The following is a 72,089-nucleotide window of genomic DNA, read 5'->3' as shown; positions in this document are numbered from 1 at the left end:
TGCAACATACACAGATATGAAGTGGACTGTACAGAACAGACTAGCGCGAAGAGCTGCCGCGAACCGCCTTCGGGGTAAAGAGCGCAACACGCACATTAACTCCACCCTTTGTGAGTAAACCCCCCCCCTCCTCCTCCTCCTCCTCCTCCCACCCCCCCTTCCCGGTGTTTAACCGCCGGGGAGCAGGTCATAAATAGCTCGCCCCACAATTTCCATACCGCCATGACTGCCTATGTGTTTTGAAGAGGAAGTTTATAACTTGCGAGGAATTTAATTATCTTTCGCAGTCTCCACTGTGGATGATGACATCGTTCCTACTTAAATGGGTTCCAAATTTCACAATTAATGAAGAGGCTGAGGAAGATGCATAGGAGATTCAACACTGATAAAACAGGTTTGAGATTAACAAAGAAAGGCACTTCTTCGGAATTCACAACTGTGCAGCCGTGTGCAGTCTTCAGTGGTATTTTAACACTAATTACATACAAGACAGAGAAGAAAGCAGTTGTCGTAGGTTCGAGTCCTGCCTCGGGCATGAATTTGTGTGATGTCCTTAGGTTAGTTAGGTTTAAGTAGTTCTAAGTTCTAGGGGACTGATGACCTTAGATGTTAAGTCCCATAGTTCTCGGAACCATTTGAACCATTTGATTTTGAAGAAAGCAGTTGGAATGTTACCAAGCCACATATAACAAATTCAGTCCCATACGTGGGTCACTCCAAAAGAAATGCACACTATTTTTTTTTTTTTTTTACATTCTACACGTTTGAAAGTTTTACAGTGTGTAGATACATCCTATAGGAACAATATTTTCATTTCTCCACACAATTTCCATCCCTCTCAACTGCCTTACGCCATCTTGGAAGCAGCGCCTGTATACCCGCACTGTGAAATTCTGGACCAACCTGTTGGAGCCACTGTTTGGCAGTATTCACATGGGAGTCATGATCTTCAAACTTAGTTCCACGAAGAGCGTCTTTCAGTTTCCCAAAGAGATGATAATAAGATTGAGCCAGGTCAGGACTGTAAGGTCAGTGCTGTCCATCCGAGTTTTGTGATCGCTTCCGTAGCTTTTTGACTGACGTGTGGCTGAGCATTGTCGTGTAGCAGCAAAACATCCTGCTTGTGCCGATGTGGTCGAACACGACTCAGTCGAGCTCGAAGTTTCTTCAGTGTCATCACATATGCAACAGAATTTATGGTGGTTCCACTTGGCATTATGTCCACAAGCAAGAGTCGTTCGGAATCGAAAAACACCATAACTTTTCCAGCAGAAGGTGTGGTTTTGAATTTTTTTTCCTTGGATGAATTTGCATGATGCCACTCCATTGATTGCCTCTTCGTCTCTGGTGAAAAATGATGGAGCCATGTTTCATCACCTGTCACAATTCTTCCAAGAAATACATCCCCGCCATTATCGTACTGTTCCAAAAGATCGCTGCATACCGTTTTTCTTGTTTCTTTGTGAGCCACTGTCAGCATCCTGGGAACCCACCTGGCACAAACCTTTGTTAACGCCAACACTTTCAGTATGCTGCAAACACTTCCTTCCCCTATCCCAACGTAGCATGACCCTCCTACGTATTAGGCAAAAGGAAGTTACACCCGAAATATTGGAACCTTTTTACAAAAGCAACACACTAAAAGTAAAAAGCCCTGATAAGCATAAAGCTATTTTATTTTTTATTGTTTTATTTAGCGTATGGCTAATAAGAAACTTAAGTTCGTCTTTACAACTGATGTGAATATCCAGTCCTTCAATCCACAATCCAGCGCACTGCATCTCGAATCCTGCACTCACTGACATTGTGGTGAACGGACTGGTATGGAGCCCCGCAGTCACAGGCTGGGTCAGGCAGCTTCTTCCACTTAAGAGAGCATCCCTGCATCGGCCGTGGCCGGTACGGCTTCTGTTGAGGGTAGTCCAGGTCTTGCGTGGTAGGTCGAATCCACTTGGAAGTTTAGCACCTGAGAAGATGTTATGCAGGTGCACATCTGTCACTGCTTCCCGCCGACCTTTCCATTCTTCAAGGGGTTTGAAATCCTTAGCAACCATATCAGCAGCATCGCACAGCGTTGGATGGTGTGATTTCAGTCTCTTACGATTTAAAAGTGGCAGGTCGCTATGCATGGGTAGGTTAGAATTCCTGGAGATCTTGTGGAATTCTCTCATAAGGGCAGTATATCTGCGTAGACCAGGAGGCATTACATTGGTTAACAGTCGAAGCCAATAAACTGGAGTAACTATACTCATTGTCGTGTTCACGTGGGTATCAATAAGCCTTGTATGATGACTGTTCATCCAAACAAGTGCACAATACTCAGCAACAGAGTACACGAAACCCTGAGCTGAAGATCTTAGGGTGGCTGCTGAAGATCCCCCGGTAGGTCCGCAGCGCTTATGGAGGATGTTGTTTCGAGTCCTCAACTTTTGAGTTACATTAAGGTGTTGTTTGAAGCTAGTATAAAGCAATAAAAAACAATATAGAAACAAAGTGCCCTTTAGAGAAAGGAAACTGGGTATAAAAAATTAGTAACGGAACAGAAGATGATTCTAAGAAAGAAAAATGTGATGAAGCTTACTCTAAGGTTAAACGGTTACAACACAGACAACCAACAGTAACACAGTGAGAGACAAAAATGGGATACTGGTATTTGATACAGAAGATGCAAGTGAGGCTAAAACTGAAAGTTCAGATGAGTATAATGAAGATGAAATACTAATTAGTGAAAGCAATAAGGGGCCATCGATTACAAAAGAAGAGTTATTGCTTGCACTAAATACGTTAAAATCAAATAAAGCAACGGACACATGTGACTTCCCTGGAAAACTCCTAAAAAACATTAGTGACAAAGTCAAAAGTAAATTATTTACTGTGGTGTACAAATATTATAAATAGGGTATCATACACCTGACATCACGAAAAGTAGAACTATTACAGTACCCAACAGCACAAATTCAAAGGACTGCACAAATTGTAGACCACTTGCTCTTCTGTCCCATGCATAAAAAATATTACTGTTAATAATTAAGGAAGAAGATTAGGAGTAAACAGAAAAACATATATAGCATTTATTCATCTAGAAAATGCATTTGATATGGTTGACTGGCAGTTACTATTTAAGGCATTGTGCGCAGTACGATTTCATAGGATACAAAGCCGATTAACTTTGAGTGTATACTCGCACAAAAGTCAAAATACTGAACTGCATATTAATGGTAGCAAGAGAGAAGTAAAACTCAGAAGGCGATTAGGACAGGGGTACCCTTTATTACCTTAGCTATTTACTGTGTTAAATGAGGAGGGACTAATAGCAATGAAAGAAAAGAAGACTGGAATCAGAATTAATGGTATTCGTATTCACTGCATGACATTTGCCGACGACATTATAATAGTGGCAGACTCAGAGAAAGAACTAAATAAAACTCTTATAATTTGAATGAAGAGATAATGAAAATAAAAATAAATACAAAGAAGACAAAAGTCACGGTTAACAACACGAGAGGTGGAGGAGGTAAGACTGACATAAAAATAGACAGTCAACAATGCGAGGAAGTAACCGATTTTAACTATACCGGTAGCAATGTGGAGTAAAGCAATAGCTGTCACAAGCAAATCAAAAGAAGAATCACAATGGCGAAGAGTTCCTTCCAAAATAAGAAGAACCTTCTACTGAATAAGCACATCAGCTTCCACAAAAAGAAAAGATTTGTAAAGACCTTTGTGTGGAGTGTCCTGACGTGCGAATGTGAAACCTGGATGTTAGCAAAGCAGGAGAAAGCTCGCCTCAGGGCTGTGGAAATGTAGTTCTGGAGGAGAATTACAAGAACTACCCGAGCTGATAGAAAACCGAATGAGATGGTTCTGCAGGAAACAGGACAGAAGAAAGAACTACTGACAGTTATAGGCTAAGACAAAGCAAAACTCCTTGGACACTTAATGAGAGACGATATTCTTCTACAAGACCTCTTCGAAGGCGAGATCGTAGGGAAGAAAACGAGGGGACGACCGAGAACACGATCAGTGCTTAAAAAACATGATCAGTGAGATGGGATGTTCCTCGTGCATAGATACAAAGAGGACAGAAGAAGAAAGGAAGCCCAGGCGACACAGAGAAAGGAGAAGGCAACATACAAGGGAGACACTGATACAGATACAGGGTGCGGCAAATAAGAGTGGCCCAGAGAACATAGTTTCAGGGTACAAAGAAACACAGCAGAGGACACGAAATCAGTACTAACCTGAGTATAGCAAATGTTGAAAGTGAGCAACATTCACCTCTTGGCACTTTTGGGGGCTGTTCAGAAAGCTGATAAAGGCGGATCGAAGCTGGACTGCTGGAATTGCTACAGTCTCGTCCGAAATGTTGTGCTGCAGTTCTTGAAGACTATGAGAGTTGTTGCATGAGGGCTCCTCGCACAAGGTAATCACACACCGACAGATCAGCTGGCCTGAGTGGACAGCTACGGCCGCGATCAGGTTGGCCTCTGCTAACAACTCTGTGAAGATTGTGTAAATGTGCTCCGAGGTTAGGCCGGCTGTGTGGGCAGTTGCTCCATCCTGTCGGAAGTAACTGTAGCTCATCTGCTTCTCCGTTAATGCTGCCACAAATGGTTCTGTCAGAGTCACTTATTTGCCCCACCCTGAATAAGCCGGGACCATTAGAAAGGCTGACCGGCAAAGAATTGACTCCTTCGAATTGTGGTGTTGGAGGAAACTTCTTAGAGTTCCGTGGACTGCAAAGAGAACCAACAGATCAATATTGGAGCAAATAAAACCAGATTTCTCCCTGCAAGGTCTAATGCTAAAAGAAAAGCTGACCTACTTTGGACACACAATGCGAAGGCATGCCTCGCTGGAAAAAACATTAATGCTGGGGAAGATTGAAGGAACTAGAAGAAGAGGACGTCAGAGGATGAGATGGATCGATGGCATCACAGAAGCAATGTGTTCCAACCTGGAAGGTCTACGGGAGAAAGTGCAAGACAGGAAAACGTGCCGTGATTTGGTTCATGGGATCACGAAGAGTCGGAACCGACTAAACGAATAGAGAGAGAGGAGAATAAACCAAAGAAAACAGGAGTCCATGCTAAAATTAGCTTAAACGCCACCTGAGCTGCTAACATGCTCGAGAGATATTTATGTGCTACCACATGGCTGGATATGTTCCACGGCGGTAGCCTGATGTTGCTGCACGCGAGCTACATTACCATCTTGCGCTCAAGATAATGAGCAGGCAAACTATTACATGATTCACGTCAGTGCGCAAAAAAACATTATGACCACCGTCCCATTATCAATACAAATCAGCCCAGGAGATCGCACCACCACCTGGCGAGGAATGACTGCTAGTCAGACACATGCACGGTCACGTATTGCAGCATTAGTGAGCGTGGTCTCCGTGTGCAGAATGGGGAAGGCGCGCGATCTGTCTGAGTTTGACCGAGCGCAGATTGTGATGGCGAAACGAGCATTTCGGAAAAGTGCACGACTGAAACCAGACGTCGTGGGGTTGTGCGGACACCCCTCGGACGTCGTAAGCAGGGTAGACTGGTAAAACAGGACAGACGCCGAACTGTGGCGAAACTAACATCAGACTTTAATCCTGGGCAGAGTACAAGTGTGTCTGAACACACAGTGCAACGAAAACTCCTAACGATGGGCTTCTGCAGCCCACGATCGATACATGTGCCAATGTTAACATCGCGACATCGGCAACTGCGGCAGAATGCGCACGTGACCATCCGCACTGGACGTTGGTGGAGTAGCACAGTGTTGCACGGTCCGGTGAATCCCGATAGCTTCTTCATCGTGCCGATGGGAGGGAGCGAATCGGTCGTCTTCCAGGGCAACAGTTGCTTGGCACACGTACTGCGGGACGGAGATACGCTGCCGGCGGCTCCATTATTGTCTGGGGAACATTCACACGAGCATCCGTGGGTAGAGTGGGGCTAAGGAGTATCGTACAGTGGTTGCAGGCCACGTACACCTCTTCAGGACGAACTTTTCTCCTGACGCCACTGGCATTTTCCAACAAGATAATGAGCCGTATCACATGACCAGGAATGTGATGGAGTGATTCGAAGAACACAGTGGCGGGTTCCAATTGATGCGCTGACCTGCCAACTCGCCAGGTCTGCAGCCGATTCAACACATCTGGGATTGATTCAACGTGGCGTCAGAGCTGATCGCTCCCCTCCCCGTAATTGAATTGTGCGTGCAGATGTAGTGCCAACTCCCTCCAGCGTCCTAACAAGGCCTCACTGCTTCCATGCCACGACGCGTCACGGCTGTTATTCACGCCAAAGGCAGTTGTCAGGTAAGTGATCATAAGGTTGTGGCTCATCAATGTCAGTGATAAGAGCGGAGCATATTCACGACGGAGTCGTCTGCTGTAAACGTTACTCCAAAGACAGCCAGGTAATAAGGGAGGCTGGGGCGGATGTGCTCTCAGGTTTTATAATCTCGGAGTCAAATACCCTCAGACTTCAAGAAGAATATAATAATTTCAATCCCAAAGAAAGCAGGTGTTGACAGATGTAAAAATTACCGAACTACAAGTTTAATAAGTCACAGCTGCAAAATACTAACGCGGATTCTTTACAGACGAATGGAAAAACTGATAGAAGCCGATCTCGGGGAAGATCAGTTTGATTCCGTAGAAATGTTGGAATACGTGAGGCAATACTGACCCTACGAGTTATCTTAGAAGAAAGATTAAGGAAACGCACTTAGAGAAAGCTTTTGACAATGTTGATTGGAATACTCTCTTTCAAATTCTGAATGTGGCAGGGGTAAAATACAGCGACCGAAAGCCTATTTACAATTTGGTACAGAAACCAGATGACAGTTATAAGAGTCGAGGGGCATGAAAGGTAAGCAATGGTTGGGAACGGAGTGGGACAGGGTTGTAGCCTATCTCTGATGTTATTCAAATGGTTCAAATGGCTCTGAGCACTATGGGACTTAACTTCTGAGGTCATCAGTCCCCTAGAACTTAGAACTACTTAAACCTAACTAACCTAAGGACATCACACACATCCATGCCCGAGGCAGGATTCGAACCTGCGACCGTAGCGGTCACACGGTTCCCAACTGAAGCGCTTAGAACCGCACGGCCACACCGGCCGGCCCGATGTTATTCAATCTGTACATTGAGCAAGCAATAAAAGAAACAAAAGAAAAGTTCGGAATATGTATTAAAATCCATGGAGAAGAAATAAAAACTTTGAGGTTCGCCGATGACTTTGTAATTCTGTCAGAGACAGCAAAGGACTTGGAAAAGCAGCTGAACGGAATGGACAGTGTCTTGAAAGGAGGGTAAAAGATGAACATCAACAAAAGCAAAACGAGGATAATGGAATGTACTCGAATTAAGTCGGGTGATGCTGAGGGAATTAGATTAGGAAATGAGACACTTAAAGTAGTAAAGGCGTTTTGCTATTTGGGGAGCAAAATAACTGATGATGGTCGAAGTAGAGAGGATATAAAATTTAGACTGGCAACGGCAAGGAAAGCGTTTCTGAAGAAGAGAAATTTGTTAACATCGAGTATAGATTTAAGTGTCAGGAAGTCGTATCTTAAAGTATTTGTATGGAGTGTAGCCATGTATGGAAGTGAAACATGGACGATAAACAGTTTGGACAAGAAGAGAATAGAAGCTTTCGAAATGTGGTGTTACAGAAGAATGCTGAAGATTAGATGGGTAGATCACATAACTAATGAAGAGGTATTGAATAGAATTGGGGAGAAGAGGAGCTTGTGGCACAACTTGACTAGAAGAAGGGTTCGGTTGGTAGGACATGTTCTGAGGCATCAAGGGATCACCAATTTAGTATTGGAGGGCAGCGTGGAGGGTAAAAATCGTAGAGGGAGACCAAGAGGTGAATACACTAAACAGATTCAGAAGGATGTGTGTTACAGTAGGTACTGGGAGATGAAGAAGCTTGCACAGGATAGAGTAGCATGGAGAGCTGCAGCAAACCAGTCTCAGGACTGAAGACCACAACAACAACAACCACTTTCCAGTGAGCTTCTAACCTCAAAAAATACGCCTAATACCGTAGTACCAACTGCTGGGAGCGGCAGTGTTCCACGACTACCCGTCGGAACTTGGGGAATGGACAAAGTTTTCTCGAACAGACAACGTTTCCTGTTCACAGAGGTTTCACGTCCTTCCTTCGCTCAGACTGTCAAAATGCCGTCACCTTTGTGTAAGTGGCCCTCTCCCCCTACCCTCCTCAGCGCCCCCGAGGAAGGAGAATGAGCCCGTCTGGATTTTTATACGAATGTAACAGTTGCCGCCATCTTGAGCAAATACATAAATCGTCACAAAACGACGGCATGGGAAGTCAGATTCTCCAATATCGTTTCTGAGTAAGACAGGAATTTGTCCATTACACTCTTCTCGCTCCCTGAAGATTCCAATAAAGGGCTAGCTCTTGCATTTAAAGTTTAAGGAGCCTCCCAATAAAACTGATAGCCAGTTACTAGATTCACCAGCAACTTAGTCATTAAAAAGAGGTTCGTAATCTACGATAATACATACGGAAAATTAATTACTCAGTACACGTTTTTTCGTTAAAGCCCTCTTTGAAACGCACACGTACGCGTTTGGGCGCATGGCGATCCTGGCTAGGGTCGTTGTGTTACACCATTCGGCAAGTTTTGAAGTAGAACTATGGACTTCCATCCTCGCGATTCCTACATACGCGGCAGAGTCTGATATACTACAAAACTTCCTTTCTTTTCCCATTTTGTTACTGTGGGGGACCGATCTTTACGATGAATATTTTGTTTTGCTACAAAAAAAGTATTTGTGGCTGACTTACAAAACACAGGCTTAATAATAGATCTTCCTCACGTCTCACCAGCGTCTCGTAAATGTGATACCACTTCATACTGCCGTACAGGAAATAACCCAGCTTAATTAAATCCAGTTAGCCGGCAACAGTGGCCGAGCGGTTCTAGGTGCTACAGTCTGGAACCGCGCGACCGCTACGGTCGCAGGTTCGAATCCTGCCTCGGGCATGGATGTGTATGATGTCTTTAGGTTAGTTAGGTTTAAGTAGTTCTAAGTTCTAGGGCGCTGATGACCTCAGAAGTTAAGTCCCATAGTGCTCAGAGCCATTTGAACCATTTTGAATCAAATCCAGTTAACATCAAGGCACACTATTGCGCCACCACCAACCATTCACCTTTATTAGTGTTCGCCTTCCTTTTGTGGGAAAATCAGGTATACGCCAACCCTGAGCTGACGTGCACAGAAATGCATTAGGTTCGTCATCTTCTACCTCCAACTCAGCAAATCACTTGCAAGTGCATGGCAGGAGATACTTTCTATTATGCACGATTTATAAAAAAGAATCATCCGATTTGGCACGTCTAAATTTCTGAAACTAACAAACACCTACAAAGAATTTTGTTTTTTGATGAACGGGAAACTAAAAAAGGTTTTTTTCATACCTTTTCATAGGTATTCAATATGCCCCCCCCCCCCCTCAGATGCTCGGCATATGTCAATGCGGTATTCAAATTCTTCCCACACTGCAGCGAGGATGTCTTGAGTTACAGCTTCCACGGCTGCTGTTATGCGATGTCTCAGTTCATTTACTGTTGTTGGTAACAGAGGTAAATAAACAGGGTCTTTTATAAACCCCCACAAAAAATAATCGCGTACAGTCAGATCCGGTGACCTTGGAGGCAAGTAATGTAAAGCTGAATCATTCGGTTCAATGTCCGCCCCTGGTAGCTGAGTGGTCAGCGCGACGGAATGTCATACGTAACGGCCCGGGTTCGATTCCCGGCTGGGTCGGAGGTATTCTCCACCCAGGGACTGGGTGTTGTGTTGTTCTTATCATCATCATTTCATCCCCATCGACAGGCAAATCGCCAAAGTGGCGTCAACTCGAAAGACCTGCACCAGGCGAACGGTCTACCCGACGGGAGGCCCTAACCACACGGCATTTCCATTCGGTCCAAAGCGGCGACCGATCCATCGTTCAGTAATGCAGTAGCTGCATTTTGTATGGTTTCGGCGCAACACATGCCAGACGGACACTGGGGGCATGTTGAGCTGTCGAGCTGCATGGCGAATGGATTTCTGCGGACTGCTTGTGAAACTATGCCGTATGCGTTCGACGTCTGAGTCAGACACTCGGGGACGGCCCGGTGATTTGCCTTTACACAAACCACGTGTTTCTCGAAATTGTTCCTGCCATCGTCTAATGCTCTGTGCTGTAGGGGGATCCACACCATACCTAGTACGAAAGTCACGCTGAACAAGTTACTACTGATCCGGACTGCGCAAAACGTAGAACACAAAACGCTTTCTTTCGCCCCGACATAATTTTTACTAGAACTGAAGTGGGCGCAGACTGCTGCTGCCTAGCGAGAACCGTGTAAAAATCGAGAGTTTGATCTTTCCAACAGTACGTTGTTCACGAACATATCTCAGATAACATAATAGTTATGATTTTGTTTAAATCGGCTGATTCTTTTTGGTACACCCTGTACTACGTACTCTCGTTCCATTCACGTACTGGGTCCGAGTAGAATTTTTGTGTCAGAAAAGGTGACTGTCTATGCCCACTTTTGTTTAAAAGCGTCCTTGAAAAAGTGATTCGAGAATGGAAGTGCAGGTGGACTGTAAAATCAATAATCTTATAACTCATAGTGTAGCTTGCAATAATGTCCAGAGACATACATATGGGAAAAAGAAACATCAGAATTTTAAAAAGAATTGCAGAAAATGCAGGTATTTAAATATCTTACGCAAAAACGCAGTACCTGACAAATAGTGTTTAAAAGGTGCTCCAGCTTTTATGAACAACAGATTATAGAAAAATTGAAAAAATCAACAAAATGGTTCAAATGGCTCTGAGCACTATGGGACTTAACATCTGAGGTCATCAGTCCTCTAGACTTAGAACTACTTAAACCTAACTAACCTAAGGATATCACACACATCCATGCCCGAGGCAGGATTCGAACCTGCGATCGTAGCAGCAGCGCGGTTCGGGACTGCAGCGCCTAGAACCGCTCGGCCACAGCGGCCGGCGAAAAAATCAACAAATAAAAATATCTTGATGAGTTAATATAGAAGAACGGTCATGACTTTGAAGATAATGAACGAAGTTACAGCATTACGTTACTGCAACAAAAGTGGGAAATTTATACGAGGCCGAATGCCTGGCTTTGACGAAGACAGGAGAAAATAGACAACATTGAAAAGAAAATCAGAAAAATCATAAGAAAAATGATGGGGCCAACGAACCAACGGCGAAACAGGACCAGTTATGATGAAGATTTGCAAAACAAAAATGGACAGCTAAATGTAACGATGAGGAAACGAAGAATGAAATTTTACGTCAAAATGGTCCGGAATAATGAAAAGAAGATATTTGAGAGAATTTCTAACATAGCAACAGCGAATAATCTCCCTGGTGGAAGTGGCTCCAAGAAGTCAGAGACGATCTGAAAATGACAAAGATCGAAGAACATGGTATGCTGGCCGGAGATACATTTCGAAGGGTGGTTTTCGACTACCGAAAGCACAGAAGTTCGTAAACAACAGCACTCTAACCGAATGAAAAATTATTATCAAAATGGAAATGTAATTAGAAGTAATTATTTACATGGTCCGCAGGAGGTCCAGATCGAATAAAACCAAAAAAGTCGTTACTTTTCTTTTTATTCGCCTGACTTTGCAACCAACGGGCTTTTTATATTGGTATTTTAGATACACGCCTGGCAAAAATGTTAAGCACCCAGAAGAGGAGGAGGAAACGAAATGAAACTTTACAGGTTGAGAGGGTCTGTGATGTCGTTTCAGTGATCACAAAATCGAGTGAGATTTACAAAGAACATGGCAGTACGAGCCCACTTATTAGTATGACGTTGAACATGCATGTATTGATTCGTTTAGGAAGGATGCCGTAAGTCCGCTGTATCCTCAACTGAGGCAAGCTGGCCCACGACTGTTGTAACTCGTCCTGGACAGCGTTGATGCGCCAACTCGTCCCACATGTGTCCTATCGGTTGCGGATCTTGCTGGCCACAGGAGTACCTCAACATTACACAGACAGTCCATCTACACAAATGCCACAGATGGACGAGCGTTGTTATGATGAAAAATGGCATGACGGTACTGTTGGTTGGTCCTTGGTTTAGGGAAAGCTGGGGAAGGAAATCGGCCATGCCCTTTCGAAGGAACCATCCCGGTGTCCCGGTATTTCCCTGCGGTGATTTAGGGCAATCACGGAAAACCTAAATCAGGATGGCTCGATGCGGGTATGAAACGTCGTCCTCTCGAACGTTAGTCCAGTGTGGTAACCACTGCGCCGTCTCGCTCTGTGGATGATACTGTCGTATGAGACGTAACACATGAGGATGAAAAACGTCCGTGATGTACCGGTTGTGCAGTCAGAGTTCCCTCCATCACTACCGGCCGTGACCTGAAATACCTGAAGCCTCCCCACACTAGGAGGACAGGAGCAACAACGATGAGTCTCTACAAAACATTGGAACAACAGGATCTCTCTTCTGCCCTAATGTTCCCATGCAGTCCCAGATCATGTGACGGTCACATCCAGATGTTCCATAAATCTGGATATTACACGATTCGACCAGTTAGCCAAATGGTAACCCATACTGAAGCCCATTTCAGATTCTACCACGTGCTGATAACGCTGTCTCATAGGAGTATGCGGCACTTGAGCTTCCTTCACAGGCATCAATCAACATATGACGCTGTTCGCGCCCCTCATATACTCAGTCAGGCCCGGTAACAACACTAAACACAAACAACACTAATGCACTCTGGTGGTCGTCTATGTGTCGCCGAGAACTTCAGTCTATCAGGCCCGGTAACAACACTAAACACGAACAACACTAATGCACTCTGGTGGTCGCCTATGTGTCACCGAGAACTGGAGTCCTAATCATTTACATACGCGCCAATGGCATGTACATGTACGAAGTTGCATAGACCTCTGAGCATATATTTTGGGTGCTTCACACAGTGTATACAGGGTGTATCATAATTAATGGCGTAAACGCATACAGTTGAAAGTACACCATAGTAGAAGCAAAAAAGTGTCAGTAAACGAAGGGTCTTCGATACTGTGAAACGAATCTCTTCTACTGCAAGTTCTTTGCTTTCCATATTTTGGGAAGTGGTAGTATGGGCCAAAATAAGAAAAAAAATGTCCAGCATGCATCTGCTGTAAAACGCATACCTTAAAATTTACGAGCAGTTGATCATTAGAAGAGTTTTGTTTCAAAGTAGGAAAGATGAACAAGTGCCCATGGCTCTTAAGGAATGCATTTTAGAGCACATGTTTATTTGACTTTTTTTCTTGTTTTGGTCCATACTACCAGTTCGGGAAAGCAAAGAACTTGCAGATTTTCGACCCTATGTTTACTGAGACTGTTTTGCTCCTTGCATCGTGTACATTCAACTGCATGCGTTTACGCCATTAATTATGATAAACCGTATATTACTTCTGATATGTATTTCAGACACTATGACTACACAGCTGCAATTGAGCAGTGATGGAAAATCCGAGATGAAAGGTTATTATAATCCTGCTAGTTGGCAGCTCAGCACACAGTAGCCACCTCCGGCAACTGCGAGGCACCACGAGTTCTGAAGGTCAATGCCCAACTCCTGCAAAGTAGCAGCGAGACTCTGGAAGGCCTGTTAAGGCAGGGGATTACCACATATATATATATATATATATATATATATATATATATATATATATACGAGGGTCGGTCAAAAAGTAATGCCTCCCATTTTTTTTCTACTTAAAGAAATTAAGTTAAGTGAAAAATTTGAATTTGGCGCCATTCCTCAAACCTTCTTCTGCAATCCACTGCAGTAGTAACTTTCTGTGTCAACAGGTGGCAGCACAGCAGAAGTTTGTAAGATGGCCGACATCGATGTTCGTTTGCGACAGTGTTGTGTGATTGAATTCTTGAATGCAGAAGGTGAAACGCCCATACGCATTCATGAAAGACTGAAGAAGGTGTATGGTGTTGTGACAGTGGATGTCAGCACTGTTAGACGATGGGTTCGTCGTTGTAAGGAAGCTGAAGGGCAAACACCGTTGACTGACGAAAAGCGGAGCGGCAGGCCGGTGAGTGCAGTGACTCCACACAACATTCAGGAAGTTGATGACATCATTCGTGGTGACCGTCGGGTGACTGCAGATGAAGTGTGTCGCATTATTTCTCTTAGTAAAGGCAGTGTGATCACGATTATTAAACAATTGGGGTACTCAAATGTTTGTGCACGGTGGGTTCCAAGAATGTTAACCGATCAGAATAAAGAGGCAAGGAAAACAATAGCCTCCCAACACTTGCAGCGCTTCCGTTTGGAGGGAGATGAGTTTCTGAAAAAAATTGTGACCGGGGACGAAACATGGGTGCATTTTTTTGAACCCGAATCAAAGAGGCAGTCAATGGAGTGGCGTCACACAAGCTCGCCGAGGAAGAAAAAATTCAAAACTGTTCGATCGGCAGGGAAAGTTATGGCAACAGTTTTCTGGGATACAGAGGGTGTGATTCTGGTTGATTTTTTGGAGCAGGGATGCACAATAAATTCTGTTCAATACGTCACAACCCTCAAAAAACTTAAAGCACGTCTTCAGCGAGTTCGCCCAACAAAATCAATGGCAGATGTTCTTCTTTTGCATGACAATGCAAGACCACACACCAGTCGTCACACCTCTGACGAGATGGTCAAAATTGGATGGGAAGTTTTGCCTCATCCCCCATACAGCCCTGACCTGGCACCATCAGACTTCCATCTGTTCGGGCCACTAAAAGAAGCTCATCGTGGGATTCATTTTGAAGATGAGGAGGCCGTCAAAACATCCGTGCGTCAATGGCTTAGGAAGCAGAGCTGTGATTCTTACCGTGCTGGGATACATGCCCTTGTTCAAAGATGGACCAAAACTGTAGAGATGGGCGGAGATTACATTGAAAAATGACAAAATGATCCTCAATGTTGTGGTTTTCAACCTATGTAATTGCATTTAAATTTCCTGACAATTAAACGTAGAAAAAAAATAGGAGGCATTACTTTTTGACTGACCCTCGTATATATATATATATATATATATATATATATATATATATGTGTGTGTGTGTGTGCAGGCCCACCCCGCAAGCAGCACAAAAGGAAAGGACGAGGTGGGGATCGAGGTGGCGCAGCTGACGCAAGCCGGGCAGACAGCGTGGTGACGTCAAAGCGGCTATTATGTAGCCGCCATTGTAACGGGTCTCAGCCACTCGTCACCACCTGGCGGTGACGACATTCTTTGTGAGCAGGCTGGCTGCCTCGAGGCGCAGGCTCCACAGGGCCGTTTGATCGCCAGGTTAGAGGGGGGAGGGAGGGTGGGGCAGGGAGATATGCCGCCGATCGGCACGGTCGCAGAGGTTTTCAACGCTCAGCGGGACATTTACGTGCACCCCACTGCTCAAACAGATGAGTGGTTCAAATGGCTCTGAGCACTATGGAACTTAACATCTGGGGTCATCAGTCGCCTAGAACTTAGAACTACTTAAACCTAACTAACCTAAGGACATCACACACATCCATGCCCGAGGCAGGATTCGAACCTGGGACCGTAACGGTCGCGCTGTTCCAGACTGAAACGCCTAGAACCGCTTTGTCACCACGGCCGGCCATACGTAAATGAAAACACATGTCATGCGGACGATCCATTGAAGTCGCTATAAACACGCCGGGTACACGGCTTTTCCTCCTTTCGCGTCTGCGACTTTCGCCATGACTGTCTCAATGCAGGACTGCGTTCTGCTTGTACAGCTGTATTACAAGAATGACGACTGTGCACACGTCGCTCTGCAGAAGTTCCGGACACTGAAGGGTTTCAAAAACGGCGTTGATCCGATGACTGCCGTGGATCTGGAGAAAAAAAAATTCAGAAATTCGAAAAGACGGGTGCTTTTGGTATGCAACCCGGTAGAGGGAGGAAACGAATTGATTCGACGTCAGTGGAAGCAGTGGCCACAGAAATACAGGAGGAGACAAGTGGTGGTGTGCAAACGTGTAGTGCACCGAACACTGGACATAACCGTGAGCAAGGCACGTAAAATCCTACGAAACATCCTTCTTTGCTATCCATTCAAAATTATCCATGTGCACAAGTTGCTTACTGTTAATCTCCCAGCAAGAGAGGTCTTTGCTTTAGAATTTCTTGCTCTCATGGAAGTTGACAATGATTGGCCATGGAAGATTTTGTGGACAGACGAAGCCCACTTGCATCTGACAATACACAGAATTGTGGAATATGGGCATTCGGAAAACCCACACGCAAATCAACCAGTACCACTGCATCCTGAAAAGGCCACTGTGTGATGCGGGATTACGGCACCATTTATCATAGGGCCATATTTTTTCGAAGAGACAGGTGCTTCCGGTCCTGTTACCTGTACCGTCACTGGTAAGCGCTACGAGTGTCTCTCGTCAACCCCGTCATTCCAGCTCTCCAACAGCGTGGATGTGCGGATGGGATCATTTTTATGCGAGATGGCGCACCTCCGCACATTGCAAATCCAGTTAAGCAGCTGCTGAAGCGCCATTTCGGAAATGCTAGAATTGTCAGCCGCCATTTCCCTACAGCCTGGCCGTCCCGATCACCTGATCTTACTCCGTGTGACTCTTGGCTGTGGGGCTACCTGAAAGATGTTGTGTTCAGTGATCCGATTACAAACTTAGCTGCATTGAAGGCACGCATTGCGCAACACATTCTGAACGTGACCTCGGAAACACTTCGGTCAGTTGTGGAGCATGCTGTTTGTTGGCTTCAACTTGTTGCAGAAAACAGTGGACAGAATATTGGACATGTTTTGCGCCAATCACACGGAAATTAATAATCCTATTTGGTTTTCATTGATGCTTTTTTGCGGATTTTAGCCTCAGGACAATTAAAAACTTATTTTTCCCACCTAGCCGTGGTGGATGGCCGCCCATACTGTCGCAAGCATTATGCTAGAAACAATTATGTAACTTCCAGAAACCATCTGAAGATGACCCTGAAAAGCTTCGAAAACCGGTTCATGGAATAAAACATAATTATTGAAAAAAGTGACTGGTTGCAGTTTTATATAACTTATTTCAGTTAAAAAGTTTACGTTTCAAATAGAACTCTACTAACTAGGACAGTATTTCGTATTGAAGACAGTGGAGGCTAATAACCAGACATTCGCAATTATTTCGCAAAAGGCTCATCTGCGTATCCATGTTTACTGGAATGTTTCTTATAGTACACTTTCGTACGTCTAGTTTTCGTTTTTAGTAGTGTTTAATCCTGGCTATATATAAGTACAAATTCTCTATACTAACGTACACTTACTTAATGAGTCACGGGACACCCCCTCACATCGTGTTGGACCTCCCTTTGCCCGGCACAGTGCAGCAACGCGACGTGGCATGGACACACTTCGCTGGAAGTCCCCTGCTGTCTCTAGATACGTCCGTAATTGCGAAAGAGTTCTCGGTGCAGAAGTTTGTACACTTCCTTCAGGATAACGACATCGCTCGACTAGAGCGGCCACCATGTTCACCAGACATGAACCCTATCGAAGATGCCAATGATAGATTGAAAAGGCCTATTTATAGACGACGTGAGCCACCAACCACTCTGAGGGATCTACGCCAAATCGCCGATGAGGAGTGGGACAATCTGGAACAACAGTGCCTTGATGAACTTGGGGATAGTATGCCACGACGAATACAGGCATGCATCAATTCAAGACGACGTGCTACTGGGTGTTAGAGGTACCGGTGTGTACAGCAATCTGGATCTCCACCTCTTAAGGTCTCGCTGTATGGTGGTACAAAAGGCAATGTGTGATTTCAAGATCAATAAAAATGGCGGAAATGATATTATGTTAACGTCTATTCCAATTTTCCGTAGAGGTTCCGGAACTCTTGCAACTGAGGTGATGCAAAACTTTTTTTGATGCGTGAATATTGATCACATCTTCTCCTCCCCCATCTTCCCCCTCATTCCCTCTTCACCCCGCCGGCCGAAGTGGCCGTGCGGTTAAAGGCGCTGCAGTCTGGAACCGCAAGACCGCTACGGCCGTAGGTTCGAATCCTGCCTCGGGCATGGATGTTTGTGATGTCCTTAGGTTAGTTAGGTTTAACTAGTTCTAAGTTCTAGGGGACTAATGACCTCAGCAGTTGAGTCCCATAGTGCTTAGAGCCATTTGAACCTCTTCACCCCTCTCTCTGTCTGTACCCTCCTATCCCGTCGCTCTTTTCCATTTCCTCCTTCCCCTTTTGTGTGTCAATCTCCTCCCATTCCTCTCTCTTTTTCTGTCTCCTCCTAACCCATTTCGCCATCTCTTGTTCCACACGTTCCCTCAGAGTGGTTGGTGGGTCACGTCGTCCATAAACAGCACTTTTCAATCTATTCACGCATGTTCGATAGGGTTCAAGCCTGGAGAACATGCTGGCCACTCTAGTCGAGCGATGTTGTCATCCTGAAGGAAGTCAATCACAAGATGTGCGCGATGGCGGCGCAAATTGTCGTCCATGAAGACGAATGTCTCGCCAATATGCTGCCGATATGGTTGCAGTATCTGTCAGACGATGGCATTCAGGTATCGTACAGCCGTTACGACGCCTCCCATGACCACCAGCGGCGTACGTCGGCCCTACATAATGCCACCCCAAAACAGGAGGGAACCTCCACCTTGCTGCACTCGCTGGACAGTGTGTCTAAGGCGAGCATTCTGGCCGGGTTGCCTCCAAACACGTCTCTGACGATGGTCTGGTTGAAGGCATACGCGACACTCATCGGTGAAGAGAACGTGATGCCAATACTGAGCGATCCATTCGGCATGCTGTTGGGCCCATCTGTACCGCGCTGAATAGTGTCGTGGTTGCAAAGATGGACCTCACCATGGACGTCGGGAGTGAAGTTGCGCATCATGTAGCCTATTGCTCACAGTTTGAGTCGTAACAAGACGTCCTGTGGCTGCTCCAAAAGCATTCTTCAACATGGTGGCGTTACTGTCAGGGTTCCTCCGAGCCATAATCCGTAGGTAGCGGTCATCCACTGCAGTAGTAGCCCTTGGCCGGCCTGAGCGAGGGATGCCATAGACAGTACCTGTCTCCCTGTTTCTCCTCCATGTCCGAACAACATCGCTTTGGTTCATTCCGAGACGCCTGGACACACCCATTGTTGAGAGCTCTTCCTGGCACAAAGTAACAATGCGGAGGCGATCGAACCGCAGTATTGACCGATTGAACTATAGACAACACGAGTCGTGTACCTCCTTCCTGGTGGAATGACTGGAACTTATCGGCTGTCGGACTCCCTCCGTCTAATAGGCGCTGCTCACGCATGATTGTTTACATCTTTGGGCGGGTTTAGTGGCATCTCTGAACAGTCAAAGGGACTGTGTCTGTCATACAATATCCACAGTCAACGTCTGTCTTGAGGAGATGTGGGATCCGGGGCGATGCAAAACTTTTGATGTGTGTATATGACATAGGCGTTCACAGATGAAGATAAGGGTAAGAAGCTAGTTATATTTATAAAAATCATTGTGTGGGCATAACTACGTTCCTTATCTCCTCACTGGATCGACTGCTACCTAACTTGGTGCACGTTGAGAAGAATGAGCAAAGGTTCACGGCAAAGGCAACTAATGTCTGAGGAAAGAGGGCGATGGCAAGTGATATGTGACTTGTGTGGAATAATGTTCTCAAACCAGCCCTGGCCAGACCAACCGTCGACCTGAACTAGCTATGGACTCAAAATGAGTTAGTGGTAGTGTAAACAAGAAAGCCTATTGATAGTGTAAACAAAAGAACCTATCCAACTTTCTTAAAATACAGATGGTGATAAAATAGGGAAAATCTTTTATCTCACCATCAAATATTATGCAATAAATTGGCAAATAGTAAATATGGTACATTTCACAATTATAATGGGTAAAATACTATTATCAGACACTTCCCAGCATATATCAAACGAAAACTGAAACGAATATTACTTTGGACGAAATACAAAATCAAATTTATCAGGTATCTAAATGTCACCTCTTCTGTTAATCAAAAGAAAACAGAGGGGGAAAACTAGAAGAGTGTCTCCTGGGCATGCAGAAAATCTGAAGTTAATATCACTGAGTAAAAAATTGCAACCAGCCACACTTATTCAATGCGTGATTTCTTTCATTGTTATTAGTTTCCGGCCTGGGCTCATGGTCCTTGGTAGTGAGGAATCTCGTACAAATTTCATATTTTTGTCGTATAATATAAACGAATATTCATGATCTTCTTGTTTACAAAAACTTTTACACTGAAGCGCCAAAGAAACTGGTATATGCATGTGTATTCAAATCCAAAGAGATGTAAACACGCAGAATGCGGCGCTGCGGTCGGCAACGCCTATATAAGACAACAAGTGTCTGGCGCAGTTGTTAGATCGGTTACTGCTGCTACAATGGTAGGTTATCAAGATTTAAGTGAGATTGAATGTGGTGCTATAGTAGGTGCACGAGCGATGGGACACACCATCTCCGAGGAAGCCATGAAGTGGGGATTTTCCCGTACGACCATTTCACGAGTATGCTGTGAATATCACGAATCCGGTAAAACATCAAATCTCCGACATCGCTGCGGCGATAAAAGATCGTGCAAAAACGAGACCAACGACGACTGAAGAGAGTCGTTCAGAGTGACAGAAGTGCAACCCTTCTGCAAATTGCTGCAGATTTCAATGCTGGGCCATCAAAAAGGGTCAAACGTCCGAACCGTTCACCGAAACATCTTCGGTATGGGCTTTCGGAGTCGAAGCCCCACTCGTGTACCCTTGATGACTGCACGACACAAAGCTTTACGCCTCGGCTGGGCCTATCAACGCCGACATTGGACTGTCGATGACTGGAAACACGTTGTCTGGTCGCACGAGTCTCGTTTCAAATAGTAACGAGCGGATGGACGTGTACGGGTATGGGACACAACCTCATGAATCGATGGATCCTGCATGTCAACAGAGGACTGTTCAAGCTGGTGGAGGCTGTGTAATGGTGTGGGGTGTATGCAGTTGGAGTGATATGGGACTCCTGATACGTCTACATACGACTTTGACAGGTGACATGTATGTAAGCATCCTGTCTGATCACCTGCATCCGTTCATGTCCATTGTGCATCCCGACAGTTTCGGGCAATTCCAGCAGGGCAATGCGACACCCCACACGTCCAGTATTGTTACAGGGTGGCTCCAGAAACACTCTTCTGAGTTTAACCACTTCCGCTAGCCACCAAACTCCCGGACATGAACATTATTGAGCATATCTGTGATGCCTTGAAACGTGCTGTTCAGGAGATATCGCCACCCTCGCGTACTCTTAACGGATTTATGGACAGCCTTACAGGATTCGTGGTGTCAGTTCCCTCCAGCACAACTTCAGACATTAGTCGTGTCCGTTCCACGTCGTGTTGCGGCACTTGTGCGTGCTCGCGGGGGTCCTACACTATATTAGGCAGGAGTACCAGTTTCTTTGGCTTTTCAGTGTACGTTACACATACCGTTTCTAATCATCAGCAAATTTAGGATCTCTCAAAAACCCGTCATTAACTGTATGATTTGTTGTAGAATGACGGGAAACGTTGTACTGGTGGTTAAAGGATTATTGTAACTAACATATTATCAAAGTATGTCGTTTCAATGCAACAGCACACTAAAGATCGATAAAAGACGCATCGTTCTTGGTACAGTTTATTGGAATTAAATGTCAATTAGTAACATATTTACGATTAACGCTTTCAGGATCGTGCGATCCAAAGGTTAATCGTACATCTTCATGGTCGATATAGTGCAACGAGCACGGACGCAGAATTGCAAAGTGACGCAGTTGCTGTGTACAAGTAGTAACATAGTTTGCACATTCTTGTTTCAAGTTTCGCATTTCACATTCTGAAACTAAATAGGAACAGCGACCAAGTAAGAATCTCCTTCGGGTTTCACTAAAATGTTTGTTTTGTTTTAGGGCGGAAAAACAAATAGGGTCACACGCGCCAAGTCAGAACTATAGAACACGAAGACAAAGAGAGGTTCAAAATGGCTCTGAGCACTATGGGACTTAACAGCTGAGGTCATCAGTCCCCTAGAACTTAGAAGTACTGAAACCTAACTAACCTAAGGACATCACACACATCCATGCCCGAGGCAGGATCCGAACCTCCGACCGTAACGGATTCGAATCTCCGACCGTAACGGTCGCGCGGTTCCAGACTGAAGCGCCTAGAACTGCTCGGCCACTCCGGCCTGCGACAAAGAGAATCGACGGAAGAGAAGACAGCTAAAAACAGGGACGTGGAGAAAGGTCTACAAAATACGCTATAGAGAAACGGAGGTCCTGAACTAAAAATTAAATGGCCTTCTCCATACTGCTACGACAGATAAAAAGTAAAACGCAGTTGACTGCCCGCGCGTCGTTCGCTAAAACGGCCGATAACTCAGACGGCAAACACAAACGAGAAGGTAAGTGGTTAAAAAAAAAAAAGGGGGGGGGGGGCATTCCGTCAGGAAATGGCGGACCTTCAAAGGTTGAGCGCAATGAGTATAAAGTGTTTGGGGAGCACCAATTAACAAATGACGATGGCTGTAAAGACAGTGCAACCTAGTTAAAATGATATCCTCACGGCGAGAGGGCCGAGAGGATGTCGTCCAAGCCGCTGCGAGAGGCTTAATAACCCGGAGCTTGTTCCTATGAAGGGAGAGATCATCGGAGGGAGTGGAAGAACCCACAGGCTGAGCTAAGAGGACTGCAGCCTCGGCAGCAGCGTCGGCGGCCTCGTTTCCTGTCAGACCGACGTGACCAGGGACCCTCATAACCAGCACAGTGGCTCCATCAAGAGTGAGCAAGTGACAGCTTTCCTGGACCCGTTGCACTTGTGAGAATGATAAAATAATTTTTATCTTACTTGGAAAACTGCTGTAACTTTCGTTAAGTTGCAACTATCTCTGCCGTTATATGTACATGTGTAAGTCGACCAGGCTTCAGCAGTCGTTCGTGCAAGCTGCCTGCCACACTCGCGAACTCAGTTCACAAAAGACCAAAAAACTGATTCTATGCTCAGACTGATTCTATGCTCAGACAGAATCCTACACAATCGTACACTGTTAAGTTGATAATTATTCACACTGCTGTGTGCTAACTGAAATTTCACTATCAATGAACTAAATTCATATAATTAAAAATTAAAACCTTCCTTTGAAGATGAAAAGAAAACAATATGTTTCTCGTTATAGCACCTGCATAACATTGGAAACACCGTCACAATGAGACTGCAACCCAGTGAGCAGAATCCATTGATGATATTTCTTTCTTTCTTAAAAAACAAAAGAAAAATAAGGAAAAAGGGAGGGGGGTCGCTTCATTATAATGTTGTGGGAGGTTATGATAGAGTGAGAAATGTTATTTTCAAATATACTAATTTATGTGAATACGCTAAGAATTAACAGGTGTCTGTGGATCACCAACGTGATAATATTCGAATTAATGAAAACTGTATCTGTGCAGAAGGCACCTCAATGCTCTCTTAATAACTGTGGATTAATATGCAGTGCACTTTCAAAAGCCTAGGCAACTCGCAAAACGCGCACATACTGGACAGCATCACCTCTCGGTCCCAGTACGACAAACAAATAACGACAAAATGCAGTCACGAGTTCCAAAACAGACTCGCCAATTGCGAACTATGTAATGCAAAGACAAAACGCAAGCGCTAAATGCGGCACCTACTCGAAAACAGCTAAAGGTGCGCCAGACTGCAGCCATACACCGAAGAGCAACTGTCCAACGAGAGAGCCACGAGCAGCCGCCGTGTGCTCGCCCAAAAACAGACACCTCCACACTCCAAGCCAACTCCGACTAGACTGTCTCGCACACTTTTCAAAATTACCGCAGGAGGCGAGGAAATTCCACATTTGCCACAGTAACAAGTGAAGATCTTCCTTTCTTTCCCTGTATACAGGGAAAGCCTGCGCAATTTTCTCATCCAGCATTTGTTGTATTCTCTGTTAACAAGCTGACCTCGGCAGAATACCGGGCCATGCCTTACAGTTGGTGGAAAGATATAGGGTGTATAAATGGAGCTCACTTGCTATGCTATTAACGGAACAAAGTGGTGGTCATATTCCATGCTGCCATCTACCGCACAGCCTACGGGATTTGTCGAAATGTTTCAGGATCTCTCGTGGCTGATGATGATGAGGTCCCATACTCCGAGGAGCGTAGAGAACGACGCGGGAGACCCGCACCGCCGACTAGGCAAGGTCCTAGCGGAGGTGGTTTGCCGTTGCCTTCCTCCGACCGTAATGGGGATGAATTATGATGCTGAAGACAACACACCAACACCCAGTCATCTCGAGGCAGGGAAAATCCCTGACCCCACCAGGAATCGGTGGCTGGCACGGCTTCACTTTTGTAGCACCCTGGCTTAAGAGACACTCAAAGCAGCTTACTCACGTGACTGCTGCTCGTAAGAACTTCTGCTGGGAAATTTCTCTGAATTCCACTAGTGTCAACCCACTGCCGATGACTTGCATGTGCCATGCCTAACCACATCCCACGAATTGAGGATAACCCGAGGTAATATGTCAGAATTCACATGCCCCGCTTTTCCTATTCAGAAAGTTTATGAAAATACAACAAACCATCGTCGTCACATTTTGTATCGCATTATCTGTAATGGGACTTTTTTAAGCTGATGTCCTTACTGACTGGAATGGTGCTTTCTTTTTTGCCTTATAACGAGTTCATGGCTATTGAAATTTCTATTTATGTTTCCTGCAGACAGAACAACACGAAGCTAACGTATGAATTTTACTCCCATCCACTTCGCAAACTGTGGGATTTGCAAGTCAGATACAGCCAACAACTTCCGCTGCAGAGCGCTGCGATCCCGAAATCACGCTGAAACACACTACCGTATGCATAAGGGGCATCGTTTCTGTCCGTTTAGCAACACGCTGATCTGCGCGCTCAGTGTTGATATTCGAAAGCACAGGCCGTGTGCCGACGGCTTTAGCCGCACTCGGACACTGAAATAACTACAACGATGGCAAATGAAAATCTGTGCCCGACTCGGACTCGAACCAGGATTTCTCGTTTTTTGCAAGAGGTCGCCACAATTGCTTCAGCTATCCGAGCACATGACACGTCCAATTTTGTAAATAGGCCTGAAGTCATACAGTTGGATCTCTCCTATCGTCTGCTTTTCGTCAAACAATTTAGAAAATACGACTATTGTGTCGTTCACGAATAATTTGAAACGCTTATTTTATCTGTAGTCCAATAATTAATCTAATTTTTTTTCGGCCACTGATCACCCATCTGTTCCATCGTTGCTGGTTTCGATCGCTGACTACCACACCTATGTTTTAAAAAATGGTTCAAATGGCTCTGAGCACTATGGGTCTTAACTTCTGAGGTCATCAGTCCCCCTAGACTTAGAACTACTTAAACCTAACTAACCTAAGGACATCACACACATCCATGCCCGAGGCAGAATTCGAACCTGCGACCGTAGCGGTCGCGCGGTTCCAGACTGTAGCGCCTAGAACCGTTCGGCCACTCCGGCCGGCACACCTATGTTTTAAATCCTTTATTTGGTTCCTATGGAGTATTTCCACTTCTTGATCTGCTAGCTACTTTTTGTGACTTCGTTTCTAGCAATTTGACTATCATTCTAGAAATATGGCCATTATACGGGAAAATATTTTGTAGTTAGCATTTTTTAACAATGGCGAAAATTTCCTCAAAAAAAAAAAAATATTTAGCAGAGCGTGGTTTCGATCCACGGACCTCTGGGTTATGGGCCCAGCACGCTTCCACTGCGCCACTCTGCTGTTGTGCAGCTGCTGCCATCATACGCAAACTTCAATGCTGACACGGTTGTTTCGTGACGAAGCATTTTGTTCCGTTAATAATGATAAGCTTTACCATACGTTATTATTTTATGAACACTACAAATAAAGAATACTTGTTACTACGATTCCAGCATCGTTCCAAGTACAATACATACGCGGTAATAGTTCTAACAGATTTAACATGGTATGTTCTTTTCCTCACTGACTGATCTGCCGCAGATTATGTGATCAACCATTCATGTACAAAGGATTTCATCATTTTTATCTCTACCTGAAAGAAGTTCTCACCACGCAGTTCATATTATAAGATTCAGTCACATCTAACTTTGTCAGCTTCTGTGAAATGTGCAACAGGATGATCATGAGATAGTAGCCAATAATGACACTGAACCAGCCTTAGTTGCCTATCCTGGGTGCACACTTGGAATCCAACCACTAGAGTAACAGTGAGTTCAAAATGAAATCTGTCTGCGTTAAGGGGAGCCGGAACGATGAAAATGACAAAATTAACGTTTTTTGGTGTTTTTCTATATAAAATTATTTGGAGTTTCTGGCAAGGGCAATGCTGCAGGGACAATGTTATGTGGAATTATGAACTTGCCAAAATCACCAACCAAGTTTGGATTTTTTAATAAATTGGTGGGACCTTCTGCTGAAGATATTGCTCAAGCAACAATGACGAAAGCAGTTGAAGAAGCTGTGAAAGATAATGGGAATTGTAGAGATTTAACTGTTGCTTTAAATGGATCATGGCAACATCGTGGTCATAAATCTCTAAATGGAGTTGTGACAGCTACCAGTGGAGACAGTTGCAAAGTAATCGATGTTACTATACTCTCAAAACATAGTAGATGTAAGGGCAATACCAAGGACGAACACAGTGAAGGTTTTGAAGGAAATTTTCACAGCACGAGTGGAGTGATGGAAGTAGAGAGAGTGAAAGCAATTTTTTTCCAGATTACAGGAGTGGTATAATGTACAATACACTAACTATCTAGGAAATGGTGATTATAAGCGATATAAAGCTGTAGAGGAACTCAAACCTTGTTGTTGTGGTCTTCAGTCCTGAGACTGGTTTGATGCAGCTCTCCATGCTACTCTATCCTGTGCAAGCTTCATCATCTCCAAGTACCTACTGCAACCTACATCCTTCTGAATCTGCTTGGTGTATTCATCTCTTGGTCTCCCTCTACGATTTCTACCCTTCATGCTGCCCTCCAATACTAAATTGGTGATCCCTTGATGCCTCAGAACATGTCTTACCAACCGATCCCTTCTTCTAGTCAACTTGTGCCACAAACTTCTCTTCTCCCCAATCCTATTCAACAACTCCTCATTAATTACGTGATCTACCCATCTAATCTTCAGCATTCTTCTGTAGCACCACATTTCGAAAGCTTCTATTCTCTTCTTGTCTAAACTATTTATCGTCCATGTTTCACTTCCATACATGGCTACACTCCATACAAATACTTTCAGAAACGATTTCCTAAAACTTAAATCAATACTCGATGCTAACAAATTTCTCTTCTTCAGAAATGCTTTCCTTCCCATTGCCAGTCTACATTTTATATCCTCTCTACTTCGACCATCATCAGTCAATTTGCTCCCCAAATAGCAAAACTCCTTTACTACTTTAAGTGTCTGATTTCCTAATCTCATACCCTCAACATCAGCCGAACTAATTCGACAACATTCCATTATCCTCGTTTTGCTTTTGTTGATGTTCATCTTATATCCTCCCTTCAAGACACCATCCATTCCGTTCAACTGCTCTTCCAAGTCCTTTCCTGTCACTGACAGATTTACAATGTCATCGGCGAACCTCAACGTTTTTATTTCTTCTCCATGGACTTTAATGCCTGCTCCGAATTTTTCTTTTGTTTCCTTCACTGCTTGCTCAATATACAGATTGAATAACATCGGGGAGAGGCTACAACCCTGTCTCACTCCCTTCCCAACCACTGCTTCCCTTTCATGCCCTTCAACTCTTATAACTGCCATTTGGTTTCTATACAAATTGTAAATAGCCTTTCGCTCCCTATATTTTACCCCTGCCACCTTCAGAATTTGAAAGAGAGTATTCCAGTCAACATTGTCAAGAGCTTTCTCTAATTCTACAAATGCTAGAAACGTAGGTTTGCCTTTCCTTAAACTAGTTTCTAAGATAACCCGTAGGGTCAGTATTGCCTCACGTGTTCCAACATTTCTACGGAATCCAAACTGATCTTCCCCAAGGTCGGCTTCTACTAAATTTTCCATTCGTCTGTAAAGAATTCGCGTTAGTATTTTGCAGCCGCGACTTATTAAACTGATAGTTCGGTAATTTTCACATCTGTCAACACCTGCTTTCTTTGGAATTGGGACTATTATATTCTTCTTGAAGTCTGTGGGTATTTCGCCTGTCTCATACATCTTGCTCACCAGATGGTAGAGTTTTGTCATGACTGGCTCTCCCAAGGCCATCAGTAGTTCTAATGGAATGTTGTCTACTCCCAGGGCCTTGTTTCGACTCAGGTCTTTCAGTGCTCTGTCAAACTCTTCACGCAGTATCTTATCTCCCATTTCATCTTCATCTACATCCTCTTCCATTTCCATAATACTGTCCTCAAGTACATCGCCCTTGTATAAACCCTCTATATACTCCTTCCACCTTTCTGCCTTCCCTTCTTTGCTTAGAACTGGGTTGCCATCTGAGCTCTTGATATTCATACAAGTGGTTCTCTTCTCTCCAAAGGTCTCTTTAATTTTCCTGTAGGCAGTATCTGTCTTACCCTAGTGAGACAAGCCTCTACATCCTTACATTTGTCCTCTAGCCATCCCTGCTTAGCCATTTTGCACTTTCCGTCGATCTCATTTTTGAGACGTTTGTATTACCTTTTGCCTGCTTCATTTACTGCATTTTTATATTTTCTCCTTTCGTCAATTAAATTCAATATTTATTCTGTTACCCAAGGATTTCTATTAGCCCTCGTCTTTTTACCTACTTGACCCTCTGCTGCCTTCACTACTTCATCCCTCAAAGCTACCCATTCTTCTTCTACTGTATTTCTTTCCCCCATTCCTGCCATTTGGTCCCTTACGCTGTCCCTGAAACTCTGTACAACCTCTGGTTCTTTCAGTTTATCCAGGTCCTTATGGCAATGAAATTCACATAAAAAAACAAAAAAAAAAAAAAAAACATGAGTGCATTGGACATGTGCAGAAGCGCTTGGGGCTCGCTTGCGCAAACAAAAGCAGACATTAGGATCCCAGAAGCTTAGTGATGGTGAAGACCCTTGGAGGAAGAGGAAGATTGACAGATGAAGCAATTGATACATTGCAGAGGTATTATGGATGTGCAATTAGGCAAAATACAAAAAGCATTGGGCATATGAGGAGAGCAGTATGGGCATTAGTTTTTCATACTGCATCACCAAATGAGCACCCACAACATGCACTGTGCGCCACATGTGATGACTCATGTTGTAAGTATCAATCAGGAAAGGAATATGCCCATAAAAACAGTTTGCCAAATGCTGTAATTGATGTAACTAAGCCCATATTCACAGATTTATCACAGCAAAGAGTGTTTACATGGGAAAACACAAAATCCAATTGAAAGTGTAAATAATTTAATTTGGATTAGGATTCCCAAAAGAGTGTTTTTACAGTTTAAAACATTGCCTTTTGGAGTGTATGATGCAGTGGCAACATACAATGAAGGAAACATTATCAAATGTGATGTGCTGAAACGTTTAGGTTTCCAACCAGGACACAACACCATTTCCACAATGCGCCTAATTGATGAAGAAAGACTAAGAGGTGCAGGGAGAAGAGACAAAAGCCTACAACATGCAGCAAAAGGGAAGAAAAGACCAGTGAAAAGGAAACTAATACTGGAAAAAGAAGAGGATGCTGATAAGCCATCATATGGGGCAGCAATGTATTAAAAAACTTGATAGATTGCAGAGGTATTATGGGTGCCATTTCCCATAACTTTAAAATTTTCATCTTTGAGGAACATTTTCTCAAAAGCTGCTAACAGTATATCACTGAAATTTATACACAATATTGTTTACTTCTTTTCCTTCAATTTGTAAAAAATGTTGTATAATTCAAGAGCTATAGAAGAAAAAGTGCAAAATTTTAGAGAAAAAATAAGCATCTGTTTAAAAAAAATTGTAAAACAAAAACCAATAAATATTTCTTAACATGGCATTATAACTTTGTAGAAAAATATTCACTGAACATGTAGTCCATATTTCAGAGCAATATGTTTAATGGTTTTAGAAAAAATGTTCCTTCTATTTGCTAAAATTAACATGGAGGAGATGGATCGTTCCGGCTCCCCTTAAGGATGTAGTAGATTTAGCAGCAAAACTCAGTACTGAAAAACTGAAGCCTGTAATGGCCTCTCTCCATCTTTGTTGTAAAACATATTATAGGAATAATAAGCCATCCACTGCACTACCTTATAAACTGGATGTTTGAAGGAAGTACCTTTCCCGACGTTTTATAAAGTTAACTGTAATTATACGTGTGCTTAAAAAGGGAGATAGGGAATCACCAGATTATAGACTCATTGCCATAGTTGTAATATTATCTAAAAATCAGTGGGGTGATAATGAAAAAGCATTTAACTGAATATTTTGAGAACTATCGCCTCTAAAATCAGGTACAATACGGATTTCGTGAAGGTAAGTCCACGGTTAAAGCAGTGCAGGATATTGTTGTACTCTCTTCACGGGATTTGAACATAAGCAAATAAACGTGTGCTACGTCGGTTGATCTAACAAAGACCTTTGACACAATATCTGATAATATTCTTGGAAATAAACAGTACGGGATAACCGACACGACGTTGGCTTCTGAACATTATAATGAGAATGCCTCCGGGATCGGTACTCGGATAATTTTTGTTCATTGTTTATGTTAATGATTTGCCTAGCTACCTTTCAAAGCAGACGATATCCCATTTATTACTACCCATAATGACAAAACTACTATGGACGAAATGAATAAACTTTCGACGGGCAAAGCATCTTGCTGGTTTAAGCCAAATGAATTTAAATTAAACAACAGCAAAGCCGAGAGTGTAGTGTTCTCCCTAAAAGATGATGACTGCCTTGGCAAAGATTCTGTCAAATTATTGAGTATCCCACAAGACAGAAAACTAGCCTGGAAAACATACACAGATAATTTATGCGACTAACTATCCCAACATCTGTTGGGGCAAAACAGCTACTTCTTGCCTACTACGCCTTTTTCCTCACACATATAAACTAAGGAGAATGATGTGGGGTAACTATGCTGCAGCCAAAAGGGCTTTTATTTGAAAAAAAAAAACTATTAGGTGTGGGTGCGGTCTAAGACCCAACACTCCATGCAAAATGTATTTCTCTGATAACCAAATAATGACTGTCCCACGTCTACACACATTTCACACCTTTATGCACACTAAGAACAATCGGGATAAACATGACACAAAATCGAAGGTTCGTACAGAACTAGGTATAGGAACTCTTTGAATATTCCATGGCCTAGGTGTACAAACATTCAAAAAAACTTTCTGTATGCGCGAAGGTCCCGTTTTAACAGATTACCAAGTGGGATTAGGAGTTAAATACTAATAAGTTCAGAAAAATTATAGAATCTTGGCAGCAAGGAAAAGATTTCTATACTGTTGATGAATTTGTAAAAAGCTACGTAAGTAATCTAGCAATTTAACTATAAACAAGTTTCTGCTATTCGTATTATCCATTAATTTAAGTATAAACAAGCAGCTTCGATATTTATTATCCATAAGAATGTGTAAAGAACAACTTTTTACAGGTAGTGTAACCAAATTTAACCTAGTATAACAATAAAAGTGTACAATTCCATACTGTGAAAACACAACCTGTAAACGTAACTGTGATAGTGCCTTACGCAGCTTGAAAGCTCCCTTATGGAATTATTTATTATTTATCGTATGGCTTTACCAGTGTAAGTGCGGTATTGACATCGTAAATTTACATAACATATAAATACAAATATACATATACACACATACATAATAATATAAACGAAACAAACACCAGTCATTATTAAATCTGACCAAAGTTGAAATATAATCACAGCTACAGTTCGTCAAAAAGTTATGTCCAAATGTGACAGCCATTTAATGGCAGCAGGGCTGACCTCCATGAAGTCTCTCCAGTCACCACAGAATCTTCGCAGTGGGCAATCTTGCACTGACTAGATGTTGTAATGTTTGTTCATCAGTTTCACAGCCACACATTGCGTTATCATTGGCGCCCCATTTGCACAGCATGGATTTATTTCTCGCGTGTCCAGTTCTCACACGGTTAAGCTGGCACCAGATTTTACGAGGAAGCTGCATTCCTGGGAGTTGTTGGCTGGGGTCATCTATATTGTGTCGGTTAATGTCGCTATTGTTCCACTTGGTTTTCCAGGATTTGTGGCACACATAGGTATTTCCTTGGGTAAGTGTTCTGTCTTCCCATATTGAAGCTCTTGATTTAAGGCGACATCGAAATCGGTCATCTAGTACTTGGTGTATCGGTAGTACTCTTGCGTTATCTGCATGATTTACTTTATGCCATTCCTGAATTGTTGCCTGCTGTCTACGGATTTCAGGCGGAGTGATGTTTGAGAGGACATGAAGCCATTCTAGAGTTGTTGACTTTAGTGTCCCTGTTACTGTCCTCATGGCTTCACTGATCTGGGCGTCAATCTACTTTACATGGGCACCCCTACTCCACACGGGGGCACAGTACTCTCTGCCACGGAATAGACGTGTGATATGGCTGCAACACGTAGTGTACTTGCATCCGCTCCCCATGTGGTACCTGCTAATCTCAGAATAATGTTATTTCGGGTTTTCAATTTCTGGCTAGTTAGTTCCGGGTGTTTCCTGAAGGTAAGTGACCTGTCAAGAGCTATGCCTAAATATTTGGGAAATTTGTAATGTTTAATTCGTTTTCCGCAGAAAGTATTATTTAGTTCTCCGTCTGCTAGTCTGTTATGAAAATGGAAGTCGCAGGTCTCTGTTTTATTTGGGTTTGGGCACAGTCTCCATTTTTTGTAGTACTGATTTCGTACTTCTAGGTCAGCAGTTAGAGTTCTTTCACCATCTTCTAGCCATTTGCTTTCAGTAGCTACAGCCATGTCATCAGCGTAGCAAAACTTACTTGACTCAGTGTCTATCATGTCATTGATGTAAGCATTATGGAATAATGAATGTTGTTGTTGTTGTTGTGGTCTTCAGTCCTGAGACTGGTTTGATGCAGCTCTCCAGGCTACTCTATTCTGTGCAAACTTCCTTATCTCCCAGTACCTACTGCAACCTACATCCTTCTGAATCTGTTTAGTGTATTCATCTCTTGGTCTCCCTCTACGACTTTTACCCTCCACGCTGCCCTCCAATACAAAATTGGTGATCCCTTGATGCCTCAGAACATGTCCTACCACACGATCCCTTCTTCTAGTCAAGTTGTGCAACAAACGTCTCTTCTCCCCAATACTATTCAATACCTCCTCATTAGTTATGTGATCTACCCATCTAATCTTCAGCATTCTTCTGTAGCACCACATTTCGAAAGCTTCTATTCCCTTCTTCTCCAAACTAGTTATCGTCCATGTTTCACTTCCATACATGGCTACGCTCCATACAATGACTTTCAGAAAAGACTTCCTGACACTTAAATCTATACTCGATGTTAACAAATTTCTCTTCTTCAGAAATGCTTTCCTTGCCATTGCCAGTCTATATTTTATATCCTCTCTACTTCGACCATCATCAGTTATTTTGCTCCCCAAATAGCAAAACTCCTTTACTACTTTAAGTGTCTCATTTCCTAATCTAATTCCCTCAGCATCACCCGACTTAATTCCCCTACATTCCATTATCCTCGTTTTGCTTTTGTTGATGTTCATCTTATACCCTTCTTCCAAGACACTGTCCATTCCGTTCAACTGCTCTTCCAAGTCCTTTGCTGTCTCTGACAGAAATACAGTGTCATCGGCCAACCTCAAAGTTTTTATTTCTTTTAATAGGTATTCCGAATTTTTCTTTTGTTCCCTTCACTCCTTGTTCAATATACAGATTGAATAACATCGGGGATAGGCTACAATCCTGCCTCACTCCCTTCCCAACCACTGCTTCCCTTTCATGCCGCTCGACTCTTATAACTGCCATCTGATTTCTGTACAAATTGTAAATAGCCTTTCGCTCCGTGTATTTTACCCATGCCAACATCAGAATTTGAAAAAGAGTTTTCCAATCAACATTGTCAAAAGGTTTCTCTAATTCTACAAATGCTAGAAACGTAGGTTTGCCTTTCCTTAATCTATTTTCTAAGATAAGTCATAGGGTCAGTACTGCCTCACGTGTTCCAACATTTCTACGGAATCCAAACTGACCTTTCCCAAGATCGGCTTCTACCAGTTTCTCCATTCATCTGTAAAGAATTCGCGTTAGTATTTTGCATCCGTGACTGATTAAACTGATTGTTCGGTAATTTTCACATCTGTCAGCACCTGCTTTCTTTGGGATTGGAATTATTATATTCTTCTTGAAGTCTGTGGGTATTTCGCTTGTCTCATACATCTTGCTTAACAGATGGTAGAGTTTTGTCAGGACCTGCTCTCCGAAGGCTGTCAGTAGTCCTAATGGAATGTTGTCTACTCCCGGGGCCTTGTTTTGACTTAGGTCTTTCAGTGCTCTGTCAAACTCTTCACGCAGTATCATATCTCCCATTTCATCTTCATCTACATCCTCTCCCATTTCCATAATATTGACCTCAAGAACATCGCCCCTGTATAGACCCTCTATATACTCCTTCCACCTTTCTGCTTTCCGTTCTTTGCTTAGAACTGGGTTCCCATCTGAGCTCTTGATATTCATGCAAGTGGTTCTCTTTTCTCCGAAGGTCTCTTTAATTTTCCTGTAGGCAATATCTATCTTACCCCTAGTGAGATAAGCCTCTACATCCTTACACTTGTCCTCTAGCCATCCCTGCTTAGCCATTTTGCAGTTCCTGTCAATCTCATTTTTGAGACGTTTGTATTCCTTTTTGCCTGCTTCATTTACTGCATTTTTATATTTTCTCCTTTCATCAACTAAATTCAGTATCTCTTCTGTTACCCAAGGATTTCTACTAGCCCTTGTCTTATTACCTACTAGATCCTCTGCTGCCTTCACTACTTCATGTCTCAAAGCTACCCATTCTTCTTCTACTGTATTTCTTTCCCCCATTCCTGTCAATTGTTCCCTTATGCTCTCCCTGAAACTCAGTACAACCTCTGGTTTAGTCAGTTTATCCAGGCCCCATCTCCTTAAATTCCCACCTTTTTGCAGTTTCTTCAGTTTTAATCTACAGTTCATAACCAATAGGTTGTGTTCAGAGTCCACATCTGCCCCTGGAAATGTCTTAAAATTTAAAAACCTGGTTCCTAAATCTCTGTCTTACCATTATGTAATCTATCTGAAACCTGTCAGTATCTCCAGGTTACTTCCATGTATACAACCTTCTTTTATGATTCTTGAACCAAGTGTTAGCTATGATTAAGTTGTGCTCTGTGCAAAATTCTATCAGGTGGTTCCTCTTTCATTTCTTAGCCCCAATCCATATTCACCTACTACGTTTCCTTCTCTCCCTTTTCTTACGCTCAAATTCCAGTCACCCATGATTTTCGTCTCCCTTCACTATCTGAATAATGTATAATGATGTAACACCCCACCCGTCACTTACCTGGTTTTGGTATGTGTTCACCCCAGGTAATTGACTAACAGATCAATAGAGAGTGCAAAACTGCCGCAATGTCAGATAACGCAAAGAAAGTAATAAGGCCCTGTGACTCCTGATTCAAGTGTGGTGGCAGTGTTGACATTAATTGGTTCAGAATTGATCCCTTTTAATTAAAAACGGGTGCACATTGATGTTATATTCAGCTATTAAACACAGATGCAAATGTTGAACATGACTTGGGATTTCAACTACTTGATTGAAAACAGATTCAGTAGATTAGCACAGATTTATTTTAACTCACGACCTTCAATCATCCCATACATGACTCTCCTGACAGGCAGTGGTAATAAATTGCGTTTGCGTGGAGTAAAGCGCGATTAATCAAAAGTAATTCCTATCGACTGATCCAGGCGTAATGCAAAGTGTGAGAAGAATTCTACAATACATGGCCCATGAAACCCTCGTGGAAACTTTTCCAATGTGATCCAGCAAATTAATCAATGGCCGGAGCGGACGCAATATCACCGAATACAGCGTGGCAGAGCGGTGTCGTCGTGCGGACGTCGGCCGACCTCGTGGTGCTGCAAGGCTGTGCTCGTCTATTCACTCCTAGTTATCTTGCTCAGTACATAGCTGAACCAAAAGTCCCTATATCCAAGCTCAATCGTTCCATTTGCTAAGTCCTAAACTGCAGAAATGCTCACTCTTTCTCAGGTAAGCTGAGTAAAGAACGCCACGTCCGCACTCTAGGAAAGCTGGGAACGAAAAAACCACTACGGAGACTTCGCACAGTCCGCTCTTCACCTCAGTTTCCCCTCCAGCAAAATCACTTACGCCAATTGCAGCGCAAGTCGCGCTAATTATGCGTCGCTTCTCAGCGCCGACCAATGCCTGCCCTGGAAAGTGAACAAATTTCCACAAAATTTCCCTTCCTCTCAACTTCTATTTTGCTCCTCCCAGGCCACCCATCAAGGTTAGCGTCTGCACAAACACCAAGTTTTCCGGAATTCTGACTCCCAGGAGAGTACTTCAAATTCCTTGGTCCTACGTTCCCATTGGAGGCCGGCGTATTTCATTCTGTCGATCTTCACCTGATTTGCTTCAGACTCTGCAGACTGTGGATTCAGTGTGAAGTTGCTATAGTGACGAACACGCATATTTTGACCTCTGTTGACTGCTCCACCATAGCTTTGCGCAGCTTTCTCGCATGTTTCACAGAAAATGGGACGACGGACATTTATCAACAGGCATACAAGTTCTCCGTCTGTTTCCCAGTACACCAGCATGGAGTCGGGGTCAACCACCCACTCACTGTCACTCATCTTAAGGTGGTTGGAGACCGTGCCCCGTTACCGCTTTCTCAGAGCTTGAGCCGCCCTAAGCTGCCTATTGTCGCTTCCCTTAGCCGCTCCCCCGGCGGCCACTGTCAATTCTGAGTACTTCCCTGGGGTAAACTAGCCTCCAGTAAATCGACGCGTTTCCACAAAGTTTTCATATCGTGTGAATTACTTTAAAACCATCACCCGACATTAATTATTCCAATACGTCCATACTATACCCTTTACAAGATGCATTGTGCCTTGTCAGTAATTTTTGTTCAGCCCTACTTGTTCGCTCAACGTGAGTTAAGTGATCTTTAATGACTTCATGTAAGGGGCATAGTTCTTGCCATCTTTCAATGAATAAATGAAGCGAAGGGACATATTATCTCTTTGTACAGTATTTAAAACCAAATTTACATTCTATTCACGAACGTAGCATGAGGAAGTTAACTACTCACATGTTTATGCTTTGAAAAGCGATTGCTCAATGCGCAGCACGCCAATTCTTGTTCCCATGTTTACGTAAGGCATGATCAGTTTATTTCAGCAATTCTTTTTCGGACTGAACTAGAACTGCGTCTCTAATAACCTTAATGTCGACGACGACGCGTTAAATGCATACTTACTTTCTTCACTAGCTAGTGACAGAATCTTATATTCCTTTCTTCACCAGCTAGTAATAGCATTTTACATCCAAGAGGACATGCGTTGTATATAGGAAGCTGCTGCGTATCTCTTGCTTCTTGATTGAAAATATACAATTGACTACCAAGGTTAAAAGACACCAGGGACAAGTATAAGAACACAAAAACCAAATATCGTTATACTGGACGTCTACTACATGCCCGAAATGAGTAGTTCCGCTTAATGTTTTGAACCAAACCTTGCATAAAGGCCTGTGAAAACTTTAGTAGCGAATACTCTAATCTTAATTCCAGTGGCCTATGGCAGTAGTATGCAAGGAGCCCAAACGATTCCAGGACTGGTTTCACGGGACATCAGATTTTGTATCTTTCTAGGATTTGTCACTTCAAATTTTTCATTGTTGTTACAATATTTTTCCAGTATCCAGTTCGTCTGCGTCCACGCGACTGCCATTTTTTACGCATGCTCGATTTTTAGTGTTACTACTGCCTGATTTACTTTTCGCACAAATCATGCAAAAAAAAGTCGGTAACTTCAGGGATTTTATTTCGTCACTGGTTGAACGATTTATAATTTCAGCAATGGACAACCAACCAACTTTACACCCTTGTGCGTTGGTGCTGAGCAATGTGTGTACGGCACACGCTTGTATATTTGCCAGCACAGGGCGCGGGCCGTTATCTGCGCCGTGTAACGGCAGTCGCGTATCGCGCAGAGCAACGTGACACATTTCCGCAACGATAACACACCAAAGCGTGTTGCACGGTTGAAATTCACGAGTAGCGAAGACAGCACAAATTCTCCGTTAACATGCTTCATATGTGACAAGCGTGGCTCGTTAGTTTATCAACAAATCTGTAACTAAAGTGGTCGTCGTGATTTGTTTACTAAATACAGGTAGTCACAGGAAGCGTTGCACGTAAGGGCAGAGAGTAAGGGAGGAATCGGTCGTCCATTCCTCCTCCTCCTCCTCCTCCTCCTCATCCTCTCACCAATAATACGCATTTCCAAGTTTTTAATTCAGCTGTAAGATTAAAATATACACAATCCGTGAGACTAAGGCTATGGCCACTGCCCACCAAGAGATTGAATACCATCCGGTGGCGCTCCGGACACGCTTAGATGTGAGTACATATATAAAGACGACGAATGATTACATTTTTTAAAAAAAGGACGATTTATTCAAGAGACAGGGCTCCATAAATTGACCAACTCAACAACTCGTCGGTCCACCTTCGGTCCTTGTGCAAGCAGCTATTCGGCTCGGCGCTGATTGACACAACACTGATCCAAATATTTCTGTTACCAAGCGCCAAGTTGTATGGGGTGTTCAAAAAGTCTCTCCGCAGTGCCGTACGATTGTTAGCCGCGCGTGTCGTATGACTGTTCGCCTGAACAGCGATACTGCAGTGATATTCTGTACCAATACATAGGAGAACTTGTGTTAAGTGAAATACTAAAAGGTTATTTTCAACAAGATGGTGCAACCACGCATAGAGCTCGCGTTTCAATGTCACTGCTTGCTGATGTTTTTGGCGATCGCGTAATTTCACAGGGACTTTGGCCTCCACGATTGCCTGACTTAACTCCACCTGACTTTTTCTTCTGGGATGCAGAGAAAGCAACTGTCTATAAAAACCGTCCAAAATCCATCGAAGAATTGAAAACTGCAATATCCACTTTCACTGCTTCTGTTACAGAAGAAATGTTACAGCTTGTGTTTGGAAACACGATTTGACGAATTGAATTGTGTATTCAACAACAGGGGGGACACTTTCAACATTTAATGTGAAAATTTGTAAGTAAAAAAGAATATTCAATAAATAAATAACTTGTATTTCACTGAGTTTCATTTCGGTATATCCACTGCGGCGTACGGCACGCGCGGCTAACAATCATACGGCACTGCGGAGAGATTTTTTGAACACCCCGTAGATCAACACTTTATGGAAAATTACATAAACTGATGGTGGTTATTCAAAAATGGTTCAAATGGCTCTGAGCAATATGGGACTTAAAATCTGTGGTCATCAGTCCCCTAGAACTTAGAACTACTTAAACCTAACTAACCTAAGGACATCGCACACATCCATGCCCGAGGCAGGATTCGAGCCTGCGACCGTAGCGGTGGCCCGGTTCCAGACTGAAGCGCCTAGAACCGCACGGCCACACCGGCCGGCGATGGTGGTTATTACAAGGTCCAGGAAGTGCAAGTGAAATGCAAAATTCCAGCGCAAATCGTAAGTCCGTTGACATATTAAATGTCAACTTCCAGTTTAGCGTTCAGCCAGATCAACATCGAGCAGCAGGTCCACCTCTCCACAGCGTAGCACTTCCGAGTTCTGGAGTAGAAACATAGCACGGTGAGAAACTGTCTTGCAGATATCGGTAGCAGTGTTACATAAGGCTCCACAGTTAATGGAGCCGGCGGCTGGAGTCGCTGTATATTCCGGGCTGCCAATCGCCGAGTGTTACGGGTGGTCAGTCGCTGCGGTTTGAAGGACGCGAAGGCGGCCTGCGAGGTTAGCTGCGTGCCGCGCACTGAGAAATACGGCCAACGATGGGTTTCTTGGGCCGCGCGTCATGGAGCGCATCGCTGCAAGGTGCGGATATTTAATACCGGTGGATACCACAATTGGCGACAGATCCCGCGGCTTTACTGGCCAAGGCAGGGTTTGGCAGTCACAAAGACAAGCAGTAGAGTCCGGCGAAGACGTGTCTGCAGACAGCCCTGACAGCGGTGCGACACCAACCTGACCGACTCACCATACAGTCTGACAATCGGGATTGACGGTCCGGAATGTCATTTCATTTCAAAGCAGGGCCCATTTCGTTGCCATCCGCAGCACCCTTATAGCCCAACAGTTTTGTTGCCCTTCATATCAAACCAAGCCCAGCAAGGCCGCCGGTCTCTTCTTAAATGAGGACGCTGCAGCATTACGGGCAGGGCGCTCCAACTATCTCGCGATTTTGACGCTCTAGCGTGCCAATTGGACAGAATTTGCCATGATATTCCTTAGGAGGACATCCAACAACTCCATCAATCAATACCACGTCAAGTACACTACTGGCCATTAAAATTGCTACACCAAGAAGAAATGAAGATGGTAAACGGGTATTCATTGGACAAATATATTATACTAGAACTGATATGTGATTACATTTTCACGCAATTTGGGTGCTTAGATCCTGCAAAATCAACCACCTCTGGCCGTAATAACGGCCTTGATACGCCTGGGCATTGAGTCAAACAGAGCTAGGATGGCGTGTACAGGTGCAGCTGCCCATGCAGCTTCAACACGATAACACAGTTCATCAAGAGTAGTGACTGGCGTATTGTGACGAGACAGTTGCTCGGCCACCATTGACCAGATGTTTTCAGTTGGTGAGAGGTCTGGAGAATGTGCTGGCCAGGGCAGCAGTCAAACATTTTCTGTATCCAGAAAGGCACGTACAGGACCTGCAACATGCGGTCGTGCATTATCCAGCTGAAATGCAGGGTTTCTCAGGTTCGAATGAAGGGTAGAGCCACGGGTCGTAACACATCTGAAATGTATCGTCCACTGTTCAAAGTGCCGACAATGCGAACAAGAGGTGACAGAGACGCGTAACCAATGGCACCCCATACCATCACGCCGGGTGATACGCCAGTATGGCGATGACGAATACACGCTTCCAAAGTGCGTTCACCGGGATGTCGCCAAACACCAATGCGACCATCATGATGCTATAAACAGAACCTGGATTCATCCGGAAAAATGACGTTTTGGCATTCGTGCACCCAGGTTCGTCATTGAGTACACCATCGCAGGCGCTCCTGTCTGTGATGCAGCGTCAAGGGTAACTGCAGCCGTGGTCTCCGAGCTGATAGTCCATGCTACTGCAAACGTCGTCGAACTGTTCGTGCAGGTGGTTGTTGCCTTGCAAACGTCCCCATCTATTGACTAAAGGATCGAGACGTGGCTGCACGATCCGCGGATAAGATGCCTGTCATCTCGACTGCTAGTGATACGAGGCCGTTGGGATCCAGCACGGTGTTCCGTATTACCTTCCTGAACCCACCGATTCCATATTCTGCTGTCATTGGATCTCGACCAGTCATTGGATCTCGACCAACGCGAGCAGCAATGTCGCGATACGATAAACCGCAATCGCGATAGGCCACAATCCGACCTTTATCAAAGTCGGAAACGTGATGGTACGCATTTCTCCTCCTTACACGAGACATCACAACAACGTTTCACCAGGCAACGGCGGTCAACTGCTGTTTGTGTATGAGAAATCGGTTGGAAACTTTCCTCATGTAAGCACGTTGTAGGTGCCGCCACCGGCGCCAACCTTGTGTGAATGCTCTGAAAAGCTAATCATTTGCATATCACAGCATATTCTTCCTGTCGGTTAAATTTCTCGTCTGTAGCACGTCATCTTCGTGGCGTAGCAATTTTAATGGCCACTAGTGTAACTGCTTGCATAAGGGCCAGAGACGGACCAACACGTTATTGACTTCTTCAATTTGTGAATCTCCTTCTCTTCAACAAATAATCAGTTTTTTTCTGAAATTGTAATCCTTTCTTTGTCTGTACATGTTCATCACATCTAACGATTTCCGTTCCTTTCGGATAATTCGATCGTGCTGCATCGTTTTTTTTTTTTTTTCCTTAGAATGTATACACTGATGAGCCAAAGAAACCGGTAAACCTGCGTAATATCGTGTACGGCCTCCACGAGCACGCACAAGTGCCGCAACACGACGTGGCATGGAGTCGACTAATGTCTGAAGTAGTGCCGGAGGGAACTGACACCAAGAATCTTGCAAGTTTGTCCATAAATCCGTAAGTGTACGAGGGGGTGAAGATATCTCCTAAACAGCACGTTTCAAGACATCCCAGATAAGCTCAATAATGTTCATGTCCGGGAGTTTGGTGGCTAGCGGAAGTGTTTAAACTCAGAAGAGTGTTCCTGGAGCCACTCTGTAGCAATTCTGGACGTATGGGGTGTCGCATTGTCCTGCTGGAATTGCTCAAGTCTGTCGGAATGCACAATGGACATGAATGGATGCAGGTGATCACACAGTATGCTTACGTACATTTCAAATGTCAGAGTAGTATCTAGACGCATCTGGCATTCCATATCAGTCCAACTGCACACGCCCCACTCCATTATAGAGCCTCCACCAGCTTGAACAGTCCCCTCCTAACATGCTGGGTCCATAGATTCATGAGGCTGTCTCCGTACCCACACACGTCCATCCGCTCGACACAATTTCAAACGAGTCTCGTCTGACCGGGCACCATGTTTCCTGTCATCAACAGTCCAATGATGGAGTTAACGGGCTCAGGGGAGGCGTAAAGCTTTGTGTCGTGTAGCCATCAAGGGGACACGAGTGTGCCTTCGGCTCCGAAAGCCCATATCAATGATGTTTCGTTGAATGGTTCGCACGTTGACACTTGTTGATGGCCCATCGTTGAAATCTGCAGCAATTTGCAGAAGGGTTGCACTTATGTCACGCTGAATGATTCTCTTCACTCGTCGTTAGTCCAGTTCTTGCAGGGCCTTTTTCCTACCGCAGCGACGTCGGACATTTGATGTTTCACCGGATTCCAAATATACGCGGTACACTCGTGAAATGGGCGTATGGGAAAATGCCCACTTCATCGCTACCTCGCAGTTACTGTTTTCCATCGCTCGTGGGCCGACTATAACATCACGATCAAACTCACTTAAATCTTGATAACCTGCCGTTGAGGTAGCAGTAGCCTACCAGTTTCTTTGGCGCTTCAGTGTATATTGGTGGAAGTAATAATAATGGTGATAACCTTTATTGCTACTCAGGTTACCTATGAATAATCTCGAACTGGCCTTAATATGGAGCAGTCTGTCTCTGTCTCAGATACCTGTCGTGAAGGGGCATAGGAACAGACGAAGAGGTCTTCTCAGAAAAGCCTGAGATGCACCTCACAACGGAAGTTTAAGCAAAGGACCTGAAATATGTATCTCAGTCGAGAAAAACAGTAGACAGAAACGATGTAGGACCTATCTGCCGCTGTGTCCTTCTCTGTTTTGGGAAAGTAGATGAAAGCAATATGAGGCAAACGTTCTAAAAATTCTGGGAAGTTGGTGACTTTGATGTTTACAACGTATGTGGTTGTCAATCTAAGGAATGTATGCAGATGCAAGGTAGCTTCTGAACATCTATCAGCTTTATTCATCAGCGAGACATTATGTTACGACATCTGGCGCAAATCAAATTTAAGGAAAGGTGGGCAGCAAAACCCAATTCTTACTTTTCGACTCAAATACTCTGAATCCGCAGACTTATCGACAGCCGGCCGAAGTGGCCGTGCGGTTAAAGGCGCTGCAGTCTGAAACCGCAAGACCGCTACGGTCGCAGGTTCGAATCCTGCCTCGGGCATGGATGTTTGTGATGTCCTTAGGTTAGTTAGGTTTAACTAGTTCTAAGTTCTAGGGGACTAATGACCTCAGCAGTTGAGTCCCATAGTGCTCAGAGCCATTTGAACCATTTAGCCACTTATCGACAAGAAGGAAGGTGTTAAGGTGTCCTTCCCAGATCGCATCCCTCCTGTTCTTCATGGATTTTTCTTGTCACTAAAAGCAACATGTTTGGACAATTGACACATCAGTGACGAGTGATTAAGTACTTTGCACCAATGAGCTATGCGGTTAAGTTTCCTAGTAACTTTGTGGAAATTTTCTCATATGATTATCTGTCGTTATGTTTTGTCGTTAGCAAATGTGATTTTGGTAACATCATGGTATCTCCACTACAATAATGTGTTTATTTTAGTGTAATTCATGTGTGACAGTCTGTTTGTTGTTCTTTTCCTGTCTGTATGGATGAATATAGATATTAAAAGTCATCCACAAAAAAACAAACGTTAGAATAAAATTATTCAGATTTGTGGATCAAGTGCAAACGTTAATCCTCTCTATCTCCAGACCTCCATATTGGCGCTCACTATTATGTTCCCACAAGCTGCTGAGTTACATGCATCTACTCAGCTACCCTTCTGGAAAACAGAATGACTAACGCTTTTTCCGTAGTCGCTTGGAACCCTTTGCCTGCCAGCGATCTACAGTAAGATATTCCTAGAAGGGAATATAGTTCATTTGCATTATGTACGAAGGGCATTTAACAATTAAAGAGACAACTTAATAGGGAAATGAGACATTTTGTACATGGAGTTTTGTATTTTCATAACTTTAAGCTGGCATCACTGGGATGGGACGCGAACAGCTGACAGATAAAAACTGTTTTATTTATCCAGAATGAGATTTTCACTCTGCAGCGGAGAGTGCGCTGATATGAAACTTTCTGGCAGATTTAAACTGAGTGGCCGACCGAGACTCGAACTCGGGACCTCTGCCTTTCACGGGCAAGTGCTCTACCATCTGAGCTACCGAAGCACGACTCACGCCCGGTCCTCACAGCTTTACTTCTGCCAGTATCTCGTCTCCTACCTTCCAAACTTTACAGAAGCTCGCAGGAGAGCTTCTGTAAGGTTTGGAAGGTAGTGCTCTACCATCTGAGCTACCGAAGCACGACTCACGCACGGTAGGAGACGAGATACTGGCAGAAGTAAAGCTGTGAGGACCGGGCGTGAGTCGTGCTTCGGTAGCTCAGATGGTAGAGCAATTGCCCGCGAAAGGCAAAGGTCCCGAGTTATTCGAGCCCTCGCGGACTTCCTACGCCATAGAAGAACAGACGTTGCACTATTGCAAGAAGTGGTTACGACTAAAATAAACCAGATACCAGGATATGCGGCAATCACAAATATAGACCCAGAATCCCAATGCGGTACGGCAATAATGGTACGGAACGGGATCGACTTTGGCGGGACTAAAATGTTGTCAAGCGGCCGAGGGATAGCGCTAAACATAGAAAAGACGCTCTTTATCAACATATACGCACCTTCTGGCACAGACAACAAGCGAGCAAGAAGCACCTTCTATAATGAAGAAGTAGCCGAACTGCTGATGCAGAACAATAACAACATCATCATTGGAGGAGATTTTAACTGTGTCGCCGCAGCTGAAGACCAAATACCTGTAGCAAACATGTGCCCAGAACTGCAAGAACTGATCCGACGACTGAAAATAGAAGATCTGTGGCGCCTTCTCCATCCAACACATACTGAATTTACATACCACCACAAAAATGGTAAAAGCTGACTGGACCGTATATATGTCAGCAGAGCAGTAACTAAAAATGTAGCGCACGTCGAAGTCTATCCTGTCATCTTTTCGGACCACTGCAGCTACGAATGCAGCCTGCATCTCCAAAAAGGAAAGAACGTCAGCAAAAGAAGCACGTGCAAGCTAAATACGGAACACCTGCAGGACGCGGAACTGCGCAAGCAAATAGTGGAAATGTGGCAAGAATGCCTGGCACAGCGCGCACGCTACAGCAGCACGACCGAGTGGTGGCTGGCACGAGCGAAGCCGACAATGCGCAGCCTGTTGATAAGATACAGCGCGGAAAAGTCATTCTGGAGGCGAACCACGGCCGAGTTCTACCAGCAGTGCCTGAAAGACGCACTCGACGCACCAGCAGACGACCAGCAATACCTGCCGCGAGTGAGGAGAATCAAGACAAAACTCCTTCGAATAAAGAAACAGCAAATAAGAGGCGTACTCACCAGAAGTAAAACATATGTCGAGGTGGATGAAGAGCCACTCACCATGCACCACCTAAATAGGGAAAGGGAGAGAGGCGCAGGAAAGTGCGTAAGTGAGCTTCATGACAAGCAGGGAAAGACGTTCACGACGAAAACGGAGTTAACAAAACACATCGAGGACTATTTCCGAGACATGTTCCATCGAGAAGCGACAGACGACGCGGCAACTGCTGAAATCCTACAGCAGACGAGGAGCGTGCTCACAGACTCAGACAGGGCGTTGCTGACAGAAAATGTCGACGTGGATGACATCAAAGAAACGATGAGGACCAGCGCAAGAGGAAGAGCACCCGGCGCCGACGGCATCCCGCTCGAGTTCTACATCGCATATTGGGACGTGCTAGGAGGGCAATTCGTGGAAATGGTGAACGAGATACTCGATGGGGCGGAAATTCCACCTGGGCTGACCGAAGGGACCATAACACTCATCCCTAAGAAGAGAGCCGCCCGCCGCATTGAAGAGTTTCGTCCGATTACGCTCCTCAACGCCGACTATAAAATAATAGCGAAATGCATCGCAAACAACCTGAAATCGGCGATGAGGAAAGTCATCAGTCCGTGGCAAACATGTGCGGTACCAGGGAAAAATAAATTTGACGCCACATGCACCTACAGGGACGTAATAGCACAGGCAGCCACCACCAGAAGCGCAGGTGCCACAATTTCGGTGGACTTCAACAAAGCCTTCGACAGGATCGACCACAAATATCTCGTAGAGACACTAAACAGACTCGGGCTTGAGCAAAAATTCATCACAATCATCCAGAAGGTACTAAGGACTGCGAGATCGACAGTAATAATGAATAGTTGGGAAACAAAACTGATAAAACTGGACAGATCCGTGAGGCAAGGCTGTCCATTGTCAATGGCTCTATTCGCTATAGCACTGGACCCGTGGTTGCGGAAAATCACAAACGACATCAGAGGCTTCTCCGTAGCAGGCAAAGCAGTAGCATGTATAGCATACGCTGACGACCTAGGTATCTTTATTGAAGACCAGAAAGATATTGGGAGAGTAGAAACCATCATGAATACATTCCAAAAAGCGTCAGGCGCCCAAACCAACCCCAGAAAAACAGTGCTACTGCCGATAGGGAATCAACGACTCAATCCAGACAGCCAGTGGTATAAAATAGCAGAAAGCCACAAAGTTCTTGGAATATATATACAGTCTTGTCCACTTAGAATGGCCACATACAACTGGAGGGACGTGCTACACACCATAAGAGGTCTCTCCAGACAGCACGCGAACCGGAAGCTAACGGTCCACCAGAAAACAGAACTGATAAACACGACGATCCTGTCGAAAGCTTGGTACCTGGCGCAAATCTTAAGAATCCCGACAGAAATTGCGCGAGCACTAACGAGCGCAGTGTACTACCTGTTGTGGCGTCGAAATATATTCAAAGTGCCAGCAGATGGTGGCCCACATGAACAGAACGGCGCCGGGAAGCATCACAGTGGAAGCAATCACCGCCCCAGACTGCAACCCATTTCCACGGCCCGAGCGACTGGCGACTCTCTGGATCCTCGCCATGGCGGCACACGCCATCGTAGCGCGGAGGCAGACCGACCAGCTGGCCTTCCTGATGGACCTCTGGGAGGAGAACAAGACAGCCCAGCAGCACAGGCGATACCACGAGAACTTCAGAAACTTCCTGCAGATTCCACTGCAGACAGCGATCGCCAGAGTCCTTCCCAGCCTGTGACCCACAGCACCGCCACCAGCCACCTCACCACACTCACCACAAGAATAACGTGTGCAGTGATAGCGAACAAGTGCAACACAAAAGATAAAGTGCTTTCTCTTCTCGCATCAAATAGTGAAGTATAGTAGTATAAAGCGTTTCTTCTTAGTGAAATCAGTGATACAAAGTGCTTCTCACCAAACATCTGTCATGCTCGCAGCCAAAACAGTGTCAAAAGTATGCACAGTAGTACTACCAGTTTTTTTTTTCTTAATTAACTTTTCTTTCATTATTTGTACTATACTGAATAGGAAACAAGCATTACTTAGTGGAAAGTGCCAACTACTCATTATTATTATTATTATTAGATTTTTTTAAAATGATTTCCTTTACTTTGTGCCTATAAAATTCTATTGATTACTCACACTATCCTTTCTGCTTCTCTTATGTAATATGACAAAATTTTCTCTCTTCTTCAATTTAGGTACATTCTGTAGTATATGGAAAAAAAATTTTCTTCCACTTCTGCTCCACCTACCATGGTGACGTTTCCCCCATACTGTCCCACTTAACAGTGTAACTAGAGGAAGAGATCAAACCAGAATACACAATGTGCCTGTGGCATCGCAAGTGCATCACATACAGAAACATAAACTCAAAATCAATGCATCGAAGCCAAATATAAACTGTTATGCCTGTCCTGCAATGTCTACCCCCTCAACGAAAAAAAAAAAAAAAAAAAAAAAAAAAAAAAAAAAAAAAAAAAAAAGGCGACGACAAATGGCCATGTAAAAGGGTTTAAGGAACAACAATAAGAGAAAAACGAAAAAGGAAAATATAAAAACGAAAACATATAAAATGACAGTAATATTAACCAACACTAGGAATATAATAGATTAATAGAATAAAATGTCTTTTTTTAATGTATCTTCGTTAATTTATTTAAATAAATATATATGGTTTAAAAAAAAAAGAAGTTCGAGTCTCGGTCGGGCACAATGTTTTTTATTTGTGTTCTCAGTATCGTGTTTAACGATGGATTTTCTGCTGGAAGTTTCCACGTTACTTGAACAATTTTCAGTGATCCGTTTTACACTTTCTTAAGGGGCTCCGGAACGCTCTATACTTGCAATGTTAAAATAACGCTTATAAATTAAATCTTTCCTCACAAAGTGTTTGAGGTAGGAAGTTGAACTTTTTACAGATTATTTATTGGAATATGGGCTACAACTTAACACAGGGATTTTACAAAATTTTAGTTCAGTTATTAAAGATGATTTTTCTTCAATTGTAATGAAAATTCACAACATTTTTTGCAATTTTTTATTTATATATTCAAAAATATACAGTTTTTTGGAAAAAGGCTGTGTTAAATTATGCAGAAGGTACTGTGTAACATTTACTGAAAGTTTGAAACAAATATGTTTGGAAGATCCTTAGAAAACATGTAATTAGTATGAGAAAATAAAAGTTTTGGGAATCGAGCGACAAAGATTGGATTAACTTTTTAGTGCATTCCAGGTCCATAGGATGGATTATCTTCATCCTCTGCAAACTCCTCCACCAGCTTACTCTTGTTCCTCCTCCTGTTTACTCTTGCTTGTATTTCTAGACTCTTTACAGCCCTGTCTGCAGCCCGAAGGCGTTCCTTGTCTAAAGCAAGCATCGCTCGTACCATGTTAGAACCTATCTTCATTCCCATATTTCTAAATACCTTGCACCTTACAATGTTGCCATCATTGAAAGTCGCAACAGCATCATACACACCAAAGTGAAGTGTTTCTATTCCAACAAATACAGTCTTGGGGATTCTCGACCATATAACACTATTTACACTTTCATTGGGGTTTTGAGTTTTTCCGTGAATACACTTTTTCAACAGTTCAGGTGCTGCTAAGTCTCTGAAAATAGGTTTTATCACCTCCATTATTGCATAATATTGCATAATAACACCATTTGACAGCAGTTTAACAGCGCTACGGTGAGTCACACCCATGTAGAACACATTTCAAAAAAAAATTAAAAATCGTTGTAGTCTTCGGAATTGAATAAATTATATATCTATTAAAAGGTAATAGTCTGCAGATTCAGAAAACGCAAAAAAGTAAAAATTGAACTTTTCATGATTTTGAGCCTTTCCGGAGCCCCTTAAGGCGAAAAACAGGCTAAAATCGTTTGCCGAATGATTTTACAGTATGGTGAAAGTTGTGTGAAGTGCAGAAATTTGTTAAAAGTGGGTAGAGCAGTTCAGAAAAGGTCGAAACTAAGTGAATAAGGAGCAACGTCCTGGACGGCATATTGAAGTGTCAGCTCCTCCGTTTGACATCCACATGGATGACATTATTCTTTAACACCGACATATTACAGTTGAAAATACAGAAAAAACAGTTGCAGTGAGTATTGGTGCGGTTCATAACATTGTCAGTAACAAGCTCAAGTACAGCAAATCAAGCACAAGGTGGGTTCCGGAAGAGTTAACGCAACGACACAAGGAAACATGACTCAAAGTGTCTACACTCTTGATATCACGCTTTGGCAGAGAAGATGACGCTTCTCTAAATAAGATTTTAGAGTGTGATGAAACGGGGCTTCACCATTTTGAAACAGAATCCAAAAGACAAAGAATGGAACTGAGCCTAACCAGTTCAACTGTCCGAAAGAAATTCGGAATGCAAGCATTAGTGGGAAAAGTCGTGTTGACCATCTTTTAAGATGTCGAAGGTGTCGTCTTTTGTGATTATTTGGACGATCAGCGTACAATAAACAGTGTCTCCTACTCAGACATGCTGACGAACAAAGTAAACCCAGCAATGAGAGAACATGTCAAGGAAAAGGCTTGAGACTGCTACATGATAATGCTCGCTCCCACACCTGCCAGCTGACCCAAGAAACCATTGAAAAAATGGGTTGCAAGATACTATCTCATTCCCTAAAGTCCAGATGGGAGCCGGCCGGGGTGGCCGGGCGGTTCTAGGCGCTACAGTCTGGAACCGCGCGACCGCTACGGTCGCAGGTTAGAATCCTGCCTAGGGCATGGATGTGTGTGATGTCCTTAGGTTAGTTAGGTTTAAGTAGTTCCAAGTTCTAGGGGACTGATGACCTCAGAAGTTAAGTCCCATAGTGCTCAGAGCCATTTGAACAATTTTGAACCAGATAGGACTTCCTCAGATTTTCAATTATTTTGACCACTCAATGAGGCATTATGTGGAAAAACGTTGAGCAACAACGAGCAGGACAATGAATTTGTGGTGAAGTGGCTCAAACAACAAGACAAATACTTCTTTGCATCGTGTATAACGAAACTAGTTCGCCATCGAGAAATGTGTGTCAAATTGGAGGGGATTATGTTCAGAAGGAGTAAAAGTCTTTGTGAAAATACATTTTTTTCTACATCAATTCGTCTCTTTAATCACTGAATCTTCCTGGTTATAGACTTGTAACGTATTATTCGCTGGCCACAAATGTGTGGTCTTATTGTGGCCATCGTCAGCCTCGAATTGACGTTCCAGTCCTCCTAAATGGGCGGTGGTCTGTCCATGAGAGGCTGACCCATGACTGAGTGGCGGCTGGTGTTTTGCAACACGCACTCCAGAGAAACTACCAAAGCTCGCGGCATCGATGAGAGGCAGCTCGTGGGCTGTACAGCTAGTGCGTTATTTCAGTGTAGTTCATTACCCGAGAATACTCGGTCGTTCGCCATCAACCGAGTTACTTCTCATAGTACGTAAATCTGAGGGAATAGCAAAATGCGTTCCCATGCGTGGTCATAGATTTTGGGTTAAACCATCCCGCTCCTCGGTAGTATAATGGTTAGGATCCTCGCTTGTCACGCGGGAGACCTGGGTTCGATTCCCGGCCGGGGAGAAATTTTCGCCCTTACAATCAAATGGTTCAAATGGCTCTAGGCACTACGGTGTAAGGGGTACACTATGTAAGAGGTTTACTGTTCACTACCCTACTGGAGCAAATGTAATTTCGATGTATTGCTCAAGCGCTGCCTGCGATATAAACATCTCTGCTGCAATAGAATCGCAGGTCAGAGCAGTATCGGCAACAGTAATAATCGCTCAGTCCTACAGAGCAGTCGCAATAGTTCGTTGTTATGGAGCAGTCGTAGTAGCTCACCGCTACAGTACAGTTGCTAAGAGCAATAGCGATCGCCGCTGGTGCAGCAGTTCATTGGCATGTAGTGTAAGGTAAACTTTATTATTCAAATGGTTCAAATGGCTCTGAGCACTATGGGACTCAACTGCTGAGGTCATTAGTCCCCTAGAACTTAGAACTAGTTAAACCTAACTAACCTAAGGACATCACAAACAACCATGTCCGAGGCAGGATTCGAACCTGCGACCGTAGCGGTCGTGCGGTTCCAGACTGCAGCGCCTTTAACCGCACGGCCACTTCGGCCGGCAAACTTTATTATTCTTCATCGCCATGCGAGTACTTAAATTTGTTGTATGAGATGTTAATATGAATTTGTTCCAATCTTTTTATGATTTGTCAGCACTAATTAAGTCAGACTTATTATGTTCAACTTTTTATGTAATGGTATGCAGAAATGTTTTCAATAATGTTTTTCAGAACATAATTTTTTACTAGTCATTTACTTGAATTTAAATATTTTACATATTTTTCCAGATCATAGTCGTGTGTTCTTTAATAATCAGAGGACCAGCTATGCAGCTGTGGCAACAAGCAAAGTCAGTTTTTTTTTCTAATAGTGCAAATCCCAGACAAATGTTGTTCAGCAGTAGTAGATAGGCCAGCATTGCACTAACCTGTGCCATTTAGGAGCAGATATATAGACAGCGACACCATTATGATGTAAGAATTTTTTTAGTTTATTCAGGTTGATTTCACAGGGCCATGACGTAGCGCTGCTTACGTTCAACATTTATCAGTTTCGATTCTCAGTCAAATTTGTACCCGGAAATTTTTATATACGGGAAGGTTACAATGGGACTTAACATCTGAGGTCATCAGTCCCCTACACTTAGAACTACTTAAACCTAACTAACCTAAGGACATCACACACATCCATACCCGAGGCAGGATTCGAACCTGCGACCTAGCAGCAGCGCGGATCCGGACTGAAGCGCCTAGAACCGAACGGCCACAGCGGCCGGCGCCCTTAACAATCCCATAATCAGTGTGTAACATGCAGTGTCTTTTAGTTTGGTTGTGGTCTTCAGTCCTGAGACTGGTTTGATGCAGCTCTCCACGCTACCCTATTCTGTGCAAGCTTCTTCATCTCCCAGTACTTACTGCAACCTACACCCTTCTGAATCTGCTTAGTTTATTCATCTCTTGGTCTCCCTCTATGAATTTTACCCTCCACGCTGCCCTCCAATGCTAAATTTGTGATCCCTTGATCCCTCAGAACATGTCCTACCAACCGGTCCCTTCTTCTAGTCAAGTTGTGCCACAAACTCCTCTTCTCCCCAATTCTATAGAATACCTTCTCATTACTTATATGATCTACCCATGTAATCTTCAGCATTCTTCTGTAGCACCACATTTCGAAAGCTTCAATTCCCTTCTTGTCCAAACTATTTATCGTCCATGTTTCACTTCCATACATGGCTACACTCCATACAAATACTTTCAGAAACGACTTCCTGACACTTACATCTATACTCGATGTTAACAAATTTCTCTTCTTCAGAAACGCTAAAATGTAGACTATTTTATATCATCTCTACTTCGACCATAATCAGTTATTTTGCTCCCCAAATAGCAAAGCTCCTTTACTACTTTAAGTGTCTCATTTCCTAATCTAATTCCCGCAGCATCATCCGATTTAATTCGACTACATTCCATTATCCCCGTTTTGCTTTTGTTGATGTGCATCTTATATGTTCAGAAAAGAGGCATAAGAATAATAACTAAAAATAGTAGTCGAGTTCATTGTAAAATGTTCAAATGTATGGGTCAAATTCGTAAGAGACCAAACTGCTGAGGTCATCGGTCCCTAGACTTACACACTACCTAAACTGACGTATGCTGAAAACAACACACGCACCCATGCCCGAGGGAGGACTCGAACCTGCGGCGGGAGTGGCCACCCGAGTCGTGACATGGCGCCTCTAACCGCGCGGCAAGCGCTCATTGTATAGATCTATTCGAAACATTGGGGATTTTAACTGCTCCAGTTGTACTGCACAAACAGTTCAGTCCATGAACATGGAAGAAGAACTAAGCTCAACTTACATTTATCAAGCAAAAATAAACATAAAACTCAAAACAGCATTTTCTACGAAGAGATAAAATAGTACAATAAATTACCAAAAGAGGTTAAAGAAATATCAAAAGTACACTTATTTAAAAAGGCAGCTAACAAGTACCCGTTGTGCAATGCATTGTCTACATTGAAGGATTACTTAGATAAAACCGGGTTGGGGGTTTCGTAAAAAAAAGTTATAGAAGTAAATAATTATAATCATTATAAAACATCCAACATTCCACATAACAGGTCCACACTGTGTTTTTTTCCTTCTTTTTTTCCTTTTCTAGAAAAATTTTCCCCCAAGCTATGCATAGTATAATACCAACACCTCTTCTTCTTTCTGGACTCAACATCTCACTCATTAAAGGGGGGATGCTGACTCAGTTTTTCAGGGTAGCAAACGGGAAGTTGCGGTACAGAAAATGGCCCAGGGATCACCAGTGTGTGTGTGAGTTTGTTTGTGTATGTTGTGAACGAAGTGTCGTAAACAATGTGTATGGTGTGTACGGTGTCTGATAGTGAGATGTGAGTGAACAGTGTGGCATTACGTTATTTAATAAGTTATTTGTAAAAAAAATGTATTGCATACGTGGAGGAAATCTAATGATGGTCTCTAACTAGAAGGCTGTAAATGCATGTCTATACAAATTAGCTTATTTTAAATTGGTCTAAACTTGTAAACAGTTTGACATGTCTTATATCCTTGTAACAAGAGATCTACGGATCAATACAGGTACTACTACTACTACTACCACCACTACTACTACTATTACTAAGGTCTTCTAGGCGAGTGTCACCGTTTAATGGGTATCCAGGCGCTCAACAAAAGACCTCATATTAAGTTGTAGAGGCAAGTACTGTAGCTACAATTAATTTCATTAATTTCAATAAATGTAATAAGTGACATCTAATTGCAAGTAGAGAGCAAGGCTAGGGTTGAGTAAGCGAAGGAATAGTACATCATTAGCAAACATATCCGGTTTATGTGTTTGTTTTCATCTACACTCAGTATTCTCCAAGACAATGTTGTATACATACAAAAATACAAGTGGCGTTCAGAAAGTTTCCGTTTGGGGGTTTCTGCAGCGTATATGCAATTTAGCGCGACTCCGATGCATGTATATAAGCATCGACATGTAGGCAAGGGATATGCGTGTGGTAAATGCAGAAACGTGAACTATGGCGACTTTATTGCTAAATGCGTCCAGACAGGACCAACCTGCTGTTATGTTTTTCTTGGCTACCAAAGGACAGACAGCGGTAGACGTCCATCGGAGAATGAAGAATGTGTATGGCGCAGCAAATCTGTCGAAAAGCATCATTGTGAAGTGGTGCGTGAAAAGGGGTGCTGGTGCATCACGACAACGCAGGCCCCATATCGCAAACGTCCTCATGCAGAAGTTACGCCAGTTCAAGTGGGAGACTCTCGAGCACCCGTCCTATAGTTAGAGGTCTGCGCGGATAAGAAAAGTGCAATCCGCATCCGCACCGCATCCGCAAGGTCCTAATCCGCATCCGCATCCGCAGCAATTAATCCGCATCCGCAAGTTCCTTATCCGCATCCGCATATATTTAAGTTTTGAATGAGTAATTAATAGTAACAGACAGTAGTACTTAGAATTATGGTATGTAATGACATAATTATTGTTAGGGTGCCATTTCTGCGACAACTTAACTACTTTCGACTTCTTAAGCAGACCGTTCCAAACAGGAAAGCATTGGCGCTCCGGAGCACACACAGTAGTGGCTCGGATCTCGTGAGATTGGAAACGCTATTTAAAAAAATAAAATTCAGTGTAATAGTATTAAATGATGAAAATACGTGTATAGAAACAATTATATTTCGCTGCTCTTGTGCCAAGGCAGCTGAAAATGACGATGGTTTTAAACCGTTACTAGCACATTGCATCATTTACCGACTGTTTTTTTGTACTCACTGCTTGGATGTGTCAAATTTTGAAGCCATTCATGTCAGCTGATGATTACATTATAGCTTACGCGTTCAGTCCTCGTCATTTCCAGGTGCAATTATTCACAGTATTAGGCCTACACTGCAAAAAGCTGGCGCACCTGTGAAAAAGTTAAAGTGCCAGCAATAATTGACGTTGTCTGGAAGAAATAACTCGTCTTCCGAAGAGTGACAACAAAATCATTGGTTATAGAAATTAGTCCATTTAGTTTTAGCTAAAAATACGATTCAAATCTCGAACCTCACCTTTTGGCTGATTTATCGAATTAAGACCTAGCGATAAATGAAATGTCTGTTTCATTCTCAACCAAAGAAAGTTTTTCACACTTTAAAACATCAACATCGGTCAAAATTACTAAGACAAAATTTGCAGTAGATTTCGCAGGTAATACTTTCAATGTTAAAAAATAATTTTTTTCAGAGTTTAATGGAACTGCAAACGATTTCAAGATGTCTATATACAAACCACTGTCCCATAACTTCAAATGTTAGGCACTGTTCCCTGTTAAGCAATACCGAGTTACAGTTAAAATGTTCAATTTTGTTACGAATTTCAGCCCTTATCTTTACTAATTGGCTGGTAAATTAAAAGACACATTATTATTTTGGATGATTTGAATATTTTGTAAGCTTTCAATGTGATCAGAATACTCTTTCACGGGCTATCGCAGTCACAGCTTGTTGGTGGTCGTGAGCCGTAGTCTGAAGTCCCACTTGTAATTAATTACAAGGCCCGCCGTGCCACCGCTCCGGCCGGGCTGTTTCACTGTTCACAAAGAGAGACAATGCTCGGCGGCTGCAAATGTTACTGTAGTGCACGCTAAAATTTAGGTAGGCGCTTATGAGATCATCATTACCTAGTTTAATAATATTGACGTGTTAGCTGTTGAATGTTCTTGTTGCGAAGAGTAAAAACTTAAAATTGAGCTCTTTAGTATGAAAAGTAGAACAAAACAAATTGCTTGTTAAATATTTCCTTCTTTTACCTAATGCTACTTAAATGTTCTTGTTGGGAATAGTAAAAATACTAACAATATGTCGAGGAAATTCTTTAGTATAAATATTACAATAAAAACTCACAGGATTCAGATTAAATATTTTCATCTTCTGCTTGCTTCTGATTCAAATTCTGTAAAAGAAAGAATCAGATGGAAAAAAATTGAGATAAGCAAAAAAAAAAAAATAAGTGAAGTAAGAGAAGCTGTACAAGTACCTTTTTACTTTGGAAGATTACTATGCAGGAACATGATGTCATCCATCGTCTGTGGCTTCAAAGACGTGCGTCGGTCCTGCATCATTTGTCCCGCAGTAGAGAAGCTTCTCTCAGATGGCGCGCTGGACGCTGGAATGCAGTGCACGAAGTATGCGAGTTAGGAACGACGAGGATAGACGTTTTCACGTCCATGCCACCAATCTATCAGGTCGATACCTTCCGAAAATTGGACTTTATCATTTGTAAATCTGAGAATTTCATCTGGCGCAAAGTCAAGATCTCTCGTCGATTCATCTTCTGAGGATTCTCGTTTTCTCCTTATCTTCTAACTGTGGACAATTTCTCGCAACATAATTTTTCGCTTCCTTTACAACTTCATCTTTTTCGGCACTGCTAAGAAATTTTAGGTTTTTATATTTTGGATTCAAAAACGTTGCAAGTTTATGCGTTACTGTTATGTCCCATTTGCTAATTAAAATAGATTTGGCAGTACTCTTTAAATCTATCATAAATGGGCTGTCACCATCATTTTTTTCAAGGAAGGAGAGAAGTTTTAACTTCCACAACACACAAAAATAAAGCGTAGAGGTTTGGAGGCTTCGAGATCACAAGAAGCTATTTTAAATGGTGTCATAAAGGTTATTATACCTTCCAACATCCTCTTTTCTATAGAATCAATCAAATTATCTTGATTTTTCTCTGACAAAATTGACAGAACTTCAAACCATTGTGAATTGATAGACTCAAACATATCCAATTTACTGTTCCATCGTGTGTCTATATCTCCTTTCAATGACTTCTGAAGGCGATTCTGAAGACCAGATCTTTTAAAGAAAGTTGTGATAGCTCGACACGAATTTATTAGTCGCTGCACGTCACTCTTCTCATCATTCGCGTCTCCTCGAGTCGTGTGCTCCAGCACAGTATTAAGAATGTGTGCTGAGCACGAGAGCCTCTTGTATTGGCGAAGTGCTGCCACAATATTTGGACCTCTATAAGTAACGGACACGATGTTATTCACAGCACTGAATAAATCGAACGACCGTAGTATCTTAATTAATTCAAGTTTAATGTTTTCTCCTGTTTTTAATCTCACTCTCAAAATTTCTGGTGCACAACACTCGATCCTCAAGTTTCACTTCTTCATAATTAACATAATATGCAGTCACTCCCATGTAGTTTATTTTACGGTACGAATCAGTCCATAAATCGACAGTTAGTGCTCCACCTATATCTATGAATATATTCTTCACTTCTGCGGAGACAGTTTCACAAAGAAGATCGGCCGTTTCCTTCAAATTTCTGGATATGGGGGTTGGATGAGGTAGCAGTTCCTTAGCACTCACTGCACCGTACTTGGCCTCCACATCAATAAGAAACTGTGCTGTCTCGAGAAACCCAGATCCACACGCAACTTCGAATGGTAAAATGTCTTTGCTGACAAGATTGATAAGTTTTTCTGTCGCGGCTGTCTTCAAATTTGGCGGAACTTCAGGAACTTTCACGTCTCTCTTGGTATTTAAATAAGTAATTATGCTACTTTGTCCAGCCTCACACGAGTGTTTTACCAAATTTGAAGTTCCACTTTTGTGCCCAGTGTAGGAATATGCTTTTTACATGCAAAACAAGCCACTATATCTTTTATCTTTTCGTTGCCATCAAATACGTATCCGAATTTTTTCCAAATTGGCGATTTCAATTTGTTTTCCTTCACTAATGTAAAATTATCTTTTTTCACCTTACACGAAATTGTATCTATCGATATGGTGTTCATTTGAAGAAAGAACTCTCACTGATATTTGCTACGATGCACGTTGTCACTCGGTCACTACAAAGCGCTAACTGAAGGCAGCGAAAAATTGCAACGGGCAGGTAGACAGTGGGCAGGTTTGCCACCCAGAGAGCACTGCACAGACCACACAAAAGACACGGTCGCGGAAACGGATTAGGCGCAGGTCTCTTGGGTACAGCTACGTCGGTCGTAGCCAGGGGCAGAGGTCAACAGACATCCGCTCTACTCGGGCCCTGCAAGATTCCAAGAACGTCAACAGACTTGAAGTTTTCAACTAACATTGCAACATACGCACTGGGCAGATGCCTTGCTCATTATCCGCGGATGACCCGCAGATATCCGCGCCGGTCGCTATTTTATCCGCCAAGTAACAAATACCGCGGATATCCGCATCCGCGCAGACCTCTGCCTATAGCCCTAATTATCACGCCTTCGGTCCCTTAAACAGGGTCGACGATTCCTGTGGGACGAGGATGTCCAGCACGCAATTGCCGACTTCTTGACGCAGCAGGCCACAGAGTTTTACCGAACGGCTATCTCCAACCTGGTGCGTCGGTGGGGTGATTGCTTCAATGCTCACTAAGATTTTGCTTGATCGTCACACCGATTCTGGACTGCACGGCCTTCGAACGAAAACTTTTTGGCCGCCCCTTATAATTACGTGAGTTGATATGCTTGTTCCCTGTAGTGTTGTGATGTCGGCAGTCTACTTCACGTCGTGGTACTGTACAATCCTTGAATTTCAATTCGTTAGTGACAGTTGACAGCGTATTTTGAAAAATGAAGAAACCGCACGACAGTTGCTTAATCCACAATCTTTTACTGGGTACACGACCCGTTTCGAAACCCTTAAAATTCCACCATCTGTTGTAAAAAATAAAATCACTTGCTCATCTGAGGTCATCCTCACCCCAATGTCGCCATGCACCCAACATGGACGTGTTCAGTTGTGGCTACCCCTTGACAGTGTGTACATCACTATTATGTATTAACTTGCTGCAATTGTAGCACTCACGCAAGCAGGTTTATCCATGTCCCAAATTGAGAAACCATGTGTCATGTGTATAGAGGGAGTACAACACACGCTTCACCACCAGAAGACAACAGACAGCAGTAGGGCCCTACCACCACCAGGATGACCTCGCAAAACAACTAAAAGTGATGAAAGGTTCACCAGAATTACTAGTAAGAAAAACAGATTCAAAACAGCAGCACAACTTCGCCCAGAATTGGTAGAAATGAACAAAAAAAGTCTGTTGCAACAGTAAAAAAGGGTAGCTTGAACGAAAGAATGGTAGAAAGGAAATCTCTTTTGAAGACCACAGATAAAAAGAAGAATCTCGAAAGGGCTAAGAAACGTAGCATGTGGACACATGAACAGTTAAAGAAGGTTTTATTTCACAGATTAATCGGAATTCGAGATTTTTATTACCAGAGGGAGGACATTTGTTCGTGGATTTGAAGGAAACAGGGTGGCCCAGCAGTGTATTCTACCTGCAGTTAAAACACGGTGGTGCGGCTTGTATTATGGTTGGAGGATGTTTTGAATGGGACAAAGTTGCCGATATTGTAGAGATAGAAGGGTGTATGGACCAGAAGAACTACTACCGCACAGTTCATTATTGTACGACACCTTGTGGATTGCGCATAACGCTGAACTGGTTTACACTACAACAGGATAATGAACCAAGACATCGGTCGCGTTCTGTAAGAAGTAAATTGCCTCAAAGGATAAATAAAAGGTACAGAACGATACGTTGTGGCAGTCCCAAAGCTCTGATCGTAATCCTATTGAAATGGTCTGGGATAAAGTGAACAGACGAGACAGCGGACAGACGAGACGTATCCGGAAAGTTCACAAAACAAGCAACGTGCATCTTTGGAATGTCGTTAAGGATGTGTCCAATCAAACAGACTCCCAACACCTGCAAAAATGTATTGACCGCATGCCTCGAATTTGTGAGGCAGTCATTAAATCCAAGGGAGGATACTTTCATGAAAGTAAAATATAATTTTTATGATTGCATAACTTATGCTTAAGAGTTTATAGTTATATTTTTGGAGAAATAGAGTTTTATTTGCGTCATTTTGAGATACCAGATAACAGTCATGGTTTACTGAAATTAATGAGCGGTATTCTAGCCGGGTGGTAGTGTTTAGTGAACGACCTGGCGAGTGTTTCATTGAAACCAATAAATTATATTTGTTTCCGGGCGAACATGAGCGTGGTGTCTTCATTAGAATTTTAAATAATTCTTTAAACACCTGAACCTTGAAATACATGCCGAAAAACTGACGTGTTTTTCAAACAGAGTACCATTTCTTTTTTTCCGAGGTATTTTTCAAAACGCCATTGTGATAAGCCAACAAATTCACTCTAATTTAAGAATTTCTTAAGGGTTTCAGAAATAGCCACGAGTCTAGATAAAGCTTCGCGTAAACTAGCACGCACCGCGAGGCGCGTAGTTTGATAAAGGCTTAAAAAAAGAAAAAAAAAGTGGCTGTGAGCACTATAGGACTTAACTGCTGAGGTCATCAGTCCCCTAGAACTTAAAACTACATAAACCTGACTAACCTAAGGACATCACACACACCCATGCCCGAGGCAGGATTCTAAAGTGCGACCGCAGCAGTCGCGCGGTTCCAGACTGTAGCGCCTAGAACCGCTCGGCCACTTCGGCCGGCCTATAAAGGCTGCACCCACCATTGTTAAATTCTTAAGAGATAATTTTTTTTTCATAGAAGAACCCATGTATAATAAAGTGGTAAACACCCATTTCAATAAAAAGCATCCTTGAATGAAAAAAATTAGGCTACACCCCGTTTTCGTGCCTCTCGACCAGAACTTCTCCTTAAAAGTTATTGAATTGCGACACGATTTTTATTTATGGACCTTGGGGTCTTGAGTTTATCTCTGTCTCGTGAGTCGAAGCGACGCTGCTGATCATTGTCTACACTGATTGGGTAGTGTGGCAGTGCAGAGTACTCCAGGTCCGCCAGTAAAATCCTCAGTAAGATTTGTGGAGCAGTACGCCTCGTGATTTGTTTTGCTGGCTCACTGTGCTGAGACTGCGTGACTTCTGGCCGCGAGCGCAGCCGGGGCTCGGTGAGACGCTACGATACCTCCAATCAACGAACAAAAGGAACGTTTTAGAATATTACTGCTATCTTATCAGTCACGGTGCTTTTCCACTGTATAGAGATGTTAGTTGATTTTCTATGCCACGAAAGTACCGGATACGTCAACAATGCAGTGCACCGAGCGATGTAGCGCAGTGGTTACCACACCGGACTCCCATTCGGGAGGACGTTCGTTCAAATACCCATCCGGTCATCCAGATATAGGTTTTCTGCGATTTCCCTAAATCGCTCCAGGCAAATGCTCGCATGGTTCCTTTGACGGGTATGGCTGAATTCCTTCCCCGTACTTAAAAATAAACATTCCAAACGTGTGCGCCTTCTCCAATGACATCGGTGTCGACGGAGCCTTGAACCAAAATCTTACTTCCTTCCATCGCTGCTGGGCTAGCAGGTGTTAGTGGTTAGTTGTTCCGAAACTTGACACGCTAGTACACGGCTCAGGTTTAGGAGAATTGTAGACAATGCTGTTGACAAGCAAAGGCAATTAGTGTTCTGACACTAATGCACTAGACACGGACTGAAACTGAAGGCAGCAAAGCAAATTAAGAAACTCTGAAATCTAGTCAGTGACGCTGAGAAACAGCTGGAATCGCTAAAAGTAAGAACGCCCGGGACCCAATGAAATCCGTATTAGATTCTACACCGAATTTGCGGATGAGTTTGCCCATTTTTAACGATAATCTACTGTAGACCACTCGGGATGAAAATCGCGCCAAGTAGCTGTAAGAAAGCACAGGACACGCACGTCCGCAAAAAGTGTAGCAGAAGTGATCCACACAACTACCGTCCAATATCCCTGACATCCATTTGTTATAGAATCTTAGAGCGTATTCTGAACTTAAACACAATGAGGTATCTCAAACAGAGTGATCTCTTCCAAGCCAACCAGCACGGATTCCGAAAACATCGATCATGTGAAAACTAGCTCAAACTTTTGTCACATGACATCCTGAAACCCATGGACGGAGACAGTCACGTAGATGCAGTATTTCTGGACTTCCCAAAAAAAAATTGACAAGTGTGGCAATTATGATCATTGTCGAGATTACGACAGTATTGGCATTAAGCGAAGTTTGGGCCTTGGTTGAGAATTTCTTGGTAGGGAGGACACAGAATGCTGTACTGGGCGCAGAGTCATGGTGTGACGTGGAAGTAAGTTCAGGTGCGCACAAGGGAAGTGGGATACGAAACGTTGGGCTTACCAGAAAATCCATTCCACCATGTCGTAATAGCCCTCACTGTTACGATGATTGATAAATTAACTTCCTAGGTGGGCTACTGTTCCAACAAAAAAATCAAAAATGGAATGCAGAATTCTTGATTTCTGGAAAGCATTTCATTCAGCACTACACCTACGCTTTTTATCAAAAGCACAATCGTACAGAGTATCAAGCAAGATTTCTGACTGGACTGAGGACTTCTTGGTAGACAGGACGCACATCTTATCTCTAATGCAGAGTGATCAACAGATGTACAAATAGCTTCGACGGTGCCTCAGGGAAGCGGGTTGGGTACCTTGCTGTTCATGTATTACATTAATGGTCTCGTAGATAGTACTAATATTATCTCAGACATTTTGCGGATCAGGCAATTATCTATAATAAAATACTGTCTGCAAAAAAAGCTGCACAGATATTCAGCCAGATATCGATAACAGCATTTCAAAGTGGCGCAGAGAATAACTTACATTAAATTTTCAGAAATGTGAAATTGTGCTCTCCACAAAACGAAAAAACTTAGTATACCGTGGGTTTAAAGTCAATAGGTTGCAGGTGTAATCGGCCAACTCATACAAATACCTGTGTGTTACATTATGTAGCGATATGAAATGGAATGATCACACAGGCTCAGTCTTGGGTTTATTGCTAGGATACTGGAAAATGCAGTCAGACTACAAAGAAGATTGCTTGCAAATCACACGTGCGAACCCGTTTTAGGAAAATGTTCAAGTTTGTGGGACCAGTAACAAAGAACACAATCAGGGGACTTCAAACGTAGGCAGGGAATGGCAGAACGAATGGTCGTCCGCAGCGTTCTCGCTTCCCACGCCCGGGTTCCCGGGTTCGATTCCCGGCGGGGTCAGGGATTTTCTCTGCCTCGTGATGACTGGGTGTTGTGTGCTGTCCTTAGGTTAGTTAGGTTTAAGTAGATAAGTCCCATAGTGCTCAGAGCCATTTGAACCATTTTTGAACGAATGGTCACAGGTTTGTTAAACCCGTACCGTGGAAGAAAGTCACAAAGACGCGAAGAGCCTGAACTGACAGTCGCTTGAAGATAGAGGTAAACTACTCCGAGAAAGCCTACTTACAAAGTTTCAAGAACAAGCTGTAAATGATGAATCTAGGTATATACTAGAAACCCCTACGTCACGCTCCGTGGGGATCGTGAGGGTAAGATTAAATTAATAATAGCGCGCAATGAGGAATTTAAGCATTCTTCCCGGATGAATGGAATGGGAAGAAGCTAGTAATAACTGGTACAATGCGCACTTCCCAGTGTTCTCCAGAATATTGGTGTAGACGCGTGCCAATCGAATTTAAATGGAAACACAGCTATCTATAGTGGATGCTGGAATTTGCTTCTCTGTAGCAACTGTCAGTAAGATATTGGACGCCATTAAAATGAATGCCGAAACCCGGGATCGAACCAGGGACCTTTAGATCTTCAGTCTAACGCTCTCCCAACTGAGCTATTTCGGCTCACGCAAAGTATAGAGGATGCCATCACACGAACGCGCCAGAAGGTGCGTTTCTACTTAGCTGACTGGCCCATGAACCGCTCACCGAATGCTTTGATTGCAGGTATGTTTGGCATCAACGGTGGACCACCTGCTGTCGGTTTCTGGGGTATCAGAAAGAGGCGCTGAGATTCAGTATCGCTGGGGACGATCTCGCAGTCGTCTACGGCTCTACGTGCTCATTGCAATGGTACACTTGAAGATGGCGTAAACTATCCCTAGAAAGCGTACTTAAAAAGTTTCAAGAACGAGCTTTAAATGAAGAGTCCAGGAATATACGAGGGCTATTCAGAGAGTAGGGAACGTTCTGACATTTAAAAAAAACTAAGTACAAGAAGTACGTTTTATTATATACATATGAAAGAGCGACTGACATACTACTTTTCCACATAATCATCAAACACACTGAGGCACTCAATATAGCGATGGACAAGCTTTGAAAGACCTTCGTTGTAAAATTCTGCCGCCTGAGACTTCAGCCAGTGAGTCACGCCCGCCTGGAGTTCCGCGTCGTCATCAAAGCGCTGCGTTGCAAGCCAGTTCTTCATCTTGTGAAACAAGTGGAAGTCGCTTGGTGCAAGATCGGAGCTTAGGGCGGTTGAGGGAAAATTTCCCATTTGAATGAATTAAGGAGTTCTTTAGTGCGGTTTGCCGTGTGAGGTCGAAAATTGCCGGGCAAAAACAAAATTTTGGATGTCAGCTTTGCTCGGGGTTTGTTTTGAACTGCTCTTCTGAGGCTGTGCAAAGTTTTACAGTACCGGGCATAATTTATGGTTGTCCCACGTTCGATAAAATCAATAAGAAGCACACCCTTCCTATCCCAAAAGACTGTCGCCATCAACTTCCTTGCTGACAAGGTTTGCAAACATTTTCTTGGTTTTTGAGGGATCTTGTGTGCCCCCACTCCATTGACTGTAATTTTGTCTCGCAATTGACGTGTTTCACCCAAGTCTAGTCACCGGTTACGATTCGATCCAGTAATGAATCACCATGTTTGTGGTAGGCCTCCAGAAACGTCAACGTTGGCCCCATTCGCTGTTCTTTATGGTGCTCTGTAAGCATTTTGGGCACCCATCATGCACAAAATTTGCGGTAGTGTATCTTCTGAGTGACAATTTCAAACAACAAAGTACTTAAAACTTGTGAAAAAGAAAGCGAAAGCTCCGCTATTGTGAAGCGACAGTTTTCACGAATCGTTTCATCAATTTTACCGACAAGATCGTCAGTCACAATGCTCGGGCGTACACTCTTCTCTACACCACGAACGTTGGTTCGGCCATTTTTAAACCGAATGCACCATTTCCGGACGGAACATTCACTCATTACGTAGTTTCCGTACACTTCGCACAGTTCACGATGAAGATCTATAGGTTTTAGTTTTTTTGCCAACAAAAACTGTACCACAGAGCGCACCTTACAACTGGCGGGATTTTCGATTGCAGCGCACATTTCAAATTCGAATGTCGAAAAAAACAGACGCGCAGAGACGTTCCCGATGTCACGATTGGATGCCGACTGAGCTTCCGAACAGTTAGGAACCGCGCGACCGCTAAACTTTATAATAAGATTCTTTAAGCAACTAAAGCACTGAAACGTTAAAACGCATACACCAAATTTGCAAACCATCTCACATAACAGAATCATGGCATAAAAATACCATTAAACAGGAATAATAATTGGTAGATAGTAAATACCCGTCTACCACAATCCAAAAAAGATCCACTACAGTAAAATTAAGCATCAAAATTGATACACTCCACCTTTCTCACTTGAACACACACTTTGTGTTATATTATCTGGCCCTCGAGTTTTCGATACCAAGTTTGCCTGCATGACATGCTGCATTTGAAGTATAGACTTGAGTCTGAAATTGTTAGGGAGGAAGAAAACACTCATAACGTAATAATACTCAATTATTATTAAGTTTTTGAGTTGTTCGAAATTTGCAGTTTCCAATCAAGTAGCGATTTCAGTACAAGATTGCGAGACATATGCCTACCATAATATCTTCCTTTCTCAGGGTGCCACAAGCTCCTTCTTTCCTGTACTAATCTTCTAAATTTCCCATAATCCACGTTTTAAGTCAGGGAACGTCGACTAATTCGGTCGAGGAAAACAAACGAATCTAAATTCCGCCGAATGTCGGCTTAAGTCTGTACGTTCTGGAGACGAGATCGGTTGCACTGTGACTGCGCACGTATGTATATATTTTTGAGCAAATAGATGTTCTGATGGTGTACAATTAAATAAGGCACCAACGGCTGCTGCAAAGTTAGACGGAATTGTGAACTGCTCCAAAGATAGTAAAATAGGCTTCGAACAGAATATCCGAAAAGTGGAATTTCTGGAATTTGTGAAAAATACAAGTCACAGGAAAAGCAGTATGTAACAGATATGTTATCAGAGATCCACGACCACAAGGTTATACGTTTTCCACCGTATCACTGCCATTACAACGCCATCGAACTTGTCTGTGCTCAAATAAAAGCATATGTCGCGAAGCAAAATAAAACCTTTACGTGTTATAAATAACATAACACAACATCGACATTGACGCTCCCAGCTCTTAGTGCAGGTACTCGGGGCACTGGAGCACATTCACGTGGTGATGTTGACAGATAACAAATGTAAACATAAGTAGAATGAACACCCGCCATTCCGTCAACCATCGTCAGTTGAAGAGTTTGTGAGTAGAATGTACACCAACGAAGGGGAGGTGGAAATGCTACTCATCTATGGAGAATGTAAGTTAGCAGAACAATAATAGGAATACTGTTTTCTTATGCACTGGTACATTTAGTACAGTAGTTTAGTCCTTTTAAATACTGTTGTGTAGAGTAGGCATACACTGAAGGATGTCCTTCCTATGAACTGCATCGAAATAACGTTTATTTTATTGTTGTTGTTGTTGTTGTTGTTGTTGAAGGTAGGCGAAACGCTACGCAGGCAGCAGAACTGTACAGAGAGCGATATACTGACAAGAACCCACCTTCCCGACAGATGTTTTCTCGTCTTGTGGCGGCGCTTCAGGAGACGGGAAGTTTCAACCCACGACAACGCAATCGTCGTAGCACTCGCACAGACGAAGCTGCCGAAGTTACTGTTCTCGCTTCCGTTACTATGAAACCACATGTGACCACACGACTGCTTGAACATGAGACTGGCATTCCTACGACCAGTGTACATCGTATTCTTACACGTCACCGATTCCATTCTTACCGTGTACATCTACATCAAGAATTGCATGGGAATGATTTCCAGAATCGTGTACAGTTCTGTCAGTGGGCACAGCAGCAAATCCTCGCCAACCCGAACTTCTTCTGCAGTGTTCTATATACCGATGAATGTTCCTTCTCAAACAAAGGACAGATAAACGCAAGGAAAATGCATTATTGGTCCAGCAACAATCCACGATGACTTAAACAGGTGGAACATTTGCGTCAATGGAGAGTTAACGTCTGGTGTGGGATGCTTGGTACTAATTATCGACCCTTATTTCATCAATGGTAGACTGAACGGCACAGCGTATGCCAAATTCCTCAGACGAATTCTTCCTCCTCTTCTGGATGAAGTGCCGCTAAGAACCAGACTGCTTATGTGGTGTCAACACGATGGATGCCCAGCACATAATGCCTGAACCTAAGGTATCCTGCGAGATCGATTGGTCGAGGAGGAACAGTTACTTGCCCTGCTAGGTCTCCTGATTTAAATCCTCTTGACTTTTTTCTTTGGGAATGCATTAAAGACGTTGTCTATCGCTATATTCCAACAACTCCAGAGGACATGCAGGAAAGTATCGTGCTTGCTTGTAATTCTCTTCAGCAGGCAACACTGGAAGCAGTAAATAATTCTTTCATTCAACGAGTGCACCAGTGTATCGGTGTCCAGGGTCACCACTTTGAGCACCATTGAATGTTCTACTCCTGGGCAGTGGTACAGGATAGTCAAAGTCAATTTTGTGTTACGTTTTTACTTGGTTTTCATTTGTTTTCTGACAACTCCAGCAAGTGGATGAGTTTGCGATCAAGGGTTCAAAGTCAATGTTGTGTTATGTAATTAATATCGTTGTGTTTCAGTGAATGGTACGTTGTGATACATTTTTGAATACGTCTTTAGGAGAGGAAATGAATTACCGAATAAAAAATACAGGGTGCCATTTAAAAAAGTCATACCGCTGTTCATATCTTTGTAAAAAAGAAAGCTACAACGAAGGCGATCATGGTGATTGATGTCCCACTGACGGTTAAAAAACATTTGCTCGAAACATTTTGTAATTTGCATCTGGACAAACAGTTACTTAGGGTGGTTAAGATAAATGGGACACCCTGTATTATGTTTCTTTCCTTTCATCTAAGATAGAGAGAGGAAGAAATAATTACTTCTACGGCACCTTACTACGGCTACTTACCAGTTAAGGGTTTACAAACTTGCTGTTAAGGTTTACACTCTCGGTAAGCAAACAACCCGGTGACGCCTTTCTCTACACGACTTGTGCTGGCAAAGTAACGGGAATTCTGTAATTTCGCGTCTTGTGTTAGTTCGATTAGTCCGATCTCTTCGTTGTGTTTGTAAACATGCCCGAAACGTAATTGTACTTTACTGTCACCCACATCGGGTATTTAAGTTTGTTGTCAACTGTCAAAAAGACGTTTATGTAATACTGGCAGTGATTTATGTTGTATAATATTGAATCAGAGAATTGGTATTACATTTTCCTATAAGGACGGAGCAAAGCACAGCAGTGTTTTGGAAAATGTTAAATATTGCTTTGGGAGAGCCAGCCCTGACAAAACTCTACCAACTGGTGAGCAAGATGTATGAGACAGGCGAAATACCCTCAAACCTCAAGAAGAATATAGTAATACAGGGCCCAAAGAAAGCAGGGGTCGACAGATGTGAAAATTACCGAGCTCTCAATTTAATAAGCCACGGCTGCAAAATACTAACATGAATTCCTTACAAACGAATGGAAAAACTGGTAGAAGCCGACCTCGGGGAAGATCAGTTTGGATTCCGTAGTAATGTTGTAACACGTGAGGCAATACTGACCCTACGGCTTATCTTAGAAGAAAGATAAAGGGAAGGCAAATCTACGTTTCTAGCATTTGTAGACTTAGAGAAAGCTTTTGGCAATGTTGACTGGAATACTCACTTTGAAATTCTGAAGGTGGCAGGGGTAAAATACAGGGAGTGAAAGGTTATTTACAATTTGTACAGAAACCAGATAGCAGTTATAAGGGTCGAGGGGCATGAAAGGGAAGCAATGGTTGAGAAGGGAGTGAGACAGGGTTGTAGCCTCTCCCCGACGTTATTCAATCTGCATATTGAACAAGCAATAAAGGAAACAAAAGAAAAGTTCGGAGTAGGTATTCAAATCCATGGAGAAGAAATAAAAACTTTGAGGTTCGCCGATGACATTGTAATTCTGTCAGAGACAGCAAAGGACTTGGAAGAGCAGCTGAACGGAATGGACAATGTCTTGAAAGGAGGATATAAGATGAACATCAACAAAAGCAAAACGAGGATAATGGAATGTAGTCTAATTAAATCAGGTGATGCTGAGGGAATTAGATTAGGAAATGAGACGCTTTAAGTAGTAAAAGAGTTTTGCTATTTGGGGAGCAAAATAACTGATGATGGTCGAAGTAGAGAGGATATAAAATGTAGAATGGCGATGGCAGGGAAAGCGTTTCTGAACATGAGAAATTTGTTAACATCGAGTATAGATTTAAGTGTCAGGAAGTCGTTCCTGAAAGTATTTGTATGGAGTGTGGCCATGTATGGAAGTGAAACATGGACGATAAATAGTTTGGACAAGAAGAGAATAGAAGCTTTCGAAATATGGTGCTACAGAAGAATGCTGAAGATTAGATGGGTAGATCACATAACTAATGAGGAGGTATTGAACAGAATTGGGAAGAAGAGGAGTTTGTGGCACAACTTGACTAGAAGAAGGGATCGGTTGGTAGGACATATTCTGAGGCATCAAAGGATCACCAATTTAGTATTGGAGGGCAGCGCTTAGGGTAAAAATCGTAGAGGGAGACCAATAGGTGAATACACTAAGCAGATTCAGAAGGATGTAGGTTGCAGTAGGTACTGGGAGATGAAGAAGCTTGCACAGGATAGAGTAGCATGGAGAGCTGCATGAAACCAGTCTCTGGACTGAAGACCACAACAACAACAAATATTGCATGAGTCAAACAAGCGTTTACGAGTGGTGTAAGTGTCTAAAAGAAGACCATGAATACGGTGAAGACGACGAACGCCCTTGTAGGACATCAGCCGATGAATCCGTGGAAAAAGAGAAATGATTATGAACGACCGCCGAATCAAAACCGCAGAAGTCGCTGACGATGTTGGCTTAGCAGCTGGCTTATACCATGAAATGTTTTTGGACGTTTAGGGTATGAAACGTGTGACAGCAAACTATGTATGTAGACATGTTGTTTAGAACACAAAACACACTAAGCAATGCATAATTATTACTAGCTTGACCGAAGGAGGCTACTGTATAATGCACTGTCCCAGTCATACAACACAGCAATATTGTGATATATAGCAATTCGCATTAGCTTACGAGGTCTGTTTCCTTATTTTCTTTCTCGTTTTATGGGAACACCTGTTGGATTTGAATCCCGCATACTTGCATGTGCCGACCTTCAACCTTCACGTGCATGTGTGAATCCTTTCCTGCCAGTGACAGTGTCAGCTGCTGGCAGAGTGATGTAGTGAGCAGTGCTTGTGTCAATCTTTCATTGCTGGAGAAATAATGGAATGACTGGAGCAGAACTACTGCATAAAATTTTGCCAGAAGATAGGTGACAACCCTTTGGAAACCATTCAGAACATTCAGACAACTTTTGGTGACGATGCTGCGGGCATGACACAGATTAAGGAGTAGTACTACCAGTTTAAAGATGATTGCACATCAGTAGAATGCAAGCCATACTCCAGTCGGCCATCAGCATGCTAAAATGACCACCTCTTTACCAATGTGA

The 72,089-nt window shown here is 43.2% G+C and overlaps 3 non-coding genes across 3 annotated transcripts; 1 reads left to right on the top strand and 2 right to left on the bottom strand.

Moving 5' to 3' along the window:
• Positions 1–25,832: 25,832 nt before the first annotated feature.
• Positions 25,833–25,904, bottom strand: Trnam-cau (transfer RNA methionine (anticodon CAU)). Its single transcript has one exon. It is a non-coding gene; the product is annotated as a tRNA-Met (tRNA).
• Positions 25,905–51,802: 25,898 nt separating this feature from the next.
• Positions 51,803–51,874, top strand: Trnad-guc (transfer RNA aspartic acid (anticodon GUC)). The gene has a single exon. It is a non-coding gene; the product is annotated as a tRNA-Asp (tRNA).
• A 13,103-nt stretch (positions 51,875–64,977) lies between these two features.
• On the bottom strand, positions 64,978–65,050 carry Trnaf-gaa (transfer RNA phenylalanine (anticodon GAA)). Its single transcript has one exon. It is a non-coding gene; the product is annotated as a tRNA-Phe (tRNA).
• Between the last annotated feature and the right edge of the window lie 7,039 nt (positions 65,051–72,089).

This window comes from Schistocerca nitens, chromosome 10 (assembly GCF_023898315.1).
Source record: "Schistocerca nitens isolate TAMUIC-IGC-003100 chromosome 10, iqSchNite1.1, whole genome shotgun sequence".
Classification (NCBI taxonomy): Eukaryota; Metazoa; Arthropoda; class Insecta; order Orthoptera; family Acrididae; genus Schistocerca; species Schistocerca nitens.
This window is presented reverse-complemented; position numbering and strand designations above follow the sequence as displayed.